Source organism: Aptenodytes forsteri, unplaced genomic scaffold, assembly GCF_000699145.1.
Source record: "Aptenodytes forsteri isolate BGI_AS27 unplaced genomic scaffold, ASM69914v1 Scaffold68, whole genome shotgun sequence".
In the NCBI taxonomy this organism is placed as follows: Eukaryota; Metazoa; Chordata; class Aves; order Sphenisciformes; family Spheniscidae; genus Aptenodytes; species Aptenodytes forsteri.
The window spans coordinates 1,276,099-1,348,187 of NW_008795382.1; the positions used below are offsets into that span (position 1 = coordinate 1,276,099).

The 72,089-nt window shown below is 41.2% G+C and overlaps 1 protein-coding gene across 1 annotated transcript; it reads left to right on the forward strand.

Moving 5' to 3' along the window:
* Nucleotides 1-6,721: 6,721 nt before the first annotated feature.
* Nucleotides 6,722-54,135, forward strand: TTLL11 (tubulin tyrosine ligase like 11). The gene is made up of 8 exons (XM_009280607.1): nt 6,722-6,812; nt 8,623-8,756; nt 16,696-17,271; nt 17,874-17,969; nt 18,498-18,616; nt 42,869-43,126; nt 45,687-45,793; nt 53,545-54,135. The coding sequence occupies exons 2-8, from the start codon at nt 8,625-8,627 to the stop codon at nt 53,577-53,579; spliced, it is 1,323 nt and encodes a 440-aa protein (XP_009278882.1). The 5' UTR covers nt 6,722-6,812; nt 8,623-8,624; the 3' UTR covers nt 53,580-54,135.
* The last annotated feature ends 17,954 nt before the right edge of the window (nt 54,136-72,089 follow it).

The following is a 72,089-nucleotide window of genomic DNA, read 5'->3' on the forward strand; positions in this document are numbered from 1 at the left end:
CATAGTATGGGTATGTGAAATAAGGCTCATGACAGTGGACAAAAAAGTATGACCTGATGGATCAGCTGTCTGATCCGATGGCAAAGCCTCTACATCACAGATTATCTTGAAGGTGTGTCAAAGAGCATTGTGTATGAATGAAATAATATTAAACCACCTAATAAAACATACGTTACAGGCTTTAGCCTTCTAAATTATTGTATGTAGAGAAGGTATGGTTTGGTTTTTTTCCTACAGCTTGAGTCATATGTTTTCTCTGTGCTTTGTGAGGAGTTCAGTGTCTACCTGTCTATGCTGAACTGGAGTCATGACAATATGGGAGCTGGCATAAAACTGATGCTTTGGAACTCCTTATTTAAATCCTGAAGAGATTTCTAATATATATCTTGTTATAGATGCTAAATTGTTCTCAAGTTGTAAAGATTTTTCTTTCCATAATGACTTTATAAATGGCTTTACAGAAGTTGAGATGGCTTCTAGGAGCTTTTTGAGGAACTTCTGTAAGAGAAAGGGTACTTGTAATCCATTTGGAAGAGGGAAGCTGGAGGGGACATAAAGTGGAAGGATAAAACCTGAGGATGAATTGTTTATTTGTGTGCAGAGCTAGGATGCAGCAGCTCCATGTTACAAAGCTGCCTTTAGGATGCCCACTCACAAGATACTATTTCTGCGTGCCTGATGCTTTTTAACAAAATTTGTATAGACTTGGGGTAGACAGCATATTCTGTGTTGTTCCTAACCTCAGAGTTAAATGCTACAGATTTATTTTCTGGAGGATTGAGTGGCAGTAAATACGGTAGTATTTACCTGTGTTTATTCATAATGTCCTAAATGCCTAATATCACGAAGACATATATGCTCCTTGCCAGGAAGAGTAATGCCTTCTCATTCTCTGTCTTCATAAAATTTTATTTCAAGATTTTTGTTATTTAAATCCAGCGGGAGAATTTCAAAATGTCACTGCACAAAAGCTCCAGTTCTCAACTCCTGCTCTTACGGCAAAATAGTAATGAAATGCCAGAGGTGTGAAATTAAAACCTCTTACACTTACTTGTTTTACCCTTCAGTGCACCTGTGGAGTGTCTGTCAGCAGCCTTGCTCCGTGTTTTACTCGGTGACATACAGAGCAAGGGGGACTTCATGCATAATTTCTTTGTTCTTATGGCAAAGTTTTATGTTCAGAGTGCCTGGTGCCATTCCAGTGAGTGTTTCTGAATTACTGATTTAAGTTAGCCTCACAGATTATGTTGGTAATGAGCCATACTTACTGGTTAATTTTGTCTTTTCTGTTTCCTGAGCTTTTACTGTTTTGCATATCTTATCCCCTGGATTCTCCACGCTTGGTATTCTGTCCTACAAATTACTTGTTTCATGTGCTCTTGTTCCTCTCTTGAATATCTGCGCCGCATTATCAGCGTTCTCCTTCCTGCTCTGCATCCCACAACCGCAATCGCTTTTGGCTTTGCTTCATCTTTCCTTGTTTACTGTCTCCCTCAATATCCTTTCTCCTCTATCCGTTAGTTCGGCCAGTATTTTTCATTTAGTCTGTTGCTTCCCCTTCTGGCCACTTCATACTCTTAATAAAGAAGAGGCCAAATACAGAGTTTTGTGCCATTTGACCGTACCATCTAGGTGGCTAGTAATTCATTCCTTGTAAGCAAGTCACTGTAATGTATTTCTGTAAATTTTTCAGCTTATTATAATAGAGGTTAATATGTATGAATGTAACATTATCTTTTATTAAGAAAGTATTTTCTCTTATCAATGTATATGTGTCAAATTGGTTTTCTTCTTTTTTTTTTTTTTCCTCCTCCCCCTCCCCCCCGAAGGTGGAAAGAGTAATGAAGGGGGAACCAATATTAGCTATGACTCTTAACTAGTACTGTTTACATTGGGGAAAATAAGAAGAGGAAAGTCTTCTAGGATGGGAGCAAGACAAACTGTTGACTTCAAGCTAGCAGACTTCAGTAGACACAGGGAATCAGTAGGCGAGATTTTTTTTTTTACCTCCTCCCCCTCCCCCCCGAAGGTGGAAAGAGTAATGAAGGGGGAACCAATATTAGCTATGACTCTTAACTAGTACTGTTTACATTGGGGAAAATAAGAAGAGGAAAGTCTTCTAGGATGGGAGCAAGACAAACTGTTGACTTCAAGCTAGCAGACTTCAGTAGACACAGGGAATCAGTAGGCGAGATCTTGTCTAGATTTGAAGAGAAAAATAAACAACGTTAAGAAGAGAAATCCAGGGAAAACTCTTTTATTCAAGTTGCATATGATTTTGAAAGCTCTCCCTTTCAAATGTTTAGGAAAATAGCACTGAAGTATTTGTTCAAACAACTATCATTGATGGCCAAAGAGCCTTGGAAGTAGTTTCACTGTTACAGCAGGACCAGCAGAGGGAACACATATGTTGTTTCTTGTAGGATCCATAAAAATAATGCGGAAAAAATCTTAGTAGTAGTAATGAAATGCATATATTTTAAATACTGATGTTTCAGGGGCTGTTTTTCTACTTCGTCCCTTGTATAATACTTTTCAAGGTGATTGCATTTTGGGCTTTGATTTAGTATATTTGATCCTTCTTCTCCTTCACCACTTCTTTTACGTTTTTTCCCATTGCTGCTTTTGTTTTGTTTCTGTTCTTCTCTGTTTGCTGCTGGATGTGTTGGCTTGAATATTTTGTTGGGCAGGAGACATCGTAATAGGCTTTTTAAAGTGGGCTCCTTTTTATCGATGACTTTTTCTATCTAATGGATAGCATTGTTGCAGTGTCACATAGGCTTTTGTTTTGGTTTGTTTTTTGTTTTAAGTTGTACGTTCTGAAATCTCCTTGCTGTAGTTACCCTGACTTGCTGGAAGAGCTTTGTTTCAGTAACAATCTATTATTGCAATATGCTCCCTGATAACTTGTCGAAGTAAGACATAACGCACTGTGTGATTAGAGTTGTCCACATGGTAGTGGTTCATTTTAGTAAATTAACATGTGGTGAATGCCACTATAAGACAAAAAAAAAAAAGGAATAATACTCTAAACAGGGCTAATATTGGTGAGCAGTTTATTCTATGGCACTGATACATGAGGAAGAGGTGAAAGAGTTCGAGAGAGAGCAATTTGACTACTGAGATTCTGTTATTGGAAGCAAAAGACAGGGAAAAAAACCTCCTTTTGTTTTTAAGCTGTGGAATTTTGAGTAAATTAAATTATCAACCATGATAGCCCTGTCTGGGGCAACGCACAGGGGTGGACCTTTTAAAAAGCATTGCAGAATTTTAATGTGCATGCCAGTGAAGCAATTACTCCCATCTCTAGATTGGACTATCTGATTTAGTGTGTCAGATTCTTTAAATGAACATGATATGCCAAATGAAATAATGGGCACAAATTGAGCTTGCATCCTGAGTTTATTCATCACTTAATAAATTATTTCTTCGGCTAGCTTTCAATTACCAGGAAAATGGAAGAAGCAGATGTCTCGGGCATCAAATATCCCAGCATTAAGTGTTTCATTTGTCTCGCTGTTCAGTAGCTGCATGGAGGCGTAGAACTAGTTTGAAATTTTACGCTGGGAAAAGCTGACTAGAAGACAAGAGTCATTTAACTTGTCATTAAACATGATGGAACAGACTGATGTGACCCGTGAGACAATTTAAATTATTGGCTTCCAGTCAAAAGGTAGAAATGACCTGTCAGACCAATTTGACTGTGATTGATTCTTAATTGTGTCAAAGTTGTGAAAACAACTCTGTTCTCTTTGTGGCTCCTGGGTTTTTTTTTATTTTTTTGTTCTGACAAATGCCTCCCAACTCTGAATAAAAAAGATTTTAAATAAATTCTTCAAAGAGTTAGTGAATTAATTGCCACCTGAAAGTTGTTTGCAGTGACCGATCCTAGGTGATCCTGCAGTGACCCAGACTCTCGGGTTTTCTGCACAGGATGGGCACAGCAGCAAGGACGGCTCCAGTCATGCTTACAACCTCCGTCCCTCGCAGCTGTGAGCACCCCAGGTCCCCAGGCTGTGAGTACCTTGGCTTTGGCATCAGTTAGTGCAGATCCAAGGCTATTCCAGCTGAGACCAGGTAGCTGTAGACAGAAGTTGTTATGAGAACAGAGGACTGCTTCGAGCATCCACCCTTCTTTTGGCTAGTCCCCTGCACCAGGAGCTGGGGAGGTGACGGAAAGGCCTCTTCTACCACAATAAGATTAATTTATATCTGCCTGGTACTGCCAGAGGGAGCCAAATAATCAAACTTGTTTGTTCCTTTCCAAACAATATTCTTATGTAGAAGTATAGTGCGGATGATAAAGAATCCTTCCCAGCTCGTTCAGGAGGTGAGTTTGATCCCGTTGTTGGATAAATCCAAATAATCTTGATTTGTCAGGAGCAGGAAAGTTGTGGTGCTATCTGAATCACTGATGTGGGGGTGCGATGCTTCCATTTTCCAGTCCAGAGCTGCTCACTTTTCATCTGTTGTGAAATGATTTCTGTGCAGCATTTATAAAGTGCTTAGATATCCTCTGTAGATGAAAGGTGTTATATAAATGCAAATTTCATTCCTTTCATTTAAATTTCATTTAATAAATAAATAAATGGTTCAGGTTTTAGTGGGAAAGACGCTCTGAGACCTAATACTGCATCTGTATTCTGGATATACCTGTGGAGAGAGGTTAAGGCCACTGATTGTCTTTCAGAGCCTAACAGAATTAATTTTCACTTGTACCAAAACAGATTTTTGCAGGCTGAATAATAATGAAATAAGTGAAGAATCCACTGGCTCTGTTAAATTGGGTATCTCATCCCTATGAGTAAGGAAACAGAGAAAGGATGCATTGCTCAATTAGCATTTTAAATTAATTTTTCAAGGCTATTTACTGAGAAAACTGAAATTTTAATTAAAGTAGCAAATAATGCAATTCACTCAAAAGCTTTATGAGATTCTTTTTTCTGTCACATTGGGGAAAAAAAAAATCCAGTGCTTAAAGAAATGTTTTAAAGCAAGAAAAATTACATTTGGAGTAAAGAACAAGTAGTTTCTACAAAATACTGTGGTTCTTTCAGTAAGTAAATGGTACTGAAGTAAAAAGGTGATGAGGGTGGTAGATATTTAATACAAATGTGTCCTAAAAATGCTGTGGTCAGAAATATTGCGTATTTATTTGAAAAAGATGTAGCCTAATAATAGAAGAGATTCCTGTGAATGTATTCCATATGGTATTTAAAAGGCATCTACATGGAGTTGCAGATAAAATGGTTTTTTGGATTGATAAATGGGACTGTGTCTAAGAGAACAAGCGTGGAAAAGACTACCTTTTTTACACAAAACTAATTATTTTTATTATTATTATTAGAACATGGGTTACAAATGTTTAATTTTTAACTTAGTAATTTTTTTGCTTTGGATTGTTGATGCTGCTAATTTATGGGGCTTTTGTTCTTACTGCTGGTAGCTTACTTCTTTTTTTTTTTTAAACCACTTTACTACTATTAGAAACTGTTCCTATCAGTAATTGGCAGCACTGTTTCAGAGCTCTTCAGACTGCTTAAAAACAGGTTGATCTTTTTGATAATAGAAAACAAACTATACAGTTTTCCAGTTTATAGTGAAATCTTGTGTGAATGGGAAGAGAAGCTCTTAAGTTGTTGGAATACTTAATATTGTTGAAATAATTGCCTTAGTCCTTAATAGTTGAAATAGATATGCTCAACAAACGATTAATTAAATTGTAAGCTTTTCTTTTAATTACAGTCTATTAGTACCAGGAAGGAATTAATACTGTATAAATTAATACATATAACTGAGTATATATAAATGAATAATATAGTTATTTCACTTAAATATCTTGCTTTGAATATCCATTTTAAATTCTGAGCAAGCTGACTTACATTGGTGTCCAAGCTGCAATGAAAGTGCTTTGCAGTTACAACTTACTATTAATTTACAACAATATTACTAACTACATGTATTCCCTGAAATAAAGTTCTAGGGAGTAGAAACGTTTCCTGCTAATGCTAGACTGGGAGCACATGGAGATGCCACACGGTTGGGGGGTAAAGGGCCACCGCGGGTACGGGAGCAATCTGGGAAAGGGATTTGGGTTACCAAGCTGCAGAGGAGCAGCACAAATATAAGCCATGAGGCTCTCGGCATGAAATGGTGATCTTTTTAAGAATAGAAGTTGATTTAGTAACTGCCAGTAATGACAATTCCTCCATGACCTCTAGTGCTTTTTTCCTTTGATGGTTGCTTATCACCGCTTAAACTGGGGAGGGGGAAAAAAAAAAACCCAACCCAAAACATTGTCAGAGTTTGTTTACTTCCCAGCTGTAGCACTTGCTGTTGCTGTGCCTTCATGTGCCGGAATTAAGTGCTTCTTAATGAAATTTTATTCCCTGTGATAGTATTTTAAATTACAAATGAGCCATGCCTTAATTGTGGTTGATAACAAGCTCGGAGTTTCTCAGTACAGATCATGCCTCTCAGTCATTTGTTTTTAGTTTCTAGAAACCTTTCACAGTTTGTTAACATCTTGAACTTTATAGAGTCTTGAACTGATCAAAATACTCTTAGTTTGCAACCAAAATATAGAGCATGTTTTCTTTTGACAGTCAGAAGATCGTTCTTGACTAGTTTATGCTTAATATGAGCGTTTAGTAAAGTAAGGGATGAATGGGCATTGCCAGTTTGCTTCAAAACTTGTCTCCTGTCTCTTTTCCAGTTTCCTTTTGGCAGACGCTTGCCATGCGATATCTATTGGCATGGGGTATCATTTCATGATAATGATATATTCTCAGGTCAAGTCAACAAGTTTCCAGGTACCTTACTTATGTTTCTAAACAAATGCTTTAAAAACATGATTATTTTAACTGTTTATGTGGTTTACTGTTTTTTAACGTGAATTATCTGCCTAATCAGCTGATAGTATTTTTAGCATGTTACCATTTTTGGTAGGTGATTTCTGCTTAGGGGGTAAGAATATCAGAATGGGTGTCTTGAACAATTTCTGAACTGAGATTTGTTTTGGAGAGAAAGTGGTTTTGATAAAAAGAATACTTCATATGTATGAATTTAGGAAAAATAAGAGTGTTAGGCTATAATTTAAGTGAAGTATGCAATTATTGTCTGTTATCTAGCATTGATAACAGTGCTGTGTCTGGATTTGGTTTTGATTCAAAGTGGAAAGAACCTGTTTTGTTTCGTACTCTGGCTTATCTCAGGGAGAAGCTCAAAGCAGAGTTCCTCAAATGGATTTTTTTAATATTGAAGAGTTCATGTCAGCCCTCATCTTATGATGACTCTTCTACTTTTTTAAGCTCCCTTTTTTCTCATTTAATCCCTGTTGAGATCTCTCTAAATAAGAGCTAAGAGCTTAGGTATTGACTTATCTAAACCCTTTACTTCAGATTTATTGCTGCTGTTAGTATGCTGTGAGAGTAAGAACCCTCCGATATCAAGCTTTATGCTTTATTTACTCTGACTTTCTCCTGTCTGTGGGAAGTTCACATTCAAGTATCAGATGATGTAGTTTTCTGGTGGTTTAAATCTGTTAGATGAATGTTACCCTCTCTATATTCTGGCTTCTACGTGGTAAGCAAGTGGCCTGCACAGTAGTCAAAACCAGAGCCCTTCAGAACTAGACTTGATTTCTAGGAATGTTGTGCTAACCTAATGCTGGGTTTTACTAAAGTCTTTCTCTTGAAGAAGAGATTTTGATGCTTTTCTTAGTTACTTGTGAGAGATTCAAAGAATCTGAAAGGGTTGGTCGTCAGGAAGACTTAGAAACTTTTCCATAAAAATAGCTTTTTAGTCATGTTCCTGATGGAAATAAGACTTAAGCAAATGTGTGTGTGTGTGTTCCCTGTCACTTTCTGTCCTCCTTGTACCTCTGGAACCTCCTGGCCAAAACTAACCACACTCAACAGAGGTTTGCAGTCACAGACTACTGAGTTGCTGCAGGTTTTGTGGAAATTTGCTGACCATGTAGGGAAGAAGCCCGCAGATGATGTTCTCACTGAGAAAGAAGCTGCAGCATGAACCTTATAAACTGTAATATCTGAAAGCATTTAAACAACACAAGAGTAACCCTGAATGCCCTGATCTTGGGAAAAGCTTCTACCGGAGCGCTCTCAGGTCTGGACATGGCATGATCTAAGCATGAGATTCAAAGCTGCAGGAAAGCAGCTAAGTTTGGCTGCTCACAAAATAACCTATTCTTTCTGACGTAGTTACTTAAATGTATGCAAAGTAAACACAAAGTGGTTGATTATATTTAGATGACATTTTTACCTATTCCTGGAACGATAGCAGGCTATGGAATAATTTTGGATTATGGCAAAGACAGTAGTTACTATTTGACTAAAGCTTTCCCTCTATTATTCTGAGCTGTATTTTTGATAATTATTTTTTTCTAGTATGATATAGTAATACATACAATATGAAATATGGCAGGGGAATGCTACAAATATTTTGTCAGATTTTAAATTTTAAAAGGTTTTCAGCTTTATTGAAAGCAATGACTAGAGTGCCTTACCAGTAGGGTAAGTAACGATACAACAATCTACTTTTAGGATGAGACTTCAGTGCGGATTTTTCATCACATTTAGACACTGTCTATTCTTTTCCTAGGCATGACGGAGATGGTACGTAAAATTACACTGAGTCGGGCAGTGCGAACAATGCAAGATCTGTTTCCTCTTGAATATAACTTCTATCCTCGATCCTGGATTCTGCCAGAAGAATTTCCCCTCTTTGTGGCTGAGGTAGATTACTTTTACTCTCAGAATAGTATAACTTGTTGGATATTGTTGCCATGCCATTCTTTAGTTTTTCATACCTACCAGATTATTTAAAATCACACTTGGGTGCTGTGGATGACATCTTTTTCAGTTTGCCTGAGATCAGACATAGCCTGGATGAACTGCTTTTGTTTGTTAGGTTCTAGAATAAACTTAAAAACAATTATGCTTCTCTGCAATGCCAGAAGAGATGTCTGAAAATTAAACATGGTAGAACCATTAGCCCTTTCCCTGCATATTCTACGGAGTTTAAAAGGGCTGAGGAGGTTCCAGTGCAGCGTGTGGAGTGTGGTACTTCACCAGGTTCATTGTCACTGAAGTCTTTTTAGTCTATCTGGCCTGTTCTATCCAAATCCTTCAAAAGAGCATTTTGTACTGTGCGTTGTTAAATATACTCACATCTTCCTGAGTAATTATTTGTTTGAATCTCCTGTCAGACTGTTGCTTTGTTTACATATTCAGAATGTAATAAAATGCCATTCTTTTTCAGCTTTTTTGAAAAAAAGTGATGCTGTGTGTTGGTGTTTGGTTCTGTTATTACAAATATTTTTAAAAATACTGTATGTGTTTGTTTTAACCCTGTCTGACTGGCCCAGTGCATTCTTGTATTCTACAGTATCCTCTGCTTGGAAAAGTGAGAGAAAAAGGTATGGACTTTAATAGACTTCTATACTATGTGTTACTTCTTAGATAATTACCATATCCACAATCCAATTAAATCCATGAACATCTTTTAATATATACTTTTCAAGTGTGCTGGGTCACTGCCATGGCACTGCTAGTTAACAGTAAAAATTAATAAAATCCCAACAGCCTTATTGCTTTAGGTATAAGACCAGTTTGTAAAAAGAGTGTAAATTATCCAATCAATTTAGCAATGACAGGTAGGTAAGTGCAAATAACTTGGAAGTAAACTTTCAAAATGGTGCACTGGGGTTCTAGTGATGACTCTTTTGGGAATCGTGCCTGTCTCAGTTGCAAGGCACTGATGAACTGAGCAGCGCGTAGCAATGTGGTCTGTACATCGGGTTAAATGCACAGACCCTCACGCTGTCAGCAGGTGGCACTGCAAATAAATACTTTTCCCTGGTTGAACGGTTACTGGAGTGAAAACGATTCGGTTTTTGTTCCAAGAATAACAGATGTCCAGTAACACACTCCTAGGAGTTTCCTTTGCATATGTTCTTCCATCTGTGTTTGAGAAAAGCGTAGTTCTTGTTATCAAACATTATATTTTATATTGTAAGAGTTTATGTTCTACTTAACACAAGTTTGTAATGTAACCCCTCCAAAACAAGAAAAAATTACAACACACAAAATTCCAAATCCACTGTGAACCATAAAATCAGAACACTTTTCACTTGCACTTTCATGAGGTCTAAGTAGGAGCTTTCCAGCCTTTTCTGTTGTTTATTTGTTCATATGTGGTTTTGTTTGCTTTACAGCCAAGGGACCCTAATGCTGCTGAAAATGTCAGCTCTCTCAGACTGAATTTTCAGCTTATTCACAAACAAGTACAACACAGCATTGGCGGTGCCTGCATGTTAGACATACCCCTATAGGAACTGGTATACACTTGAATATGCAAATGCCATGTGTACGTTTATCTGAGCAAAAGATGATTTAGCCATCTCTGGTACTTCTGGAAGTAGAGCTGTATTGTCATGGCCTGCAGCTACTAAGTAGATAGCTCTAGATGTGTCATGCTGAAACTCATGTTGCTGTACCTTCACTGTTACTAGTATTCAAGTCCTTTAGAGCATAGTTAATTACCAAAAGTCACAAATTCACTGTCAGTGTAGGTATAGGTTAGACATGAGAAGATGGTTCGGTGCTGTTTGTAGTATAGGATTTTGTTGCAAAGGGCTGGACTGAGAAATGAACACCTATGATATTTTGCCTGTAATAGAAATGACTACTGAAAGAAGAAACTCCTTGAGAATTTCAATCTTGCTGCCTCCTCCTGAAGCACTACAACATTTCAAAACAATTTCTCTCTCAAATATTCTTACCGTGCCTCACTTCTGTAGATGTGATCGTGAACTTTTATCATACATTTGTATCAATAACTAAATCAAATGCTGTCAGCTTTTCCCACTTTCCCCTATCCCTAAATCTAGGTAGAAAACACTGCAGCTAATCTAATATTAATTAGCTAGTAATCGATGGGAGAGCTGCACTCCTAAGTTTGTTGCGGATGAGCTTCATATTGGGAAATATCAACAAAATGGTAGTTCCCTTAGTGTCATTCATATTAAACTGAAGTGGTGATAGGTGTTTTTAACAAGGGCTTAAAAGTTAATTTTACTAAGTAGATATATATTTACCTATTTTCAATATTTTTTACCTTCTTAAACATTCTGTACTAATGTGTCACCGTAAGAAAAGATGAGTTACAGATAAGGAAATCTCTCAGGTGCTACAGTAATCACCCCTTCACTAACAGAGAAGAATCTGTTGGAATCTGTGTGCTAAGAACTTATTCCTAATAGGAAATTCCAATTTCTGAAAAGTAACTAGCTTGGGATTCAAACCAGGGCCTTGATTGCTCTCATACTGCCTTCTTTTTGTGTTGTCTGTGAGAGTGATGAATAGGCCTAGTATGATTAATTTTTAATAAGAATCTGATTTCCAGCACAGCATATTTTTGGTGGTTTAATCAGGTTTTCAGTTTTTGGATACCTCTTAGGCATAGACATGAATATTCTAGTCTTTGTGCTGTCAAATCTTATAGCCCATTATATGCATATTTTTCAGAACACTATATTCATTCAGCCTGTGTTTCCTCATGAAAGGCAAACCTGCAACTGGATCAGATGTCATACCATTAGACGTCATATTCTCCTCTTGCTGTTGCCTGTAAATGGTTAACATATTTTTAAAGATAATTTCCTTTTGTCAAGCTAAGTACACAGAAATATCTCACTTCATATGAAGTAATTTTCCTACATGACTGACTTTTCTAAGTCTGGAGAAACCTGCTCATAATGAGAATTTGAAAGAACATAGTTGAGGGGATTGTGGAGAATTTGAAGACGACTGTCGGGAATCTCCTTGAAGATCCAGAAACCATCTGCTTTCTTCAAGACAGTCAAGCTGCTGAAAAACAGACCGGCTCTGGATTACTATTCCCCCTTACCCCACCATCCTGTCTTCATCTGCCATGTGTAAGTTTTGATGGACTAGAAAATGATGGAGAAAACTCTTTCCATTTGGCTGGAAATGAAATCTTTAAGTATGAGATCTACGAGGCCAATGATTGTTAAAATGCAGGACTTCAGAAGCAGGTTGCTGTTGCATCTTTAACAATAGTCCCCAGAAAGCAGCATCTTTTTTGAAAAGGTGCTGCTGTAGCAGAGCAGAAGGAGCCTGAGGCGTGAACAACAGACGTGGGAACGGGAGGCAGATTGCCCCGGCTGGTTTCACAGAGGTTCTTTATTACTTTCTGCCCTAGTAGACCGTGATTGGCGCTTCATATGCACAACTAGAGCCATAGTAGGGTATGTTTAGTTGTGGAGGTTTAAGATTAACCAAATATCTTTCTGGGATGCTGACTTTAACAACATGTGAACCAGAGAGAATCTCCTAGTATGCAGAGTAATGTCACGTCAGGGGAAGATTATTCTTTAATTGTAGAAAGACTAGGGCATAAATCCTGCTTTCCTTCTTTGCACATCTAGGCCTGCTGATCTACTTGGACCTATTTATCCACACATCGTTTATGTAAACCTGATCTCCAGTGTGGCGTTTTATCCCTCAAAGTGACTTATTTTGAAGAAGGATCTTTCAGTGAGTTAGCGTGACACTTGTCCACGAGAAAAATCCTAGTTTAATCTTGAATTTGTGCTGTAGTTAGTAGGAAGGCTTTTAGCAGTGTGAGTCTCAATGAAATAAATAACTGGATAGGATGGAGCCAAAAGTACTTCAGGCCTTAGGAACGTCGCCGCTAGCAAAGTTGTCCCTCTTACGTGGGTCAGCAGCCTAATGTAGTTGCAGCAGAGGGTGCTGTCCAAAAATCATGATGATCTGACCAGTGCTCAGCCTTTTCCTGCATGCTAATTTTTTCTCTTTCATTCTGCAGTGCCAGGGCTCGTGGTGGCAATTGACTGTTTTTTCTTTGTTAGCTTGTATCCTCAGGCTTCTTAAAGTCCATCTCTAGTTGTTGCTGGCGAGCCACAGGCCTGTGTAAAACCATATCACCAACTTGTTCAGCACATGTCTGGCTGAATGGAGAGAATAGCAGCTGCAGGTCTGGTGCCGTAAAATCTGTGAATGCAAGAAAAGAGTGGTCTGTACTGCGGCATCCCTCCGTTTTGAAAGGAAGAGATTAAGTGCTTTATTCTTCTGAATCCCACGAGTAGCTGATAAACGTGTTAGCCTGCATGCTGCATTTTCTTTAGCTGCATTCTTTGTTAGGGCTCCCTGTGCCAGTGCTGTTAGGGGTTTCGTGAGCTACAGTCCTTCAGCATCTATTCATTGAAACCTGGATTTTATAGTTGCATTTTGATACATTACAATTTGTGCTCTAACAATATCTTTCCTCCTAAATATTTGTGAATGCAGTGCCACTGTATTTACACCTGTAGGGACTTTATCTACATGCAGAGAACAGCGATAGAGCTGGGGGAGCTACAGAGGCTTCCTCACTAGGGTCCTGTTGCTTTACCATGAACTTAAAGGGCTGCCCGAGAGGGTAACGTGGCAGTTCATTTTCCACTGCTTGCTCAGTCCTTGACCTCCAAACCAGTTGCCAATTAATACCACTTCCCTTGGGTTTTCTTTTTGTTCTTGGTATGTGCCAGTTGGATCACTACATTCACATTCCACTTGCCAAACAGCTTCCGATAGCAGTGAGCACCACTGGTGCTGACGGGATTTGGAGAGACGGCAGATGGGTCTTCAGTCAGCCCATACCTCAGGTAGCTGCTTTTTTCCTCCTATGCTTCTGAAGGCCGAGACATGTTAACTCACTGGCTTAAACATGCTCATATTCTTTCCTTGCTACATGTTGTAAAACATGCCATATTTTATTAATAGTTTCTAAAATTCATCTAAGATAACTCTAAATCCTTCCTGACTTTCTTTCTTTCTCAATTTCACTTCTACTAACTGAGGCATCCAAATCTCTGCAGTTTTCTTTTGCTAGACAAGTAATAAATAAACTAAAATTTATTTAGGCAGTGGGAGATATGCATGTAACATGAAATATCTGATATTCAGCAGATGTGTCAGGCCCTTACAGCGACCTACTTACTGTCTTCCTGATTTTTTTCATCCTCAAATAAAATGCATTGAAGCTTGCAAAGTTTAGGTTTGCTTCTTGGGAATGTGAGCTTTGTAGGCAATTTAGATGGTGTAATTGCTCTTTTATTTTATGTAAAAAGATTCCCTAATTATATCAGTTGGGTTTTTTTTTGAGAGAGAGAGGATTTTTGAGTGAATATATGCTATTTACAAAAGTGCAGATTTGAATCCAGCCATTAGTTATTGGTGCCATGTTTAATTTTGACTCACTGTATCCAGTTGGGAATGACATTAACCTCCAAACATTCCCTGCTAAATGAATGTATCAGTTTAACATGGTCAAAAGCCAAAACAACCTTATTACAATAATCATGTTTTGGACTGCCAACTATTAATAGTCTGTTCCAGGTGGGATTATTTAATTTTCTCACAGATAAAATAACTGATTCTTTAGGAAGGAAAAATGGGCGTTTCCCTTTTTTTTTTTTTTTACTTCTTTATGTAACTCCCGTTAATTTGTTAAAGCCAAAAACTCCAAACATATTTACTGTTGCTTCCAAGAAGCTAGTTTCTATAAAAGGCTGTTGTCTGTTATGGTGCCAAGCCCTGTTTATGCCCCAGAAATCAAGCTGCTGATATCAGTATGTAGAAATGACAGTGGGACTGAGCAAAAAGTTCAGATTCAACTGCCTTTTGAATTTGAGACATTTGGGTTTAGATCCGAGTTTTAGAACTTTTTTCCTTTTTATTCTTCTCACTTTCTGTGTGAGGATGCAGACACCTCTCTGTAATCCTATAATGCTCTGTAATTTACTTTTGTGTTTCATCTTACTAAGGCCACATCTGGGATTCTGTAGGACAGTTAGGTTCTGACAAACCACGGATACTTCCTCATCACTGTTACCATAATTTTTATTTGTGGTAAACCATTTCCCTTATACGCCCCAAGAATCCAGGACACAGTGTGGAAAAACCCTCAAGGTATGGGTATAATGGCTTATACGATACTCATGGATATCCGCAAAGCAGCGAGAGAACTGGATACACGAGTATCGAGGTCCACGCTGCTGTAAACAATACAGAAATAGGTTGTATAGTCCTTCAGCAACATTCTTACGAAGTATTAAAGTTGACTTTAACAAACAGAGATCTTTCATGGCAAGGCACTACAAAGAGTGGAAAGAAACTGATACTGAAAGGTACTGGTTTGCTAACCTTTCCTTTTTTTTTTTTCTCCCCTCCTTTCTCCTTTTTCTTGCTGTTTCTGTGTCTTGATGATCTTTATACACATGCTCACAGAGTGTTAGTAGGTGTCAAAAATTCTTACCTGCTATTCCCTTTCTGGTGGGGGCATCTCCCATCACCCCATACATAGTAAGTTCAATTGTCAATGTTTGTCTTTTGGAAAAAAATGTTTTCCAGAATGATTCTATTAATGTAACTGGTTAGCAGTAAGGAGTATTTGACATAACTTTTTAAGAAGTCTGCAAACTGGAAGCATTTCTCTGTGAAAGAAGTGAAATGTATCTTGTGTAGTGACTTTTGTAAGCATTTTTGCATATTAAAATGCATTATGCTGCATAGATATTGGTGTTGGCTGTTTGCGAGCTCGTACGCTAGAGCGCACTGTGTTTCACACTGAACCAGCACAGAAGCGGTGAACGTCTGAACAGAGATTGAACATGTGCACTAGCTTGAGGAAATGACAGGCCAGGCATGGAGTGCTTTGTAGATTCATCCAAAGGTTTTGATTTGGTACTAGACACCATCAAATTCTCCACCAACTTTCCTCGCTTTCCTGATTTCACACTAGGTACATCTAAAGAAAGTATCTGAATTGTCATGTGTTATGAACAGATCTTCCTAATACAAATCAAAGCCACGGAGAAGAGTTGTTGAATCGTGATAGAATTTTCTTTATCTTGCATTGGATAGAAAGGTAGTAATTGCATGCCAGGCCTGAAGGGAATTCTGGTATAATTTAGAAAACCTTCCATTTTGGGGAATGGTGGTAGGTAGCAACTGAGGCATAAACTCTATGCTTTGTTTAGTAAATTTGTGGTATTTACTTAATATCTGTACATGGCTCAATATTCCCTAGTTCTACTAACACTGGGTATCTGATTGTGAAAATATTCAGTGGTGAAAAAAGGTATTATCAGTGCCAAATTTTTACTTTATCCTTCCTTCTTCCAGTATTGTCTGTCTGCATTCATACCTCAATAAATAAGGTGTCTTCCCTTAGGTTAATGATTATCTTTGTCAGTAGTTGTTCAAAATGCAACACAAAAGTTTAACTTTGCAGTTTCGTACACATTAGTGACTAATAAAATGGATCTCATGAGATACAGAGCATTTCATTCTGTAAATTGGTACATAACATTAAAAAGAAGTTCCTGAAATCATTTATACAACGGCTTGTTAAATAAAATGACCTTTTATCTGTGCTAATCATTCCCTATTCATGCTTTTTCGTTTGTCTTTGTGCTTGTCAGCACTGTTTATCTTCTACCTTTTTTGCACGGTGTTTACTACTATAGTGATGTGATCATGTTATTTTTATTTATTTTTGTTTATGAATGCAGTTTGTTGGCTTTCATAGTATCAGCCCTTCTTCTCCCTCAATTAGTGTCTTTCAGTGTAATTCTTTTCATTCTAGGTTCGTATGATGAAAGACAGCGATCCATCCTGGAAGCCCACTTTTATTGTAAAACCTGATGGAGGCTGCCAGGGGGATGGAATCTACCTCATTAAAGACCCAAGTGACATCAGACTGACGGGAAGCATCCAGAGCCGGCCAGCTGTTGTCCAGGAATATATTTGCAAACCACTGCTTGTTGACAAACTGAAATTTGATATTCGTCTTTATGTCTTACTGAAATCTTTAGAACCCTTAGAGATTTATATAGCCAAAGATGGACTTTCTAGATTTTGTACAGAGCCCTATCAAGAACCCACTCTAAAAAATTTGCACCAGGTTTTTATGCACTTAACCAACTATTCACTAAATATCCATAGCGGGAATTTCATCCATTCTGACAATGTAAACACTGGCAGCAAGAGGACTTTTTCAAGCATTCTGTGCAGACTGTCTTCCAGAGGAGCTGATGTCAAAAAGCTGTGGTCAGATATAATTTCACTGGTGATTAAAACAATTATTGCACTGACACCAGAACTGAAAGTTTACTATCAGTCTGACATACCAGCAGGAAAGCCTGGGCCAACTTGCTTCCAGGTAGGTTAGAATTTCTGCCAGGAATGCAGTTATTTCTATGCATGGATTAATTTTCTAGATGTTTAATTTCTTTTCTAAAAGCTTTCTCTAGTTATGTTGCTGATCACTGGTTGGATGTAGTGCATCCACTGGATAGCATTGCGTGAGCTCAGACCTTAGGTTCTCCTCACCCAAGTTTTACCTTACAAATCTCAGCCTCCTGACCTATGTTACTACTAGCCATAAACATATATGGAGAATTTCAAATGGGTATCAATCATTAGTAGCAGTATTCATTCCAGTTTCCATCTTCTAGATGTTATCACTATGAAGCTTTGCAGCTTCCTAACGCAGCTATTATGATAGCAGTCTTAAGACCCGCTTGTCATAGGTGCCCATGTTGACAGATGCCGTATTTAGAGATGGGGGTAGTGTGAAAGTAGCCATTAGTATCAAAGACAAATGGTTTCAGTAATTATTCAGCGATATAGTATATTTCTCAGTTATTTCTCTTTTGTCCTTCAAATGTTTCTTTCTCCTGAATGTTGACATTTGGATGGCCGTTGCATTCTCTAAGAACACCGTGAGTAGAATGGAAGTAACACATTGCTTGTTATGCACAGATTTTAGGGTTTGACATTCTCCTGATGAAAAACTTGAAGCCCATGTTACTAGAAGTAAATGCAAACCCCAGCATGAGAATAGAACATGAGCAAGAGGTAAGACCTTTCAACATGATAGTGATACTGGAATTAAATTGTTTAGGTTTGGTTTTCTGGTCTTTTTCCTTGTTTGAAAGACGAAAACTGTCTGCTCATATGAAATCTCCAAGGTTATCTGTAATTTTCTGCTTTGAAATCATTGCTAATCTTATACACTGGAAATATGACTTATTGGAATTGTGAAAGCTCTCCATCATCTTTGTCATAAATACATTTATTCATCATCCCCTGCAGTTGACTTAATAGTGTTTAGGGGATTGCTAATAATTTTTTCATGTTTGTATACATAATATAAATGGTAACATTGGCAGCTATCTCTTTTTTTAATATTTCAATTTACTAGAGAAACTTGCCAAAAATTGTTGTAATACCATACTGAAAATGTTAAGGTATTTGTGTATTCTGTAAGGGGTATTTTGTAATCTATCATTGTGTATTTAAAACATATGACATGCATGAAGTTTGAGCAAATGTGGAATAAATAATCCTTAGTTCTGAATAACTGTATCCCTTTGTAATTTAAAGCTTTCTCCTGGAGTATTTGAAAATGTCCCAAGCCCTGTTGATGAAGAAGTGAAAGTAGCTGTTATCAGAGATACTCTTCGTCTAGTGGACCCTCAGAAAAAAAAGAGAAAAGATGTCCAGTAAGTGTGTTGACTTCATTTTTTTTTTATCAATGCCTTGTAATAATTATAAAAGTGAAATATTTTTTCCTAATTATGTTAGTTTATCCGGGACAATGAGTTTCCAACTGTCTGTGTGACTCCTTTTACATCCACAGTGTTAACTCTTTCAGAAAAGCTTGTAGGATATTACTTGGTGGCGTGGTACAAAAAGAGTACTCGGATTTGTGGATCTGCCAGGGGAAGGTCAGGGAAAAAAACATTTCATTATATTTCTGTTTAGTGGCAGCAAGTCCACCAAATGGCATTCTCGCAGCTCAGCACTGACCACTTCACATGCTCCTTTCTTACAGGAATGGCAGAAGTGTGTAAGGAGCCATGCAAGGGCTCTAGCTCAAGGAATTGAAAAGGTCCACAAACTGACAGTAGATCAGGCTTTATCAGTTCCCCTGGAATATCTTACCTTTGATTCAGAACTGGTGCAAACAATTTAGTAACTCAGGTTTATTTATTTGTACTTTTACTTGAGGCCTCTTTTTTTATTCAAAACAGTCATGAGATGTAAATTTGTGTATTAATTTGCTTGTAAGTCACAAATTACTCTGAAAGAATTGCCCTGCTGGAGCTGAAAAGTATGAATATTGTATTTAGAAATTGCTTCCTTGATCTGTGATAATAAACATAGTTAAATCTATGATCTAGAAATGAGAGGAACTGCCTGAAGCAGCTTACACAGAAATGCTTGTGGTGGGATCAGGCTGAGAGAAAGAACATCTTTTCTGATGAAATATCTTGTTTTAAGCAGTTCCTTGGAGACATGAAAGGGAGATTTTTTTTTTTTTTTTTTTTTTGGTCCCTAGAAATTCTTGCTTATAGGCCTGCCTCCATACTAGAATACAGATTTTGTTCTTCTCTTGGCACTTAGTGGCAAGCTTAAATATGTTATTCATGTTCTACAATGATTTCAAGGGCAAACTGCTGTCCTTTTGTAGACAGAGAGTCCTGTGAACAAGACATGACTGATAATACTTAAAAGTTCTGTATTATTGTAATATTATTACAAGATCAAACTATTCTTTCAGAGGCAGTGCCCCACACATAGAGGTTGCTGTGGTCAGTATACAGAATATCTTGCAAAGCAAGATATGTGTGTTGCCTGTACTTAACCTTCACCCTTAAGATTACTTCAGTGCATGGAGCTGAAGGAAGATAATTTTTTAACCTGTAATTACGTAGTCATGTCTTCTTTTTAATGCTGAAGTTATGTCAGGCATTCATTAATTACATATCAGATACGGAAAAAAGGCAAATGATAATTACAAATAAATTCCTGGAGAACTCTGGTGTGTGTGGAACGCTCATTCAACTGAGAATTCTTCTCTGATACATTTTGAGTATTAAATAATTTATAACAGGATTAGTCGGTGATGAGATAAACCATTGGCTCTTCACAGCAAGAATTCATCAGTGATGCAGCTGTTTTTTTCAGGATAATCTGGTTAACAGAGCATCTTGCTGATGAATATCTACATGTCTTCACCGTAAGTCAATCCTATTCCTTGCTGCAAAGGGCAATATTCTGGTAACTTTTTGTGTGGATATACAGGAACTCGTGTGACAACTGCCCACCTGTTCAGCTGAGATTTACCCCTTCTACTTCAAAGTACTTTTTATTGAACTGGGGATGGTGCGTGGAACTTCTTGAGAGAGACGTGATCTTACTGTGAGCTTCAAGTAAAGGACTTCATTCTGATCACCTATGGAGATTTACATCAAAATAAAAGCATTTGAGAGAGAAACTGAGCACCAGTTGCTTTTGCCTTGTCTTTGCTAGCAAAGGTTTTGCAATGCTTTCGCTTTGTGTCCTGCCTCTCACTTGTTTCAGTGCATTTCAACTAGTTCTAATGTGTGCTCCCACGTTCCCTCTCCAAACACTCCTACCAGTAACTGCAGAGAAATGGCATCATTCCTCTGTTTGCAGGGCAAAGATAATAGCTAAATAATTGACTGGAAATAGAAAGCTGGACAGTAGTTTACCTATCCATTGTAATACTTTTTCTAGTCTAATTGCGCCTGGCAGCAGGAAAAGCAAAATTTGGCCTATTAATAGAAAAAAAAAAGTGAAAGAATTCCTGTTCTGACAGCTAACCAGCAGCAAACACTGTAGACTCTAGTTTTGATGCTAATTAAGTAATGGACATTAATCTAAGTAAAGTTTTAATGATACATGTAACACTGAGTTTGAACACTCAGGGGAAATACTGAGAAGTCTGAGCTGTATCTCAGGTAAATATTCTGCTGTGGAGATGGATTTGATTTCCCTCTAATTATCTCCCAGATTAAAATAAACGAAGCATCTAAATGAAAGTGAGTTTTAGAAGTCGTCCTGAAGTACTTCATCAGGAAAGATTAATAGCTCAGAATTTTTTTTCGTTTAATTTTGCCTCATCTTTATGGAGTTTTGATTATTTTTTTTCCTCCTTTTCATGTGACGTATAATACTGAAATAACAGCTAAGTTGAATAAGGTCAGTTTATCATGCCATACATATCTGTTAATTTTTCCAGCACAATTCCAGTCTTTACATGCACCAATCACTAGTAATTATCTTGGCACTGCCAATAATTAGTCATTGAAAATCTGCAGTGATATGAGTTCAAATGAACGTACTTAAACATACTTAGTGGCTATTGTTCCACAGTATGACTGATCTTTTCTTAGTTTTAAGAATTTGTCCTGGCCATTTAAGTACTGAGGTATGTGGTTAATATTTTGTGCGTGTAACTATTTAAACAGAAACTTTAAATTTGCGCAAAGATTTTTTTTTTTAAATAGAGGAAATATCTTCTGTTGTAGAGGTGAGGGAAGGCTTTGTGTTATTCCGTGATGCAAAGAACATAAGGAATTAAAATGGAATAAAAAGTGACACAGGTACATGTGAGGCTTTTGGGAGGGATGAACAGGGTGGGTACTGCACAGCGCCTGCTTTTCCCTGACGTTATGCAAGCGCTGCCGGACAAATCCCATATACCTCGTACGCAGAAGACCTATTCTGCATGTCAAGATTCTGAAGGCAGTAGGTGTCCCTATAAAGGTTAATGTCCTGCTTTGCTGCATTCATTTCCTTGCTGCTTCCGAATCCTCTATGTTGGCGCAATTGTAGCCAAAGTCGGATGACAGCAGAGTTTCCAAGCAACTATTAATAGAAGCTTTGGAGCCATGTACCGCTCTGCAGGGTGGTGATGTATGTCAAGGGCTCGGAGACTCTCAAGAGGAGAATCTGAAAGTGGCTCCGTGGGTTACTTTGTTAGACTGTTTTCAAGCCAGTCTGTAACCCAGAGGGTGAGTGGTGTCTGGCTCTGCCTGACCAAGTAGAGCCTGGGTAGCCCTTTCTGAAATTAAAGAAGGCAGCTAATCAGCTACATGTTGTGTGTTTTGTTTTACTTTTTTGATCTTCTTTAAAAAAAAAAAAATCCAGCTAAAAATGCATGGTTATAAAAAGAGGGTTTCTGACACACCCACACCCCCCCCCAGTGGAATTTTGCAGGAGCCAAAATGTAGGGCCTTTGTTGCCCTAGCTTTGGTTCCTAGGCTAGCCCTATTTTCCTTAGGCATCCTTAATTTGGAACTCGCTTCACTCATAATTAAGAAATTAAAACATTTAATAAAATAATATGGAAGATAGTAATTCTTTGCTTTTATTTGTGTGGCAGTACTGTTCTCATGGATTTTAAGGCTTGAGTAGATCATTGTAATCATCCAGGCTGATGACACACTGGAACAAATGCAATCGTTTGTGGCTGAGCTGTTTTCTTGGAAAGATGGAATTTTAAACTCCTCTGTAAATCTGTTTAATATTATCAAACAAAGCTTAGTTTCTTCTAGCATTACTACAGAGTGAATTCAGGGGGTAGTGATGGCCAGTAATCTTGATTTCTGTTCTGAACATCTGTCACTGCTAATTTCAGAATTATCGTGGTGGTTTTTCCAGCTTGCTTTTTTTTTTTTTTCCCCAGCAATGGTAGCTCTTTTGACTTGAATTTATGATCTAGTGAAGACCTTCAGTACCAGATTAGCCAGCTGGTCACTGTATCATCAGGAGGGAGCTTTCCTCCTCAAGTGAGAAATCTAATGTAAAAAAAGAAAAAGAGGGGGAGGGAATGTAGTTTCTTTTTACTTAACATATTCAAAGCATCGTGTATAGCATGGGTGGCACATGTCCCTTCACAGGATCACAGTATGCATTTTTATTCAAGTCTGTAATAGGCAACATGATCAGAAAGCTTGGCTACACCGACTTGAAGAGTGAAATCCTTGTCACATACTAGTACAGGGGTAAGGGGCTGAACCGTGCTCTGTAATGTTTCTACAAAGAAACTTGTATAAAGCTTGTATAGTATTAAATTTGCTCTGGATTTACTTCTTGCAGCAGAGGTGCTGTTCACAGACTGCTGAAGGTGGGAGAAGACTTGAGCTAAAGGAAATTTGCACAATTAAATGAATGGTCTAATGACACCGAACAACATTTAAAGTAAATCAACGTTACTTATGTAAACAGCAGTTTAATTAAGATAATCACTGATGCAAATCATTGTTTATGTTGTGCCTCCAACAGAAAATCCATTTTAAAAGGCTTTGCAAACTTCTATTTTTTTGTGCCTAATTTTGAATTTTTATAGTAGTAAAAGGTTATAGCTTCATGTTTGTTTAATTATTAGCAATTTATTTTTCTTAAAATTGCATTAGATTTGAGGAGCAAAAAGGAGTCTCAGTCCTGTATGCAAATACTGTATATTCTCCACTGGATGTTAGATGTAAACTATTTGAGTGGTGGTATAATTGCAAGCCGTGAGTATCATTTGGAGCGGGTCTGCTCTAAATATCTTAGGAAGATCATTTATATCATCTCATCAATGCTAATGACCTGCTTTCCTGTCCTGTCAAAAATATTTGTGCCCTAGTTTATTAATGCTAATTAATCCAGCGATAATAAGAGACTTCTTTATATTTTTGTTGCTGTTGCTTATTGTGTCCCAGTATGATCTCTTGCATTTGCATGCCTAGTTTCTTATGTATTTCAAGACAGAAAATAAGCATTTTATTCTTTTGACAAAGAAAGCAAAGTATTATGACATGCTTGTCATTAGAAATATGAGTTGCTCATGGAATAAAATCTGCTTTTTACTTGCTAGAGATGATGAAGGTACAGCCCCCGAAGTAATATATGACTTTTATTCAGCACTGAAATAGCCATTGACAGAAGAAAGAATTGAAACGCTTTGGAAATGAAATGTATTTTAATCTATGGCTGTTACAAAAACAATCAATTCATTGTGCCCACAAAAATGAGTGCTTTTGTTTTATTACCTATTGTGGTATTGCTGTTTCATTGCTAGTTTGTCTGTTCTTGGGTGCTATTCTCTGTACATACCACTTGAGTGTTTTTCTATTTGAATTCAGCCTTGAAATTTATTTGTGGTGATCTGATTATTTTTTTTCTTCTTTTTAAAATATGTCAGGTATGAGTCTCTCCTTTGGATTCTGTGGCTCTAGCAAATGTCAAATATGATTATTAATTTTCTGAACAGGAGGAACCCCAATGTAGTTTCTCTCAAATTTTTGCAAGATCAGCATGCAAACACTGCCTCATGTCACCCTGTTCAGAGAGCACCCTGTAAATATTAATGTATGTCAGTTTGACTTTTTATCTCTAAGTGTTATGTAGTTAGGAAGAAATTCCAGTCAAGGTTTTGTAGAACTTACTACACAAAAGATCTTGCTCTTTTCTTGCACAAAACAAGATGGTCCATTTTTTCTACTGTGTGGATCACACAATTTTCTCACTTGAAATGATTTATTTCTCTGATATAGGACAAAATTAATAGTTTCTAGGAGGAGAAAATATGATCTATATTAAATAAAAACACGAATTAATTTCTGGACAGTCTACTTACGTACTTTCCCCCTTAAATGTAACTTGTGTTAAAGTGGCAGCTTCTTCAGGAGGTGTCTCCTGCTGTGCTAGTGACCGATGGGTCTAACCTTGTCTACTAAACTGCAAGAGGAATGTGGGTCTTTACTTACAGGCCTTTCAGTAATGCTTCTCTTTTGTATGTTTCAAAGACATTTTCCAAATCCTACCGCTATTCTTAATTTCTTGATATTGAGGAGCAATTTTGCACTTCCTTAAAGAAGGAAAAAAAGTTGGGAAATCACCTGTGCAGCTGTATTCCATTTATTTTCCAGGTATTTTTTATTCAGTTTCATAACGTCCCCTGACGTTTGTGTCATGTTTAATGGAAATATGAAAATACACAGTGCAAAGATGTCTCGAGTATGATTATCCTAGACTTCGATGATGATAAAGTCATTCTTGCCATTGATTACTGTGTTTATCTCACTATACGTATTCTAAGGTTATGATGGTGTGACGGGGTGGTTTAAGAGGGTCAGAAACTCAGTGCACAAACACATGGAGAGACTGAATGGGAGAATACTGGTGTTGCAGCTATCACTGATCAGAAAATAATGCCTGTTCTTCAGTCTTGTTGTAACATATCTTAGTTTCCACTTCTGTGAGTAACTGTATTCTATTCCACAGGGATTCATTACTCAGGGTTGTCAGTGCCTTTTGCATTATATGGGGTGAATTTAGTGCTTCTAAAAATAAGCATGTAATAAACCTAGCTATGCTAGCATCAGTATTTTGGTTTCCATTTGCTAATTGACTTTGAGCTGACGGCTAGAGCTTTAGGTTGACCTGTATGCCTTTGCTATCACTTGGAAGTCTGGTCAGGTTTTCAGCTATTCAAAGGCTTCTCAAGCACCACCTCTTCATTCCAAGCCTTATTTCTGCGCGGGAGTGTATAAACTCGTATGTGCGGCTTTCCTGAGATTGATCTTTCTACTCTGGTTCATTTTGGAGCCTGAGACAATTTTTTTTCTGCATCAGTCAAAATGACCCAGCATTCATATTCAGGATCATTCTGCCAAAGCCCTTTGAAAGTACATTGAATTAGACCCTTTCTCTTTCCTAGAGGGCTTTTTGGTTTATTCCTTCATCAGGCAATCTGCCAACTTCAGTATCAATTCTTGTCTGTTACATTAGCCCATGCGGCTTTTGATGAGTTAGACATGTGAGGGAGACTTTTAAATGTGATGTTTGTCAATGTTACCTCAGTTCAGATTAGCGAAATGTTAACTTTGTTTTTCTGTAGTTGGGGAGTATTTATTTCTACTGCTATTTCTCATCTTGCTCAAGAAGAACTAGCCTCAACTACTGTGTTCAGTTTTGTGAAGCAAATGTTATAGGTGCCTTGATCTCTGCCCTCTGCTTTTCGAGTTATTTATCTGCGTCATCCTTAAGAGCTTTTAACCTTTTTCCTGTTGATTAGGATAGGTCCTGTTGTCATTTGTGGAACTTCCAATGTGAAATGTCCCTCCATGAAGGGAAGGGAAGGATCTGGTAGTGCTTGACTCACAGAATAGTTCTACATTGGTTTTAAGAGCCACTTAGAGGAAAGCACCGCAAGAGTGTTTAGTACATCAGAAAATACAATACTGAGTGCAGAACAGTGGCAAATAATTTGAATGTGCTGTGACAGCAGTCCTAACATAGAAAAGAAAAGAAAATCTGCTGACAAAGAAGGTCGGATCTTTTAGTTTGTAAGTGGCTCTATTTCACATGTACTCTGAAATGTCTTAATTGACTAAAAATGCGTAAATACACAAGCAATAATAATGTTTCTTCAAAAATAGCTAAAACCATATCCCTAGCATAGATACAGTAGGAATTCACTAACTCACTTCAATGTCTTTCTCTATCAAACCGTTACAGGAAAAGTTGGTTTTGTGAAAATAACTCTGGACTAGGACATAAAAGATGCAATTTCTGTTCCTGATTCAGCCAGTTTACTCAGTGACCTTTAGACAAAACGTTTTCCTTCTGCTACCATTTTCATTCTGTGAAAAGAGGATGATGCCTTGCTTCTCCCATGCGTTGCCAGTCTTTCTAAATTATAGTGTTCAGGATATGACCTGTTATTGTGCTTAGTAGTATATGAGGTCAGTTTATTGTTGTTATATAAAAATATTACAGAAAAGCTTCAGTTTTCTTCTGTGGAAGACTCTAGGTCCAATTCTACACTTCAGTAAATATTCCTAGTGGTTACTAAGGTTTGCAAAGCATTCTTTACGTTTTGCCAACCTGATTGTCATTAGTCATCTCGTTATTTTACTTTCTCCCATACAGAGTGCTTAGTCATTGCATTTTCTGTACAGTATCACAACTTGGTGCATGGTGTGCTATTTGAATACTCAGGATATTGGGACTTAAAAAAGGGGTTTTCTCAATGTCATTCTTTGATGGTGTTATTTTCATCTTTCTTCTTATTTTTACAGTCCTTTGCTAATAAAACAGAGAACTTATGGAATATCATTGGAATGCACACAAACACAGCACTAAATAACCCCATGCTTGACAACAGATTAATCTATGATTATTCCCATTAACCTTCACCACTGCAAAAAGTGCTGTTATTCATAGCCCAGTTTTGCAAGTTGGTTTGTGTTTGCTCATATAGTGTATTCTAAGCACTAATGTCTTGAATGTAAAGACTGCATTTTAACTGCCACATAAAGAGTGAATTCAGTCTTATTTTGAATCTCTTGAAATGACCCCATATTGAGGGACAGCTGAAAGTGCTTAGAATGTACTAAGCAAGCAAGCTGATCACAGGCCCAGTTAATTTAAAAATTTTAATGGACAAGAATTGATATAGGTTGCAGAATTTTAAAAGGTTTTCTCTTCAGCACTGTGAAATTAATTGGTCCAAAACCATAGTATGCTTTTGCAGTAATTGGCGTGCTGCGGTGCCCCTAGCTCCGGTGTGAGCCAAAGTCTGGGTTTATGTTATCAAATTGCAAATGGAGACAAGTTTGTCCAATTAGACTTGAATCACAATGTTTTGAGATGCAGCTAATCTAATTACATTTTTATCGACGTCTCCTTTCTTTTTGCTCTCTAAAATTCCTAGTGAGCAATAGAGGAAAGATTGAAAATAAGCCGAGCAATGTGACCTGTCAAGAGCGTTTCCATAAAATCTGAACTTTCCAAACATTCTAATATATCAAAATGTGCTATAGCAATTACATCTCTTAGATATTCACACTGTATTACATTTGAAGTTGATCATTAAGAAGTCTTGCTTTCTTTTCTCTTACGATGATTTTTAAATGAAAAGAAAACCTTTGTGATAAAATACAGAGACAAGGAAGGTTCTATCAGAAGAAGTCACTTTCCTCTAGTCTTTGTAGCGCAGCCACAAAAGTTGCTGTAATCTTCAAGGTTTGCCCAAGAAGAAGGGAGGTCAGGAATAAAGTGGGGTGGCTGATTAGTCTCATTTTTATGCTTTTTGGAAGAAAAGTGGAGACAGTTGGTCTAAATACATCTTTGAATTCTGTTGTTTGAATAGAGATTATAAGTAAGTCTTAATGGTAATAGAATCTGGCTTAAGGTACGCTGTATTTTGCATCCCTCGTAAGGAGCAGTAATGACTGGGGCAAGAGGAGTCCCATTGACTTCACTGAGCCGTGATAAAAAGCCTGATAGCAAGGCTTCACGGCGCTCGGTGGCTGTTCAAGCCTCATTCTGTAACTGACAGCATAAATGTTGGAGCTCCTTTGGCGTGTGCTCCTGCTTTGACTGAATTCTAACAAAGTAAGCTTCTTTTGTGTTGGTTTGTTTTTTTTTTTAACATAAACTCAGCAATACTTCAAAGCATCCCTGGGAGTTTTGTTGCATACAGATTTTTGCTGGATCCAGCCGTTGCTGATGGCAAGCTTCAGCCGAAACCAGTGAAAATTCAGATTAAGCATGGTCAGAAATTTGCTCAGGTTACATTGGATAGGATATAAAACAAATAGCAACTTTGACCTTATTCATCAAGTACTTGAGCGCATACTTCAGTGTTTTGCGGAGTTAGCCCTCTGTACTTTTGAGAGAGTGAAATTACTGTAGTTGTTAAGGCCATTCACCTTTTGCTTTTACCTCAGAGGTGAATTGCCTTGCAAAAATAATACGGTAGAGAAGTCCTTGATGTTCTTAGATGTTATTTCCACCATTCAGGGCTTCTCGTATGTAGTCTTCAAGGCTGACATCTCTTCAGCCTGAAAAGGGTTAGTGTTTTTGTGTTGAACGAGGGCTTAACTTCCAACTGACTTTCAGTACTTGGCTCAGGTGGTTTTGGGCTTCTCTGCCTCAGTGATCTGGGCATCCATCAGGCTCTGAAAGTGTAATACATTTTGTCAAAGAGCATTAATCTGAACTAACTCTTACCTTGAAAAACTGTCGTGTAGTAAAAGCTGAACAAATGTATTTGTGCCTAGTGAATCCACTGAAGAGAGTACCAGGGCAGAGGAGAACATGGCTTAGCGTGCTGTCTAACCAGAAAACAGGCTGTTCAGCAACGCTCCGCATAAGGAAGTAACTTGCTGCTTATAAAACTGATTTAATTGAAATCTATTTTGTTCCTCGTATAGGGAAAGAAAGTAATTTTATTCTGTCTTCTGTACTCATTCTACAAATGTCATCTCCTCTCTTCCTCTGCTAGATTGTGTTAATCGCAGCCTATCTAGCGCAAAGAAGAGGAGGAAAATGAGCAGTTGTTTCCTTTGTTAAGAAAACTGCTTAATTTTTTAAAGTACATTTCTAAGAGATAGTACTACATCTTCTTTCTTTGGATTTGCTATAATTTCCTCTTTAGTTTTCAATGCAAGAAAGCGGTTGTGTTTTGAAGTTAAAAACACTTTTTTTCTCTCTGTCTTAAAGTAGGGGCAGAGGCAACATCTGCGTGCCTTGTCTGTCCGAGTGGGTTCACTGACTTCCCACGCTCATACAGGGAGGGTGATTAGTAGTTAGGCTTGAGTGCAAATTGTTGTTTTCCTGACACTTCAATATGCTAATCATTTGAGCTGAGTTTCTACTATCAGCAAAATAATCTCCACCTCTACTTACCCTGTAGCTTGCTAACATAATCTAGTTTTTGGGTGGTATCTTGACTTACTGCAGGAGTAGTGATTCAGCTGCACTCTTCAGTATATAGCTTTTTCATGGCTTTTGTATGTGGCACAATTTCCGTTATTAACCTGCAGTTCAATACTTCTTGAATGAAATTTGATTTTCAGAATGTTAGCTTAATTGCCTTGTCTAAAATTAAGGATATATGTTTGTTTAATTTGACATTTTTTCCCTTTTACCTTCTGGAATGTATGTTTGTGCTGCACAGAAGCAACTCTGCTTTTAAATTAATTTTTCCAGTTGGTCTATAATGTGTAATTCCAGTAACTTCTAATTTTCTGTAATCTTTCTGATACTAAATTACTTCCCACCAGATAGTTTTCATAAAATAAGTGTACAGGTATTTACTATAAAGATAAATTGTAATGTATATAGTGTGTATTTGTGTATATATGTCTGTATATACAGCATGCCTATGTGTATCTTTGTATAAGGTATAAAAATGTCTTATTTCGTACCTGTCTCCTTGCCATCTTCACAATCTGTTACGATGGCATGCCTACCTAAAGCTACGACCAACTGTGATAGTTTTGATTGCATGAAATCTGTGGGGTGAGCCTTGAATACTTTGTCTTGGTTTCCAGTTACATCTTTGTAAGTTCTTCATGCGACTGCTGAGTTGCAGTGTGTACTTTATGTTCTCTCAGGAATGGCACAGCCCACGAACAAATTGATTTAAAAAAATAAGATTTCATGCAACCCAGAAGATGTTATAACAAATCGATCAGCCAAGGGCATACTAAGGTACATCACCTTCCTAATAAAAGAAAGAAATCATTTCTGTGGAGTAGGGCTCCTGGGCCACATAACAGTGTTTTATTAAGGTAACGGTAAAATGGAATAAATGAATGCATAGGCGTGGATTATATCCCTGAATACCAGTGGAAAGTTCTTACATGCACATGCCTTCTAAGAATTATTTATTTGCAATGTATTTAGATGTCAGGGTTAGGAATGGGAGATCTCATAGCAAATAGTTGTCAATCTTGGTGCAGCTGTGAATTATAGAGCAAATTTAATGATCTAATTACCCCTTGTTATAAGAAATAACACAAATCATTTATGTATTTTCATTTGATGCAAACCGTTAATTCACTGCACTGTGTAAGACGAAAGCCCAAGTTTGGTACTGTTAGTTTGAACAAAATATACTCCATTCTTTTTTTATGATGGATTGAAGTAACTGATAGTACTTTCCATTGGCTACAAAGTGTGTCTCAGCTGGCAGGTTTCACCGACTTGGATGCATGATTTGGGGAGAGCACTGAAAAAAGTCAGCTCGATTCTAACATTAATTGGAATTTTAATGGAAGCCATTTTTTTCTGCATGATTTTTAGATATTTCTAAATACTAAGGATGAGACAATACTGTTTGAATGAGGTTATCATATTCTTTTCAGTCTGAAGAGTTTGTTTGTGTTGAAAAAGCCCTTTTGCTTTTAAAGGGTTTTGAGGAAACCTGTTAAGATACTTGGAGGGACATAGAAAGGATCCTGTTTTTCATTGCAGATTTAATTTTGCTGATTTTCGCATGCAGTCATTAATTTTTTGCAACTGAAGTTGCTGAGACCTTAATTATTTTTCACCCTTTAAAATAAAGAATCACTAGGTTTTTCTCTACCCCAATAACCTCTGAAGTGGGATATCAAAATGTGATGTAGGGTCTTTTTCCTTCCAAGAAAATAGCGAAACCAGAGGGATTAGAGACTTAGTAGTTTCTGAACAAGTATGTCCTGTAAAATGTAAGTTGTGTTACAATCCTTAGAGGAGAACGAGGAGGAGAGAGAAACAAAACCAACTTAAGGGACCACAGAAGTAGAAGACAGGGAGACGTGAATAAGGTAGAGATTCCCTGAGATAAAACCTGATAGAACAGGGAAATGTAAGAATTTCCTGTTAATTAGACTTTTACACATGGGCACTTAACTGGAAATTGTTCCCTAGATTAATTCAGTGGCTACAAAGTGCCAGAGTTTGAATGCAGATTCCTAATTTGCGAAAGCAAACTTCGCTGGGCTTTCTTGGGACACAGTTAAGTGCATTCAGTGTTCCGTGCTTTGTACGGTATGGTGCTACATTACATGTGTGTTCACTGTTCTAGATCTGGAGCCTTGCTTTAAGTGAGCAACTGTGTCTGTGCCGCCTTTTCCCCGGTCATCAGGGCAGTCATCTGTGCCAGGATGGACCCAGTCAACGGCTGTGGAACAAGTATGTCAGAGAACAGAGCCATGAAATGGGTCCAGCTTGTAGCGCTAATACTTTAAAAGTGGTCCCCTACTTTACTGGAGAGAAAAATCCATAATTTATACTAACAGTTTAATATAAAGATATATAAATAATAAGATTTTTGAGGTATTTTTAATATAACAAGGGGGTTTTAGGCCTGAGGAAATTATAATAATGCATGTCAGACATTCTTACAAGACACTTGATACAGTATTGGAGTTTAAATATTGCTGCACTCCTTTAACATGTTCCCAGTGTTACTGGTTAACGTGTAAATACCAGTTATTCCAGGGAGACTTACTTGGGCAACTGTTGGCACTATCTTACCCCTTTTCAGAAACAGTTTTAGATGAAGCACTCAAACCTGCAGTTTTGTGTTTTTATTTTTCTTTTGCTGCTTGACTTCCATTCACCTTCCAGGTCTTCCTCCCTCCATTCTGTGTTGCTTTGAACTTCTGTAGATTTTTCCAGTGTGTGATAGTATTGACGGACTGCTTTGTAATAATCTCTGGTAGCCACTTTCCTCTCTGGAAGAGCATCACTTTAAAATAACATGGATATATGTGACAGCTGGAAATACCAATTTTTTGTTTGTTTGTTTTCTTTCCTTCTACAGGAATACTGTGATTTGTTGGGACAAGGTTGAAACTGATATCTTTTCCTGGCAAGATGTGTACTTTTCAAGACTTTTTTTTCTGTTGTAACTATAGGGTAAATGCAAGCATTTATTTTGCTAGCATTTGGTCTTAAATAGACATGGATGAGAAGTGAAGGAAAAATGGAGATTATTTCTCTGATTTTTGCAGGAGCTTTATTATTCTCATCAGATTCAGGCCATCAGAAAGTTATGTGTTCTCAGATACTGCACATAATGAATATGAATATTAGATCATAACCATATCTGAGAACTGTTTGCTTATTCCCCTGTTTATACTCACATAATAATGGCGAGGGAGTGCAAAGCAAGTTTTTAAGGGACAGCAAAATTAAGTGCTTGGGATTTTGGCTTGACTTAAGCATAGACATTGAGCAGAAAAATAACATTTTCCCTCCTACAGATATCCTTCAGGTGTCAGTTCTGCGGGATCCTGGTTTTATTACATCAATCACAAGCAGCTTAAGGCTTCCAAAAACATAGTCACAGACAGATGTTGAGCCTGTCTGGGGATTAGAAATATCCTCTTCCATTAAGTATAAATTAACTTAATCACCAGGTATGAAAGATAAGCAGCATAAACATCATTCCCTGAAGCTTTCATTAAAATTAAAATTCTATTTAAAACTAGGCTCATATTTTCTATGACTTGATCCCCCTTCAAAGAGATTATATCTGCTGTAAATTTTTACAGTGACAGTGTGACAGAAATTAATGTATCGGGGGCAGTGATGTTCTCTATAATTTAACTTCTGCTGCTAGTCATCTTTTAGCAGGAGAGATGATTGGCTTATTTTTAAGTAATAATTGGTCTCTAGTCTCTGAAAAAATTAGAAAGCAATAAAACTGCCTAGCACCCAGTTGCCACAAAATGAAAGCACAAAGCCAAATGACTTATCAGCAGTGTAAGCATCAGTAGTGTTATTTTGTGTATGTAGAATTCACCTGCTTTAATAGGAGGATTACTGCTGATAAAATGCACTTGCACTGCTGCTTTCTGCTCCATTGGATGACAAGGTAAAGCTCTTTTTCTACCCTAGCATAATCATGACTGCTTTCTAAGAATAATTTCCACATGAGAAGAAATACCATGGGGTTTAGAGGTTTTTTTTCTGTTCTACTGTAAGACACTTGGTGGCCTAATTGAATGTTGGTTTCAATGTATTATCAGGCTCTACAACTGGTTTGCCTTTGCAGTATCCTGTATTACTATTTTTAAGGCACGCTTTTCTAAAGAAACAAAGGAAACTCTAGAGAAATAATGAGGCACATAAGTACCTTAAAAGCAAATAGTGAACACAAATAAATGCACTAGGAATAATAAAAGCTACCTCCACAAAAAATAAAGTATTGGGGACCATATTTAATGATCTTTGTTCTATAATAATTTTTTGCTACAGTGGAAGAAAGTCCTTTGATGCAGGTTTTGCATTGCTTATGCATTATTTCATTATAGTAATGCCATATTTTCTGCGGCACTCCAAATAGATGACAGGCGCATAATGCATAAGCATTCACTGCTTCTGTTACATTAAAAGTAATAAATCATTAGCTAATGCAGACTGATATCACCATTATTCTTAAAAAGAGAAAGTTGGAATTCTCAATTAATAATTAGGAAATACTGTTTTTCAGCACATTGCACGTGAGACTCCTCAAATGCATTTCTTCACTTCAATAATTTAAACTGTGTATTAGGGAGTGCTATAGAAATAAAAACAGAGGTTAAGTGCAACTATTACATCCAGTTGGATGTTTATCCCAGGTGTGCAGCATCTGCTTTGTATCTCTAAAGGATGTCTCTCCTCTCTCTGGTGTGCTGCTGTACTGATTCCTGTCATCACCTACTAAGGTAGGAGTTTAACGAAACTAGATTTAATCACAATATCGCACAGTGTTGGATAGCAGGTTTGAAATGGTTTATTGGATTGAGCTTTAGTTTAAAATACAAGGGAATTAACACAGCCTTTCTGACTTGTTGAAAACCTAAACACTTATTTTCAGACACGTTTCTTTTTAAAACACCCTAAAATTAAGCCCTTTCTGATCTGGAAGATACTAAGATCACCAGCACCTAAATTGTCTAGGAGAACAGATTTTTTCAAAGGATAGTGGAGCAAATCCTTACTTATTAATCAGGGCAGATACGATCCATTCCAAACTATGGAGAATTCTTCAGATAACTGAATGACTCGACTTTTGGGCTTCTCAAGTTTCTCTGAACCAGTGGTTTCTCTGTCTGGGTCATCTTCTGAACTCTTTCCATGGCTGTGTTGTCAAGGGAAGGATGTAAATCTCTTGTTCCCTATGCTCTGATATTTTACGGATTACTGCAACAGTGTTAGCTGTTGTCCATATTGTGATTTTTTTTTTTTTAAATGGAATCTGAAAGTTTATTTATATTATGGAATATTGGAAACTATTATTTCTGTAGCATTCTCCATACAAAAGTAGACAAGAGCATCTTGAATGATATCATCTAGGTGTGAACAGAAGTGACTGTATTTCTGTAGGCTAAAAGTGGAAAGTTGAGCACAGCGTGCCTCTGCGCCGTCTCCTGTTTCAGAAACTCCTCTGAGCAATGCACGATTCGGAGAGGAAAGGCTCTGTACATCTCCTTTGAAAGGGAAGTGTTAATCCTTGAATAGTACTTGTTGATAATTGCAGTAAGTGTATCGTTGCCCGTGTGGCTCTTGGACGTGTTTCTTGATACAAACTGCATTTCTTCCTAAACAAAATGTGTAGGGCAGCACGTTAGCTTGTCTTAGGTTTTGAGTTTGAAGTGGAGGCTCTAGTCTTCTCTGCACATGATATGAAAATGTCAGTAATATTCTCATCCATTGCTTTGTGTCCTTGGTGTGGCGCAAGTCAGGTTCCTGCATCTTGGAAACACTCGCTAACAATGTATTAAGGCGGCAAACTTTCAGAGTCCTCTGTTTTCTTTCAAAAGCTATTTAATCTTTAATGAGAAGTGTTTATTTTTATAATAAATCCACCCAAGCTGAAGAGGCAGTGAAAAATCTTTCTCGGAAAGGGGACTGATGTCTGCGGAGCTTACAGAGTATGATACGTGGTAAACAAATAACACTCATGGGACAGAAAATGGAAAGCCTGCAACTAGCAGATGCTGTGCGTGAGAGCTGCTGTGATTGTTGATGACAGACTGCAGGGGCTTCGATTTAACTTTTTCAAGAATCTGATAAATTATTTTGGTTTTGTTAAGCAAACGGCAAGGCTATGGAGTGCATTTTTAATTTATCCTTGGATTCACCTAAAATGTGTTTTGCCAACTCTCAGAAACAAAATTAAGAGTGCTCCATTTCTTTCACCCTTCCAGAGTGAATGCAATATTAGGCCTTGAAGGTGCAGGCCAAGTTAGACCTGCTCATGCTCATGATGAGGTTAAAATCTAAGTGAGGTGATTTAACTGCTTTATTTCTCTAATTGAGCTATGGATTCTTTTTTCTTAGAGATGGAAATTGTAACTGCTTTCAGCACTTTCTGCTTCCAGGAGACAGGGTAGCTGCTGTGTTTTCCAGATGTATTTTGTATGGTGTGAAGTTAGTTGACTGCCAACAACATGCTGATTATCAGTCCTTATTTTTAATGTGATTGATTGATTCTGCTCTTTGAAATATGGACTCTTTACTGTGGTTGCTTTGACTGCCTCAAAGCATTCTCAAAGTGTTGAGTAAACTGTATGTAAGAGCAATAATGTTTCTAACATAACTTCAAAAATCTCTTATTCTGTGGGGTTTAATGTTATTTTAATACTTTTATCTTTGTGCAGCTTTTGAAAGGAGGAAATGCTAGTGCTATTGACGTGTTTTACTTTGCCAGAAGGTGAGGAGGAGATGAATATTCAGTTTCTTCAAATGAAACTCGCAAGTGGCTGGTACAAAACAAAAGATGCTGGTTATTCACACAACGTGCAGTCAAACTATGAAACTTCTTGCTATCGTGTACTGTGAGTGCTAGAAGTCTCTGTGTGTTAATAAAAGTAATGGGATTAGTTCATAAAAGAAAATTCAAGAATGGTTGATAATGCAAAGACACTGTTCTGGCTTTGACTTACTGTTTCCTAAATTATTTACTTCTGTGAATGAGCACACAAACATAGTCATACCTACACACTCCAGTAACAAACACGCATCTGTTTCTTGGGAGGTCCATATAATGTGGTGATAAATGGGTAGATAGATTTGTCATGCAAAATATTTTCTGCTTTTAACTGTGTTAACATAGTCCTTGCTTTGAGCATAGTGGCTCAGCTGAGGGAATAATTATAGCTTCAGAATCCAGAACATAATATTTTCTTTTAATAGGTAAGCAGTTGTCAGCTGATACAAAAATTGCTTAACTTTTACTTCTAGTGATGCCCTAAATGTTAAATATATCAAACGAGCATTCTTAGAAACACTAATATTCCAATTCTTACCTAATTTTACTCTGAACTTGACAGCTAAATTTTATGTACAAGTATACGAACTGTTGGGAATTTTGAAGCCTTTAATTAGTAGTTGCAAATTTGTTTGTCCCCTAGCAACTTGTATTTGCATAAAGATTAAGACCGGTCAGAATGAAAGGGATAAAACATTGATGGAGGAAACATTAATAAATTAGTAATCATGTATAAAAGATAAGGAGTCTTAGATGTTGTTTCCATAAGCTTTATTAAAATTGAAATTCTTTTTTAAAGATGCAGTTAATATTGTCTCCACAGTTGATCATTTCTAAAGAGAGATCTGTCATGAGCTGCAGAATTAGAGAAATTAATGTATTGAGGTCAGACATTAGTATGTAAATTAAGCTTTGCTTTTATTCTGTATGGCAACAGCAGCATTACCTTATATTTGACCTTTCATTCATTTAGCCTGACTCAGCTGTGTCAGTCAGAGCAATTAATTCTAAGGAGCAGCTTTAAAGTGCAGGGCTCAGCTTGCTTCTCCTCCCCTTGCCTGGTGGAAATCCCGTGAGAAAGGAGCTAATGGAGCAAAGCTGTTGCAAGTTTCTCTTTGTGGAGATTTGTTTCAGCATTTTGGAATTTCTGATCCCTTCCCCACAACTTCAGTGCAGCGCTTGTCCACAGACGTTTTGCAAGGTTTTCAGGGAGACTAGGGCCAAGCGTGAGAACCCTGTGTGTTGTACCCAGACTCCCAAGGTGAAGTCCTGAATGACACAGTATATAAGATGTGTCTTGGAAGTCACTTTCTGGAGTAAGAAAGAACTGGATGGCAAACATGCACAGGAGTTTTTAGTGACACTTTGACTCTGACAGGTAACATTACAAAAATGTGTTCTTCTATATTTTCCAGTTGACTGATAAATTAATGGTAGAAATGGAGGTGAAAATCCCCCTTACGTTTTCATTGTTGCTGGACTTTGAGCTGTATTTCTGCTTTTTGTAGCTGCACTGCCAATGCTCGTACCAGTCTTTGATTGCAGGACCCTTGGGGAGTTATGTCATCCACCTCGCCCTTATGGTGTGACGATGGCAGATGGCAGTGAAACACAGAAGAAAATGTAATGGTGCATTGCAAGCGAGTGTAATTTATCTAGCGCTAGGGCAAAAAATATGTTGTGCGCTGTTTCCTTGCATAAATGTGCAGATCACAGTAAAATTCTGTTTTTATAGACACCGAGTCTGGCTGTAATATACCTCGCTAGGCAGTTTTTCTTAATTAGTTGTGTTGAGACCACATTGAGATTGGGTACATACAAGCGTGTTGAATAGATCTACAGCAAATAAACTTTTATTGAAGTACTGTCTGTGGTAGCAGTGGGGAATTATACTCTGAATATAGTCTGTAAATGCTTGCAGTTAAGGTGAGCGTGCAGAATAGGCAAGTCTATGTATCAATTGAGTTTTACAGATACGGACAAGCTCTTGTGCAGGTTTGTTTTGGAAAGTCTTAGTTTTATTAAAAGTGCAAAATATAACTTTCACTTAAATTCAAATTATGTGATCAAATCAATTAAGGTCTTTTGCATTAGAAAAGGAAACAAGGAAATCTCAGGGGAGGAGGGGAAGCTAAAGAACGAAAACAAATCATTAAAATTTATAAAAGCAATAACCTGTAAAAGCAAATTAAAAAGTATATTCTCTTTTTTTACTTAATGGATGTACAAGATTTGGCAATAAAGATTAGAATTAAGTTTTCTTGTTCTGATATTTTAGACTTCCTGATGTGTAAGTGGAAAGGAATGAGACATGCAGTAGCACACAAAAAAGCTGGTTTTATTTAAAAAATACTTTTCTAGCATGAAATATGGTTTCAAGAGCTATTTCAGTAAAAGTTTGAAATGAGAAGCTGGTTTTGAGTTTTTATCCATGACCTCAAAGGCAGCTGTAGACTTTTCTCCATAGAAAGGAGGGGAAGAAGGAAATTCTAGGCGGTAATTTAGAGCCTCTGCCTTATTATACTCAACGATATTTTTTCTTTGACCATAATACAGTTGTTTGGTTTTTTTTCCCTACGAACACAATTTTCTATGACCCTAATACGAACCAAACATAGTCCCGTTTAATAATTTGACTGTGTCCATTCTGCCTCGATCAGGGAGACAGTCTTCTGTGGCTCCCAGCAGTAATGTGTCTATAGAGTATTTGTTTACCATTATGGTTTGGGTGTTCTCTTCATGACCATTTCACATTTCTTTTGAGGATGGGGATTGAAAAATGAAAGGCTGAAAAAGACCTCTTTTAAACTACTGTACTTCCTCAGAAGTTCCAGGGACTGTTACTTCAGCAGGAAGGAGGTACGGATTTGGAGATGAAGACTATGCTGAGAGCCGTTGTTCCCCAAGGCAAACCTCTGTCTCAGTAACGTGGAGTGGACGGACAAGACTCCAGCCTCCCTCCCGCAGCTGGGCAGCACAGGCACCAAAGGCCACTGGGGCTATAATTAATTTCTCTGAAGCTGATCCCTTTAACAGTCTCTTCAGGATTTTCTGTAAAAAATGAAATGTAGTGAAATTTCCTCAACTCTGCTTGCATCTTTAAAGTAAAGCTTTTTTTTTAACTGAAAACATTAATGATGAATGAATAATGTACAGTCCAAAACACTCTTGAATTTAGAATGAGAGCAGGTTCGGGGCTTCCAGGTGTCATTAAAATGAGAGTTATGTTACAATAACACAACCTTCTCTCCTGCTGAGTGCAAGGTTTCACATTTGGTCAAGATCTAGTTCAACTGGCTGAAGATTTGAATTTTTAAATTCATGAACAGACCTTTTAAGATTAAAAATAGAAGCCTGCATGCTTATTGTTTCTTGGCTGTACCTACTCTTGCTCTTTTGGCAGCCCGAGGGTACTCGATGGCGGTGAAACCACCATCCAATCTTACATGAGAAAGAACAAAACTAGTAATTTATTACTTTAAGCTTTACTTAACTAAAGACAAAAATAACATTATTTTTCTACTTTGCTATCTGCAGCAAAGAACAACATTACGAAAGCACTACCTAAGATTTTTTTTTTTTAATTTTGTAAAGACTTTTTAGAGTCTTTTATCTCAAAAAATGATCACATTTACAGATGCTCAATATCGATGAATCTAAGTGTGGATACAAAAGAAGCACCATTATTTTAGAAGTTTGTAACAACAGTCTTAGAAGAACAGATGCTTTGTGAATCGTGTCGTGACAGCCCTGTCTGAGCAGCAATGGCTTGGCAGCTACGAGTGCTTAAACACCAGAAGAGGCTGAACACGGGTGCTTTTTACAAAGAACTGTTGCAACCTCTGCTAATGTTCAGAGTTCATCTAACTAAACGTGGAGCTGGCATTTCGTGCAGGGAGATGTTTCCAGCCTCGGTTCTGCATTGAGTAGTCGCATCTGTGGTTACGGTTTGGGCAGGTGCTGCAGTGGATGGTGAGCTGCTGCCATTTGAAGGTAACGTCTGGAAGTGTGAATGAGTTCAGAGCCCAGATTCAAGCAGGGTTGAAAACTTGGCCCCAAAAATGTCTTTTAGAAATTAGAGATCGCAATTTAATTCATACTTACTAAAACTTTTTTTGGCAATGGTTACTTTTTTTCCCTGTAAGGGCCCTTTGTCTTACAGTTGCCATACATTTATTTTCAACATACCTCTCACTAGAAGTTAAAAGTGTAACTTTGAAGTATTCTATACTGAAAGGGGACACAGTGTGGCAATGGATTAATGTCTTTCAGGGGAATTTAGTAGAAAAGAGAGGCTACGAACCCATGGGGATATTTGTTATGGATGACTGACTACAGGATGGTTGTACGAGGGCTAAGGAAATCTGCTGCCTTCTGCAATCGAAGTCGGAAGGTACAGATTTACTGTAGATTTGACTTAACTTTTACAGTGCTGTGGGTGGATAATAACTGCGTTGATTGTTATCCTCTGCTGGAACAGAACTTTCTGAAGAACACTAAATCTGCTCAGGAACACAAAAGATCAATGTAGCAAAAGCACTAATTTTTTTAGTACCTAGTGTGGATTACACCTATTCTTGATGGTGGGTACTTAGAAAAATGACTGAAAAGAAAATGAAAACCTGCATATGCTTAGTGTGTGCCAAATAACTACCATCAGCTATCAGACTTTCTGAACTTACGAGAATAGCAATCTTGAATTTTACCTAGTTATGTCAAATGTGGAAAAAAAGTAAAAATATGTCATGCTGAAAAAACATGTAACATTTATTTCAGAACATCATTATCTCGATCAGCTTTATTTAGGGAATTTGGCAATGACAATGAAGATGAAATAATGTATTTTGACAGTATGCGCAGAGGATTTGAAGAAAAAATAATGGGATTGCACAGAAATTCTCTTCTGAGTAGTGCCAGTATGCGTTTATGTAAACTGTGTTGCTTCTGAATGTATTATTAGAATTTCTTCTTTGCAAATATATCTTACTGTACTTTTTGTACCTTATTTATCAGGGAAGGTAAAAGCTTCTAATCATTATTAGAAAATAAGTTTAAATATCAGTAGATTATTACAGTCTCTAACTATTTCCCGTGAAATATTCTGTGAAACCCGTCTTTTTTCTACATACCTTATTCATTCGATGCTGATAACACCAACGTGCAGTGACTATCTGGTGTTTCCTTGTCTGTGTGGAAGAAGTTGGCCCGTTACTTGTGTGAGGTTGTAAGGACCTTTTGAAAGGAATATGTTTGGCTTTTAATGTTTAACTATGGATTAAAAAAAAAAATCTTCTGCCATCTTAGAAAAAATTAACTCAGTGGGGCCCAATTTGTTGAGAACCTGTTGTTACCTCAGCTTTATTAAGTAATCTAAGGAGCATTACTGGTTAGGACAAGGAAAAGTAAGAAGGGGAGGAAAAAAAACCTTTAAAAAAATTTAAAAAAAAAAAAGATTGTTCCAGGTCAGGGATGCAGAAAGGAGCAACGCAATCTGATGTCTGTCCAGGCTTTATCAATGAACGCACTATAAATATTTTTGAAGCATTGTAAGGGAATCACGCAGGCATACCTTGTTCAAGATTTTCAGAAGTAACTACTTATTGTGAGTGTTTCAATTTTGGAATGTTTTAGATGAAAAAAAATTAAGGGAATATGATTTTCAGAAAATGCTGAAGAGTCATATGGAAAATGTAATGTCTTAAATTGTCATAATTTTGAGGTCCTAAAATCACCCATTTTTTCAAAAAATACTCATTTTTGTAATTTTGTAGCTGGATTGATAGCCATCCCCTGGATTTCTGAACACTGGTAATGTTTTCCATCTGTTTCTGCAGCTTGGGCAGTGCCCAGAAGGTACACAGCTGGAATCTGATGCAGTTTAATACCTGCATAGCAAATTGCTGACCTCTTCCTAGGGTACAATAGCCAAAGGTCCATATAAAAAGAACCGCGCAGGCTCAGGGCGACTGCGCGGTGTTGCAGTGTCCAGGCATCCACTCTCACCTTCTTGGGGTGGTAAACCCAAGATTTTGATAAAGGAGAGGTTTAGTATAAAACAAAAATTTTAAAACTTACAGGAAAATGTTATGATTGTGCCCAGCTCCCAGCCATTTCAAGGGGAGTTATGAGTTAACGGTAGCTCTCACAATTAACCTGGTAATGGTGCAGCATCTCTTTGTCAATCGTATGTATAGGCATTATGTTTGGCATCAGAGAATGGTCTGCTTGTTATCCTTTTAAATACTCCTGTAACATGATTTCTGCTTTAGGGAACCTTAGTATTTGTTCTTGATTTTTCACTATTGTAAAGATCTCATAATGTTTCATAACTTAAAAAAAAAAATCCAGAAAGACAGCATATTGAATCTTGTAAGAATAAGGTTAACATAAGATACAATTATTTTATGTGCTACAGGTGTCAGACTTTGGAGCATGTGTCAGAAGCAAACGAAGAGCTGTTGGACGCAGGGCCGGCAGACAGGCGGGAATACGGTACCACCAAAAGTCCGGAGGCTGGCCTCCCCTCCCTTTGTCTCAAGCAAGTGTTTCCCAAGTACGCGAAGCAGTTTAACTATCTGCGACTTGTGGACAGAGTGGCTGCACTGTTTATCCGATTTCTTGGCGTAAAAGGGACAACAAAGTTGGGGCCAACAGGTTTCCGAACATTTGTAAGGTTAGTAAGGTGAATTTCTTTAGGAATTGCTTAAAGCGTAGTCAAGAAGTTAGAAACTCCCGATCCTACGGGGTAGCACGGCTGTCCCTGTGCTTATCTTAAGTTTTGTTGAATAAAAGCAGGCCCTAACAGTGGTGCGCTTTCAGCTGGTAGGTTTAGTAATGCTTTTTAAAGAAACTTTTCCCCGTAAGTTCCATTGAACCATTGCATATTTTTTTATAAAATAGATACATTTTTATCATTCCAAGCTCCCAAAATACCTGACCTATGAAACTGTGTCTAGTAGGAACCTGGGTCTTCATCGTACAGCAGATCAGTGATACTTCGGGAGACGCTATTTGCAGTCTTAGTCAACATGTCGTGTTCCTAGTAAATTGTGAGAAAGTGACAACCAAAATTGGGTCACTTGAGATCGGATTCTGCTGGCAGTGGGGGCACAGCCATCTGCCCCAGGCCACAGGAAAGGATTTCCAAATGCCAGTTGCTGATGCATTGTGCGCTAAGGATTTGCATTGTGAAATTGCAACTTGCAATGGCAAGGAACTCAATTTATTTTTTCACATGCTTCTTATTTGTGAGGTTTTTTCGTTGTTTTTTATGGATATATCTGTTCTAGTCATGGTACGAATATCTCATTTTCTGTCTTTCATTGACAATGACAAAAGAAATAAGCAGCAGCAGCAGATGTACTCTTAAAATATAGACCCTGTTTCTATGCAGCTGCATTTAGCATTCAGGAAAGAATATAAATAATTTGATTTATACAAATTACAATATATAGAAAACGACTGAAAGCATCTGCTCAATCCACAGACCAGTACAGGATTGTTTCCAGTTCTGTATTTTCTATTGTTTAGTCCAGCCTTGATTTGGCACTTGTCAGAGGAACACAGAATAAATGCCAACATTTTCTTTTAAGAATATTAAAATAAATTGTCATATCCCAATGAAGTAGTGTTTGCAGTTTCCTAATGCATGTTAAATTAAACGTTTTAATATTGGCAAATATTTTGTTTATTTTTCCCCAGAGGATCTATACCAACTGTATGGTCCTTTTCTGAAATGCTGTTATTACTACTCATTTCAGAAATAAGGTCATGTTTCAAAGATGTGTGCTGTATCACTTTTCAAGAATAAAATGGTACACAAGTGTGATTGTGTGTGTGTGCGCGCACATGCATGTGTGCGCGCACTTGCATGTGGGCAAGTGGTTGCAGAGACTATGCACTCAAATTTTAGCTAATCAGAATCTGTTCCCCTTCAATAATTTCTTCATTCTAAAAAATAACTAAAAGGGAAATGCCGAACGTGGCTCTAGTCCTTGCTTGGATGCTGCCTAAGATTTTTTTTTTTGGCACTGTCTAGGCCAGACCTTAACTCTCCGTTTTAAGGGAGCTGTGCTTAGGCTACCAAAGAGTAAGATTCTTTTAAATTATCCGGTTTTTTTGGTTGGGTTTTTTTTTGGTTGGGGTTTTTTTGGGGGTTTTGGTGGGTTTTTTTTTCTTTTCTGGCTAGAAATTTTGGCCAGTGGTTGGGGTTTTTTTTTTGGTTGGGGTTTTTTGGGGGGTTTTGGTGGGTTGTTTTCTTTTCTGGCTAGAAATTTTGGCCAGCTCTTTGGTATGTGCCCTAGTTCCAGCCAGGCTGCCAGACATCTGGAAATCCTGGACAGATGGCTAATTCTTATATACTGATCAACACTACACTGCAGGCTCAGACCACACAAGTGTCAGATCTCCTACATGTGCTTATCACCAAATGCCCGAGATGCATCCAGAGATGCTGCTGTTTTCCATGCAGTGTTCAGTAATGCACAGGGTAAATCTGTTTAGTGTTCAGGCACGAAGAAGTAATTCCGTGCCTGAAAGCTTTCCTCCAACCTTTTTCAAACAGGATCAGTCAGTCAAATAGAAGAGTATTCTCTGTGCAGACTCTGCCTCATGTAGATAGATAGTCTGTGCAGATGTGTGTTGGGTTTCACAATGTTTCACAGTTGATTCCATTCTGTTACGGCCTCAGAAAGAGTACTAGCAATAGCCTGGGAGAAAGCTGTGTGTAACGGTCTACTCGTATTTTTAATTGAAATATTCAGGGTTTTCTTTTTTTTTTTTTACTGCTTTGTTGCAAAACCAAAATAAACCAGTTAATCTGTAACCTGACCTGCTGCCTTTTGTGGCTAGACATTGACATGAGATTGCACGTGCAAATCGGATTTAGATGCATGCATCGAAGTGGGCCATTCCTCCTGCCCAGAGCCCCTTCTGGCAGAGGTGGTGCCTGCATGATCTGAACAGGCAGCAGGACTAGGTACATACACGGGATGTTCTGCACGTGAAAAATTCGGGGCCTTTACCATTTCGGATACATACACTTAATGAACAGTGGTTTGTTTGCTGTCTGCTGTATGTGTTGTATTAGACTAAGCATGTTACAGTGGATGTGTAAGTATGACATGGGTAAACTTTTCTCCCAATGTTCTCTCAGTTGCCCTTGCAGAATTTTTCCTAACTTGGAAGTTTGGATGTAATCAGAATTTTTTCTTTATTTTGTCTATTTTTAACAGAAACTGCAAACTGAGTAACAGCAATTTTTCAATGGCTTCTGTAGATATCTTATATATTGATATCACAAGAAGGTGGAACAGCATGGGAATCGACCACAAAGAATCAGGTAACACTATTTTGTATTTGAAGGCTATGGAAGCTGGTTTTTTGTAGTTTTGGTAGCTCAAGCACACCTCAAACATTCAGTAAAAATACTGTGAGCAAGGCATGTACATCTGAGGCGTGTACATGTACAACAAATTCTTCTGTTTAGTTCCATGGCAGTTTCCCTTTATCTATAGAATAGATCACTCTTAGTTTTCAATTTATGTATCGGAACAAGTCTTCTGCAAGCCCCTTTTTATGGTTGCAATTTTGCATTCATAATTCTTGTTGCTGTTTGCAGAGAAGCATTTAAAAACATTCCCTGTGGAACCTCCAACTTAATTACACTGTAAGAAGGTACGTCCATATTAGTGTAGCTTACATGGTCTAGCAAAAACCGACCAAACAAAAAGCTATGCGGGAGGTAGAAATATACACATAACTTCTCTTTTTAATTTAATTCTGTTCCCCAAAAAGGTTACTTTGGGGACGAACAAAACTACCTGTATTCCTTTTCCTTTCCCACACGTGCCCCCCACCCAACAGTATACTCCCTTTTTTCATCTTCATTGTCTTTGTGACAGGTAAGGGAAGGGCAATAGGTTTCTGCACAAACTCGCACAGTGCTCAGCTATTAAATAGGCTCTTACTAAGGATGAGTAGCAGTGCTTTTTGCTACAAGCACCCCTTACTGGAAATTGTGCTCCTGTTCGTTCATATAGGAGCATGAGTCAGTTAAGTCACTTTTAAACATTTCTACATGCAACTTGGATTGCAATGCTCAGTGTAAGAGTGTACTTGGAACGGCTGAAAGACTTTTATAAGAAATTCATCTACCCCAACAAGGATTCACTTGTCCTGTGACGTCTTTCCTTTAGTTGGTCAGAGGCACCGTCTGCAGGAGGGGCCAGGTCCGTACCACAGCGTGCCACTCAGTGTCCTTTCCGTTGGACAGCCTCTGGGAGAAACATTACAAGTCATTCATCTAAATTATTTATTTCTAACTTAGGAATATGCATTTAAATTAAAATACAGCACTTAAAGATGTTAGCCAAGAACAGAGGCTATGGGAAGTTGTTTGCTAAACAGCAGTAAGGATTTTCTACAGTTTTAAAGCCAAAAGGAAAATGTTTATTAATCTGTGTGATCTTATTCCCAGCTTCTTTGGTGATTTACTGTGTTACCATCACATATCTTCTTGATAGTGCAGTTGAGTGGTTGCAAAAATGAATATAAATACTCTCCTATTACAGAACTGCATTTAGAATATTAAGCTATTACAAGAAATCCCTCACAATTTAATAAGCAGGCCAGAGGGAGCATTCCATCCATGTCTTTGGTTTTCTGTTTAAAATTTTATTACATTGTTTGGTTATTTTTTCTAGATTTACACATAAAGATGAAAATCAGTTTCATCTGAAAAAACAGAGCTCTCCGACTGCCCGAATCCCGACTGTATAAATCACACTGTTCAGGCTGAAGTTACAAACTGTCTTCAGTTTACCTGTACCCATGGTAGAGTTCACCCACATTTACTTCTTGGGCTTATAAGACAGATTTTTCATAAATGACTTTCAAAGGAAAACAAACTAATTGAAATGTCAGTGTTTTCTTTCGTGAGTTTGGCTGTTATCTTCTGCTCACGCTAAAGGGTAGGCGTTCTTAGATGTAATTACTTGCCCCACAGTGAGAAATGGTTATAATAGCTTTGGATCCACGCGGATAATCCTTGGACCCCAGAGCTGACTTTGTATGTGCAGATCAGTGAGATAACTTTCTGATGTAAATATTTTCTGTGTTGAAATTTAGAAAAGATTTCTCTCAACAAAAAAACTCTTCAAACCTAGTTTTTCTAAATGTTTGAATATACAATTTTTTCCTAAGCGGTAGCACACTATTGCTGCAGCATTAAAGACCCTGGCAGTACCAGATGCTGGAGATAACACCAGGATGCTCCATTTTCTGCTACTTAATACAAATTGCATTTGCATGTTTACCTGAGGTTGCTAAAGAAGATTACTTGCTTGTGAGAATAGGTGATTACTAAACATCAGTAATGGGTTTCTTCTGTTGACTATCTTAGGGACTTAGGTTTTTAAAGCAAATATATTTGCTTCATAAATATTTCTGAAATATTATTGAGATGTTCATATGGTAGATGTCACTAGGGCAGCAGAGCATTGCATGAGGAGCCCAGATCTACTAAAAATCCCTACTGTGCAGCCCAGCTATGATGTTCAGTCTTTGCTTTAAAAATGTGGTGTTTTCAGTTTTAAGTCTTGTTACTTGTCCAAGATCCCTATGTGCGAGGCAAATATTTGTAAAAATATGTTTGTAAAAGTTGGTCTTCAAGCATTTTTGCTTCAAACAATCAGTCTGCATCTGTTGTCTTTTCCTGTGTTCTTAGGTTTGCTTGGGGGTGTGCACTAGCAGGTTTCTAGGCTGTATAGCCTGAGAATCTGTCCTCTGCAAAAAGTGGTAGGTTAATAACAGAAATAGGGTGTTCAGTTCTTCGGTCAGAAGGTGAGACACTTTGGAAAGTTCCAGAACATCTACATTCCTATTATGTGCTCAGCCTTATTAGTGAGAAGGAAGGTTTGCAGTTCTCGGTGAAATAATTAAGAACAAAGAGTGTTTCTCTGGTTAAAGAAATCATATTTGCATAAGGCATTTTTAAAAGCTTCATGAGCACCTGATCCATATATGTTAGATATAATTTTGTAAGGTGTTCACAATGAGTTGGTGAGTTTGTTATTGACGTTTATGAAGAAAACCTGTTGAAAATGAATAAACAGAAGAAAACCTTGTATAATTTGCTAGAGGAACAAACAGCCAACCTAGCCTTCAGTAGAGAATTACATCCCCATCTGCTTTGGTCATGGTTTTTAGATCTGAGACAGTAATCTATATCAAAGCAGAGTTCAGGGATTATTTTCTTGTTATATTAATCACCTAAATACACCATTTAATATATAACTTAATTTCTAAAATTGCTATGACATTTCTATGTGAACTTAAGCCCATAAATTTGGCAACTTTTCCATCGCTTTTGTAAAATGTGAATAATTTCAATTGCGCTAATATTCCCATCTCAACAACAAGAAGTTGTTCTTGACATAACTTTTTTTGAGCCATTTATAGCAGGGAAACAGCAGCTGGAGTATTCTGGAAGGTTTTATACCACTGCTCCTCGTGGCTGTCAAGGAGGATTGTCAGGGATCCATTTCAATCAGTGTGGGAGAAAGAAATCCACCTTGATGCCGCTGGTATAAACTAGCATGCTGGTCACAGCTGCAGCTGGCATCTTCCCAGAAATTGGTTCAAAATATATTTTTATATAAGAAACTGAACATGGACATCAATGTATATACTCCTGCATCTTTTTTTAAAAATGCTAAAATAGCAGAAGAATCAAAAGTCTCCAAGTTGAGACTGACTTTATTTGTTATCCCACACCTCTAAAATACATCTGTAGTTCTTTCCTGCGTAAACATCAAGAATCAGTGATACACACAATAATTTGTGAGAGTGTGGTCAGGTATGACCACACTAATAATTTCTAGTGTGGTCATAGAAATTGACCAAATAATTTTACAATTATTAATTGAAATTTGTAAAATTATTTGTATGTAACCTTTTTTTGAATATTCCCACACCTTTAAAATACATCTGTAGTTCTTTCCTGCGTAAACATCAAGAATCAGTGATACACACAATAATTTGTGAGAGTGTGGTCAGGTATGACCACACTAATAATTTCTAGTGTGGTCATAGAAATTGACCAAATAATTTTACAATTATTAATTGAAATTTGTAAAATTATTTGTATGTAACCTTTTTTTGAATATTTGAACTTGCTTCAGAAATGTTAATGAAGTTTTTGTTTGTATGAAATAGGTAAGTATTATTTTGTTTTGCTTGAACATAAGTATCCTATAATATCCTCCAGAGTCTGTGTAGATGAAGTCAGATAAGGCAAAAGGAGAATAAGTAAAATAGACTGTTCACATGGCTGGTAGAAGGAATAAATCCAAATCTAAGATTAGAAGGGAGAAAATGACAGTCTAGTGCAGTGGAGATAGAATGGTTCTTTATATGTGAACTCCCGTACTACTTTAGGTAGGTTAGGGTCACCTTAGTTTCACAGGCATGTAAAATTTGAGTCTCAGCATTTAGCATTTCAGTGTGGGTATAAGTCATTTATGTGGTTAGCTGATAGACTTTCACTAGCAAAAATAATAGAAATGCAAGTGAATCTCCAGGCTCTCAGAAATTAAGAGATTTGTTGAGAGTTGCAACGAACCAGATGTTTTCTAGGTGTTAAAACACAAAAACCCAACCATTTCTGTTGGCTTTGTGTTTGGCCCACTCTCAGCTGTAACCAATACAGTAACTATTGCTGCTGTTGTAAAACAGCAGCTTCTAACTTTTTTCATTAAATGCTTCACGTGAGTGTCACTTACAGGGGAGAAAGTGTGTATGCTACCAAAGGTGCTTTCCCTGCCTGCAGCTCACCGTGGCTGATGAAATAATTTACTGAGCTGGCAGCTGCTGCTTTCAGATAACCCAACAATTCCTTTGCAAGCCACTTTACAGCCAAGATCGTAAGGGACCCCAGCCGCAGTCTTAGTTGAGAGAAATTATACTTCAGAATGTAATTGTAATACTTTGAAAAGGTGCCTTTCCTGCAGCATCAATAAGCCAACATTGTTAAAAAAACCCAAACCTTTCAATATCTCATCCTAAAATAATCTTCTTAAGTGTATGTTCAAACTGGGAGAGCCAGCTAAAGCACAAAGCAGCTATAACTGTTCCTTGTTGCTGGCATTCTGCAAAACCGATTGTGGTCTGGCTTCTTAATTAAGAATTAAAGTAGGTATTACTTCAAGGTTTTAAATACAATAATTAGCGTTAGTATGCAGCCCCTCTTTCCATTGGCTGTGGTAATGTGTTATTAGTAAGATGTGTTCAAACAACACCTGAAGAGTCCGTTCCGCAGCATGTGGTTTCTGCGGGGTACTTCTGTTTGTGAAGGGGCAGAGCAGAGTTTTATTATAGCAGAGAAATTTTTTGGCACTGCACCACTTTCCCTTCGTACACACTTCAACTCTTTGTTTTTCACTCAGCTGAAACAAAACTACTATTGTAGAGCTACTGGGTATGGCTGAAAAGATGGCCTCTCTGCCTTCAAAAGGAAGGCTAAGGATTCATACCTAGTACAGTCTTCGCAGAGAGAAAGCAACACTTCACATAAACTCACTTCTGCGATAAGGTGATACTTGGTAATGGGGTTATCTTTATAGTGCTAGAGACTGAAATGCCATACGGTTTCGGTAGTTCTACATTTGAACTTTTGTTTTAGGTCCGTTTCTAAAAATACAAGGTTTAAATGACCCAGTTCAGTTGCCAATACAAACTTGTTTTTCTCTCCAGGTGGATTGTTTTCCTTGAAGCTCAGTATGTTACTGTGTGTCTGATTTGGTGTCAACTTAATATTTGAGGCAGCAGAAATCAAGCCTGATATTACATGAATTTAATTGTACAGTATCTTAAAATGGGTTGTTGCTGTACCAGTTTGCCTCTGGATGCCCGGCTGCTGGTCAGGCTGCTGTCTGTAAAACCAGAAGTAGCCGCAGTGATAGGGAGTATCACCCGTCTGTAACCCAGCCTGGGCTTACCCTGTACTGAAACGCTAAATGAGCTCATGTGCGTGTTACATACAAATAAAATCTTGTCTTTTGGTTTTTGAAGGACAGGCAATTTCTTTTCCTGTTGAGCATTCTAGATGGCTGCTGTTTAAATTAAAAGATGTTCACTAACATGATTGTATGTGTCCACACCCAGCATGTACACATTTGACCTTGGTGCTAAAGAAGCAAGAGATATTATGTTGAAAGAACGCGGTTTACTAGAGAACACTGGGCTCTGAATCTCCTATAAACACCTTTTTCTTGCAGGAATGTGTTTGCAAGCCTTTGTCGAAGCTTTCTTTTGCCTGGCTCAGAAAAAATACAAGTCCCTCCCACTTCACGAGCAAGTGAAGTCGCCAATTGATTTTTGTGAGTATCATCTGGCTGCCCTGGATGTATGTTGAAAGAATGCGGTTTACTAGAGAACACTGGGCTCTGAATCTCCTATAAACACCTTTTTCTTGCAGGAATGTGTTTGCAAGCCTTTGTCGAAGCTTTCTTTTGCCTGGCTCAGAAAAAATACAAGTCCCTCCCACTTCACGAGCAAGTGAAGTCGCTAATTGATTTTTGTGAGTATCATCTGGCTGCCCTGGATGAAAAGCGCCTGGTTTGTGGCCGCGGGATCGTGGAGCGCCGAAGTGCAGTAGTTCCTTGTCAGACGGATGGACTTCACCTTACACCAGCTGCACATACACCCCTCCTGAATCGCACGGCCACAGCTACTAAATTTGCAGATTATAGAAATCATCGCTATTAACGGTGCTAATTCACCAGGACAGAACTGAGAATTAATCCCTAGACACATATGTGTACTGCAGGGGGAGAGACAGACTCTTGCATTCCTTTATCTGATGGTCACAATTATTTATTTCATCTTTTTTTATTTATGCTCTTCAGAAAGTCTACCGCAAGCTCCCATTCTCAAATAATGATCCTGGCCATGGCTATTTATTTACCTCTCTGTTGGACCTACAGCACACCTCACGTGACAAACTGTGCTTTCATCCCAAGTGTATAGAAAACCACGTGTGAAGACAAGGACCAAAATACAGTGGGATGATAACCAGCATCATGGGATTGGTTGCACTGATCGAGAGGCACACTCATAGCAAAGGAATTACACTGCTTTGTATGCACAGGATGTATCATGGAAACCAAGTAAGGAGAGCTGCAGTCCCAAATACCAGCTGTGGACTTTGGAAAATGGAAACCTGGAATTATGTTTGTGGTCAGACTTCAGGCTTTGACCCTCTTCTTTCTGTGGCTTGGACTGTACATGTTGGAATCAATACAGATTTGGTCATTGTCTATGTACTTATTTTTTAAAGTCAATCTTCAAACACTGAAATCATATTTTGGCTTCTACTTCTTTGTACATGTCTTTGCCATGACAAGTACTGTTAATTTTTTAAAGAAAAACTAAAGATGTTTATCCTTTTACTTCCACAGAACCAATAAGCTCGCATTTATTCACAGAAAAAATTTACTTCATTAAGTCAAATTTGGTGAATCAACTGGTGGTTTTGTCTTCAGGTACTAAGCACTGCTTCTGCAAAAACCTTTACAGTGTAAAGGCCTAAGAGTTCATTTAACTTCCAGTGAAACCAATCCTGTCACTGACTTTAGGCTAAACTAATTGTATTCTAGGTTTGCTTATTTTTTACCTTCTGCGTGTTTGTTAGCCTATTTGGACCTGCAGTAACATCTAGAGCAGTGGTTTTTCTTGTCTTTGCACATATTCTTCTTTTTTTCCCTTAAATAACATATAAGTCTGTACAAATTAGATCTATATTATTTAACAGGATATTTTGTCAAGAATGCTGGATTATACCGCTGGAGTTGTACAGAGTAGTCTTTATTTTTCAAGAAATGAACCATGACTTCCATAATCACACTCTTCTTGCAGGGGCCTAAGCAGAACATGAGACTGGCTAAAAGGACATGAAAAACTTGGAACTTCAGGGCTGTTCAGTCAAATTCTTTTCGGTCTCATATTTTATTACAATAATGTATGTCTACATCTGAATTTGATTTTCCTCCTTTGTTCTATTCTTTAATGTTAATGAATCTACTTATGTTCTAGTGTTCTTCATACTGTCAAAAATCGCAAAGCTGTAAGATGGCACAGCGCCTGGGCATTTCGGTTTCGACTGGAGAAAACTACCCGAGCTTGATATCGACGTGTTCCCACGGCTGGTGTATCAGGAACGTGACCTCACAGGGAGCACACTGTCAGTGCAGAGGGAGTCCACCCATTTAATGTCATGGACTAAATGCACACACAGTATTGAGTGAGTTTTTACTTCAGGAAAAGTTTTGGAGTTTATTTTCCTGATGTTAGTTTTAAGCGGCGTCCGTTTTTCCTAAGTGGCAATCAGCAGCATGGCAATACAATGCAGAAGTCAAGCTGAGCCCACAAGAAATTGATCCCTAGCATGTGTTAATATGAGATGTGGGCATCCCTTCTTCTCTGTCTCTTTCTGTAACACCAGTAAGAGTAGTAGTAGATGATCTTCTTTAGATCAACGGCTAGACTGTTCGAAATTTTATGTATTGTACATAAGAGGACAATTGTCGACTAATGCCACTGCCCTCAGCCTTGTTTAAGTTTCGTAGAGATGATTGCAGTATGAAGATAAAGTGCCAAACTCCAAGGTCTGGCATCTGTCAAAACGAATGAAGCTGAAAGGGTCGGTTTTTTCACACTTTCATTGTAATATATTTGAAGACATTCACACGTTGAAAAATGGCTACTTCTCATTTTGTGACATCTGACATTTGTCTTGCGATTGGCAGTGTGTTACTAGAAAATAGCTTACAGTTTCTCTCATCTTGTGATTGATGTCCTGTGAAGACAGAGTTATAGAAGAGTCGGATTTGAAATGTTACAACTGCGAATGCCTTTCCTTGCAGCTTTCAAGTAGTACGATCTATGGCCTAAAATATGCAGGTTTTACTATTGTATAAGCTACCCTGATATCAGTGGAATAAATTAACTATTGTATATAATGAACACTGGTAGGATCTCTATTTTGGAGATCTTTACAGTCTCTGGATCTAATACAGATTTTTATAGCCTGTGCATGCACAGGCTGATGCAGTATGCCCTGTTTATCTCCCACTTCAAATATGAAGGGTCCCTTGTAGAATAGTCAAAATATTCATTATCTGCCTTAGTAATCCAGTGTTCATGTATTTATATAATTGGAAAATTGAATGCCATATTATTCTCAGGGGGAGGAGGGGGATAAAACAGGAGTGTACTTTAGAGACTTAATGACAAAGTCACATTTCTCTTCCCTGCCATCTAATGCAATTTCCTCTGAATATTTTTTAGCATCCAAAGCAATTTCACATAGCCTTTAAGTTACCCATCTGCGCACATGCAAAAAAATGACCAGAGACACTTTATTCAGAATATGAATGCTAATGCACTGATAATCCCCGAGATACCTTTCTAGCAGAAGAAACAATATATGAAAGGTAGTAGGTGGTTTTTTAATAGTACTTTTCTATATATTCTTTTCAGAGAATAATACAGCACTCCCTGTTCCATTTATGACATATGATATGAACATTGCATATCAGTGAAATCTTTCTCGTTAGCAGACACACTGGGTCTGGTATTCCTCGTTGGTATAAATCAGAATAAAACACTTTAACATCTAAGGAAGATTTGAGGCAAGTGAGTCCAGAATTTCAATCCAGACATCCCCCTTCCCTGCAGGCTTGTGTCTAGCCCAAATGTGCCTAAACTTGGTGACTCCTTGTTCAATTTTGAGTTCTTTCTCTGCACAGAGCTGTTTGTAGGCTAAGTCACTTGAAATTTGTCTTCTGCCTAATCTTGGTTGGGCTCTTGAAACTTAACTGCCCTCTGCCCAAATGCCCAACTCGCCCCATTACAGCTGTATGTTTTGGGAACATGTAATGTACACCAAGCAGGTCACTTCACTTGCCACACACTTCTAGCTACTTTTCAAGCACAGCTGGAAGGGGAGGGACTCAGCTAACGACACAGTTAATGCTCAGGTGAGAGACCCCAGTCCACCTGCTTCAGTGTTCGTCTTCTCAGCTGGAGTCACCTGTGCCGTGCAGGTGACTCCTTTCTACTGGCTTTACCCCTCTGGTTGCATTAGTCTTGTGTTCAGCCTGTCATCAGGAGGTCGAAGCATCCTTCCCAGAGATGGGTGACAGCAGTTTGGAAACCCTGGTGATGAGGAGGGATTTAGTCCTCCTCCCGCCTGAGCCCCGCGCAGTTCACCGAGCAGGGTAGGTGCATATGCTCATACTCTGGGTGCTCAAGTTGGAATGGGCTGGAGCCTCTGTGGTGATTTTGGGGGTTGACAAGGGCATTGCTCCTGCACTGCTGGATGTGGGAGCCCTCAAGGGCTACACTAAGGTTGTAGGAGGAGCAGCTGCCAGCTGGGTCCTACCTTGATGGTGCCTCAACTCTGTTGCATTTGCTTACTACAGTACGAGCTATGAATGACTCTCATAGTCACCGTCACAGCTCCTCGTTTCTAGCCGGCACTGTGTCTGACCTTATTCTGATCTCCATCTGATGGACAGTGACAATCTGCTTCTAAATATTACCCCGTTCCCTCTAATTTGTTTTCCATCATGCTTTGCTGTGTTTCCTCCTAATTCCACAGTTTTGCTTCTCGGCTTGCCTAATAAACTGATGTGGCCAATTTGGCTGAATCCATTAGTTCAGCTTCCTGTGTTGCTGTACAACCGTTTCTGGAAGATGCATATCTTCATTTTGAAGGTGAGTCTATCCTGCGTCGTCTCTTTGAGGTGTTACCATGCGTCAAGCTTTGCTGAGTCGATGCATCAATTTGAGCTTTCCTGTGTGCATGGTTAGAGGACTGATCTCTGCAGCCTTGTTGGGTGGGTGCCGGCTCTCCAGCCCCTCTCCTCTCAGTCCCGCTGCCGTGGACACACTGGTTTCCAGCGCGTGGGCTGACTTTCAGTTTCACAGAGCAGAAATGCACGATAAATCACTACTTGGTCAGGTCCAGCCCTAGCAGCAGGAGCCCCTGTGGGCTTCCCGGAGCACCCCCACGCAGGGAAATCTCCACGGCCACGGGGGGAGCGGGGCCTGGCTCCCTGTGCCTGCCAGCACCCGCAGGGGCTCTGGCCCAGCACTTCCAGAACCTTCCCAGTGGTGGCCGCCGTCGTGCGGAGTGGCTGTTTCCCACCCGGGGCAGCTGCTGGGGAATAATGTCCACGGGGGGCGGCGGGGGAAAGGTCGGCCCGGCCGGAGGAGGGGACCGGTGGGGATCGTCCCTCCACGGGAGGTTTGTCATTGTAGAGTCGTGAGTGAAGTGGGTCATTTTCATAACAATTGCTGCTGTTTATCAATGAGAAGGAAACAGATTGTGGAGCCTTGTGCGGGCTTTACACCGTCAGCAGCTCGGGGAGCGTGCCGAGGTGCTGCTGCACAGTTCGTTAGTTTGAAACTAGGGAGATGAGGTTGAAGTAATTGGCACATCTGTTCTGGATTGTGCTTTTTTCCACCTCTGATCTGCATCACCTGCAGAGGTTGATCAAAGCCTCTTGCAGCAGGGAGCTGTGTGCGGCATCACCCTGTGAGGTGGGGACGCTGTGGGGACGGTGCGGTGGCATGAGCGGGTGGATCTTCTCCCTTGTGAGTTCCTCATGATCACTTGAAGTCAGGGCTGTGCTTACCATTGGCTTTGCTAGTACTGTTCAATTGCTATTAAATGGACCCAAATTCAGTAGTGATTTATAAATATTGTTAGGAAATACATCAGTAACAAATCCTCGACAGATTATGCTAAGAGACTTGGTGTAGATGTGGAGATGAAGAACCTGGGTCTCAGTTGTTCCCCCCAGCAGTTGGGTGGGTGTCATGGTTTAATCCCAGCCGGCAACTAAGCCCCACACAGCCGCTCGCTCACTCCTCCCCGGTGGGATGGGGGAGAGAATCGGAAGGGTAAAAGTGAGAAAACTCGTAGGTTGAGATAAAGACAGTTTAACAGGTAAAGCAAAAGCCGCACACGCAAGCAAAGCAAAACAAGGAATTCATTCACTCCGTCCCATCGGCAGGCGGGTGTTCAGCCATCTCCAGGAAGGCAGGGCTCCATCACGCGTAACGGTGACAAACACCATCACTCCAAACATCCCCCCCTTCCTTCTTCCCCCAGCTTTATATGCTGAGCACGACGTCATCCGGTGTGGGATATCCCTTTGGTCAGTCGGGGTCAGCTGTCCCGGCCGTGTCCCCTCCCAAATTCTTGTGCCCCCCCAGCCTCCTCGCTGGTGGGGTGGGGTGAGAGGCAGAAAAGGCCTTGACCCTGTGTCAGCACTGCTCAGCAGTAACAAAAACATCCCTGTGTTATCAACACTGTTTCCAGCACAAATCCAAAACAGCCCCATCCTAGCTACTGTGAAGAAAATTCACTCTATCCCAGCCAAAACCAGCACAGTGGGAGTGCAGGCAGGAGGGCTGCGGAGGCCCTCAGGATCGCAGGGAGCTGAAAGAGCGAGTGATCTTTAGTGGAACATAAACGGATCTTTAGAAAAGTGATTTTTTTTGTTCCCCCCTCCCCTCTGCTCACCCATTGCCCTCTGTGTTTTAATCAAAGAACTTCATTTATTTTTGTTGAAACTCTTGTTCTCACAGCTTTTAACTTCTGCGTTTTTTACCGCTGCTTTTCCCTTTTATCTTCCTACTCTTCCCTCCCTTATTGTCGTGATGAAGGAGGGGAGAACTGAACTCTCTCACCTTCCCTCTCCCAATCCTGCTTTTTTTGGTATTGTCAAGAAGTTAGATTATTGAACTCTACAGTTCTTACTGATGTTACCAGTTTTGGAGAGGGTTGCTTTGCAGGGAGGCTTTGTCTGAAGACCTGGGAGCTCCTGGCAGCAGCCCAGCTCCCTGGCCAGCCCCGGCCAGGGAATCCGGCAGTTCAGCTCATTCTGCACCCATCTCCCCTGGCGATGCCTTGTTCTCTGCTCTGCAGCCGCCTGCGTACCCGGGCATCTTGCGTTGTGTGTGGCGGCAGAGCAGGGGTGGAGGTCAGCACAGACTTTGCACTACCTGACGCCGATATCTGCAGCCTTTTGGGTACGTGGGTGAATCTGCCAGCGTCTGCCACTGTCCAGTTTTTGTGGCTGTCCCAATTTCTGTGACAAACAGGTCTGTGCATGGTTACCTTAGTCTGTATTATCCACGCTTACAAAATGACTGTAAAAATCTCTCAGTAGTGAAGCTGGCAATTAAAGCAATGGTATCGAGTGCTGCCTTTTAAAAGGGTTTAGGAATAGCTGCTTTCTCTGCTCTTGTGGCCGTGCTTATTTGCAGTCGCACACTGCCATCCCTGCAGCAGCTTCCTTGTAGCCTTTCTTGCCAGCTCACTGTCAGAAACAAGCCTTGTGCCCATCCCTCTGCCTTGCTAACCTGCAGCTCATACCAGCCAGTTCTCCCAGTGCCTGGGCAGCTGCCTTGTGCAAAGCCTTCGTGTGCCAGTTTGCTGCCAGGAACAAGCTGCGGGCGAGCTGGCCAGGCCGGGAGACTCCAGAGGTGCTCTGTCCTGTGCAGCTCAGCTCATGGGCATCAGCTTTATCCTGATTAGTGGTCCTGTCTTGGATGTGATGGGATCGACCTGTCCCTGTATATGGGCTGGGATTGTTAACTGTGAAGTGCTCCAGATGATGTCTCCCAGCTGCGTTGGAGGGCAAGGGCTCAACTCATCCCCATCCCTGTGGAAAAGAGTCTAGCTATTGACCGGCACTGGCCCAAGCTGCTTAGCCTGATGCTCCATCGTGCTTTGCTGTCATGCTATGTGGGTTATTCACCTACTGATTTAACTACTGTAAAATCCTAGATAGTTTTCTGTGCAGTGGTAAACTCATCCCTGCTTTGTGCAGCAGCTCTAGCAGAGGTGCCGCTCCCTCCACAGCCTGTTCCTCCCAAAGATGCTCCAGTGTGCTCCTTGCTGCCCACTTGAGCAAAAACAAAGTACTCCAAGCACAAGCTGAGCACTCGCTTTTCTCGGGTAATGCCTCTGTTTATACAGCTGTCACCTCCTTTTGGAGATGCTGACTGGCGTGACTGCTAATGTGCCTCTGCCTGCAAGCGCACACAGGTTCTGTAGCAAGCACTCAAGTGTGTTCAGTAATTAGAAACCTGTCCCAAAAAATGAGTGCTGTCACCACCTGTCTTTGTGTCTGTGTCTAGCAGTTCTGCTGCTCAATTACTGATTTTGTTACCTGTCTCTGCTTTCAAACTTGTTTTTGTGTGGGAGAGAGATTTATTCCCCTTTTCTTTTGGTGCATAGTTTTGGGAGGAGGAATGAGAGCACAGTTCCCTTCTGAGTCAGTTTGCTTGCCAGCAGAGGCTTCCAGCAGCAGCAGCAGACCATGAGCGTGCAGAGAAGTAGGATACCCCAGCATTAGCCAGCCAGATAGAAGAGCACAGCCGAGACACTTAGCAATGGTTCACTGTGGGTTTGGCTGGAGCTCTTTTCTGTACCCATCTCTTCTCCCTGAGGTTGTTGTAGTAATCTAGAAGCTCAGGAACATCCACAGTGCTTCAAGAGGGACCTGTAAGTCTCAGAGGCTTCTTTTGTCAATACCCTTTCCTGTCGGTGGGCTGTTCAGGTCCGTCTGGATGACAGTAAGAGTTGCCTGCAAGGAGATGATGATCACAAGAAAAGACCTGATTTCCAGGTCTGGGCTGCGTGTAAGGAGATGATGATCACAAGACCTGATTTCCAGGTCTGGGCTGCGTGCTGTGTCTGTGTCCTATGCTGTGTTTTAGATAGTGCTGGTCAAACACCAAAGGAGCTGCTTAACCATTTCTGGTGACAGCAAGGGTTGTGAACTTGAGCTCCCGGCTCCTTTTCTTGACTCTGGGAGGGGGTCTGATATGTGCTCTGTGGTGCAGGGTTGTTGGCCTTCGGTCACAAGGTACGAGTATGCTGGAGGCCAGACCAGTGTGCAGAAGGAGCCAGCTCTTTCACACCCCTGCTCTGCTACCCCGTGAAGCATGGCGCTGGGGAAACCTGACTTCTGCTGGCCAGGGGCAAGAGCTGGTTGTGTACGCCTGGCACCGAGATGGACGTGCCTGGACAGCAGCAGCAGTTTGGTCTTTGTATACCATCAGCCGCCGCAGCTCACTCCGTGCACGCTCCCCGCTTGTGTCTTCTTCAAAGCGACAGTACGTGCCAGCATGTGAGAGGCAAGGGGGATGGCAGCAGCCATCTCACTGCATCAGGATTCCCTGGGGGAAAAAGCATCCTGGGGCTAGTACGCGTACGAGAGGCTGTGAATCCTAGCTGTTTGCAAAGGAGAAATGAGCTTGTTCAGAGCCTCAGACAGTTTCTGGCTTCCATGTTGCTGGGGGATGTGTGTACTGATCCCACCCACAGAACCGTGCAGCGTTAGGTTTGCCCAGCTCTAAGCAGAGGAGCGAGATGTTTACTGTTCACTTGTCTGATCTGGCTGTATCTCCATCTTCAGCCCACCACTGAGATTTCGTTACAAGTTTTTCTCCCATCGGGAGCCTCATTTTTCTGTCAGTCCCTGCTGGGTGGGGTTAATTCCGTGCTACGGGCACACGGAGTAATTGTCCTCCCCTCTGCACGACAGCAGCGGGCACGTTGCACTCCCAAGAATGCAGGTGCTGCACAGGAGCCATTAAAGCCTCTCGGCCAGATGTGGCCCCATAAATCCCATGCTGGTGTTTGCCCAGCACCACTACATTTCAAGGAGTTTAATTTAAACTTTATTTATTGCCATCTACTTTTTTCCATAACAGTCCTTGTCCAATCTTGCATCTGCTCTTGAATTATAAGGGAGAAAGAACTATGACCAGCTCTGACAATTAAAATTCTTTGATGAACACGCTGTCATTTGGTGAGCTACAATAAGTGTCAGCCACGTGCCACCTCTCTCTTCACAGAGAATTGCTTTTGTTTTCAAGAATGAGCTTGTTTACTTGAACTCTCAGCTCTGAACTGAGGAGTTTCATTCTGGCTTTGGAAGCCTGTAAGAGGAAATGCTGGAAAGCAGGTTTGCCCTGAGTGCCAGAGCATCGTTCCCTCCTGCGCAGCCCCGGGACAGGGGAGGCTCCCGGCCCAGCGCTCGTCTTCGCATCGTCCTCGCTCTGCTGGGGCCCTGCAGCCTCCCAGGGCCAGGAAACGTACTGTCTTGTTAGATGCAGTCAGCTGTTGTATTTAACTCATACTGTCATCTCCCTTGTTTACAAAAGTGTGAAAATTGGCATCAGTGTGCAGTGTTACAAGGGGCATTATGGAGCACTGCCACGCTGCTTAAAAACAGCTCATCTGTCCCCATCAGCGGCCTGCCCGCGTTCAGTTCAGCTGCCATGCGATGGAGATAGTCACGTTCTTCACTGCTGGAGCTGTGCACTCTTTGGGGGACATGGTTAATCCCTGGATCGTAGGGGGTTACAACCCTGGTCTTGGTCCAAATAAATAACACAGACTGCAATTGAGACCTTATTAAATAACCTTTAGAGCTGGTTCCCTTTCTACACTGAGCTTCTGACTAATGTCTGAGAGCTTTAAGACAAGCTTGGTTTTTGGTTTTAACAACAAAGAACTGTGAATAGCTGCATTGTAAGGAAAAAACCTCCTGTGGGAAATTTCTGTTTTATGATGACGATGTTTGGGGTTTTCAACCAAAGACTTACAAATCCAAGCACTGGTAATCTGTTTTTAGAATCTCTAAGACAAAATTTTAGCAAACTGAGCAAAAAGCATGTTTTGACTCAATATTCACATGATCAGCTGAAATACTGGGAAGCTGAAATCTGGGGGGAAAGCGATTGGGGTTTTGTTAGATGTTCTAAACCCCTTTTCCTGAAGACGTTTTGTTTTAACCTCCTAACAGACACCCTCTGAGAGAGCTCGAGGGAAGCTCTGTAGTCCTTATGCAGCAGTGCCTGCATGGACAGGGCACTCTGGGCAGCAAAGACTCTTCAGGCGGTACGGACTGTCCAGGTGCTGTGGCTGTAGACCAGGCTTCCCATCTCACCGGCTGCTAGAGGACCGCTTCCTCAGTACGGGCTGTGCACTGGGGATGCTTTTCCCCAGGCCATATGGATTGTGTAGGCTGTGCTGCCCCAGGACTTGCCCCACAGCTCCTGGAGGACCTGGCCGGCTGTGGAGGACGTGTAGTTTCAGGGGGTCACGTTTCAGCAACTCTCGTGCAATTTAGAAGGTAGTGGGGAAAAACATCTCTGCCTTGGTGAGGGTTACGAAGCTTTCCCCACAGAGAGGGAGAGCATTGCTGTGCCGGGACATGGGACCGATTCAGCTCCTTCGTGTGCTGCAGAGGTCCTGGGTGGATTAGAGATGGCATTTGGCCTCCTAAGTCCTGCTGAAATCTCAGAAGTTAGGTGTCTACATCTGCCCAGCTGGGCTCGACTTGTCTCGCTCCGACCTCTGGTTGTTCTTCTGTAAGGTGAAATTGATAAAGTATTTCTTCTTGTCTGACTGTTTCTGTCAGTGCTGCCTTGTGAGCATCCTCCTCCTTGCTTGGTTTGTTCCAGCAGGATGAGGTCCCGAGCCTCCTGCTAACAGCCGAGCTCCACCTTTTCTCTCAGGTTACTTCTGCCTTACTTACCTTCACTTCACCTTAAGCACACCAGAAGAAAAAAAAAAAGATAATCAGCACTACCCAGATAAATCCATCTGGTCTCTGTCTCAGCCTCATTTAACCTCCCATTGAAGAGATTGTATCACATGATATTCAGCTGAAACCTATTACCTTGCATGCCCAAGCATATCATATTGAATTACCTTCACCCATGGGCCTGGAGTGTTTGCTAATAGCTAATGGCACCTTTTAAGTTTGAGGTGATTTATTTGAATGCGCTTCTATTTTGTAGGGCAGCAGGGGTTGGTGTTTTAAGCAGAGCTCAGCGAGGGAATGCCAAGGGGCTTTGCTGAAGGCAGGCTGGCTTCGCACCTCTCGACCGAGGGAGCGCCAGGCACTGACCTTTCCCAGTATTCCCGTTCCTCGCCACTGGCCGCGTACAAAGCAAGTCTTAGTTAACAGGGAGTGGCTGCTTCTGGCTGCACACAGAGAGATTCAGGAGAGCACGGTGCTCTGTGTGACTGTCTGCCTGCTGTCACCATCCTCGGGGTGCCGGGGAGCGTGCAGTGCACCCGTGGGTTCAGGAGTTTCCCAGGAAGGAGGCGGGGTGCCATGGACTGTCCCCGTGTCACATGCATGCCGTTCCCTACCCTGTGCCTTAACTGGCTCTATAGGAGATGATTATTTTTTGCAGTTCTGATTGCAGAAGCAAGTTCACTCATGTCATTGCTGATTTTTTGACAATTTACTGCAGGTGTAGGGTAGAACTGGTATGAAATTGCTGTAAAGGACAAAATCAAAAGCCTATTATGGTGATGCGATGCAATTTTCCCTCCTCTTCCCCCTCCTCATCAGTGGAAGTATAAAAGCCCTTCTGTAGGTCAGGGTCAGATGCACTAACGAGCAAGCAGCAAGCCAGCCCTGGATGTAATCAGAGTCTGGGGTGTGAGCAGCCGTACTGGGGACACCAGCCAGAAGGATCTGAACTATTGAGAAGCTACGGCAGCAGTTCAGGAACAGGAGTCGGGGTTTGCGGTAACTGGATGGTTTCCATCGTGCTGCAGAAGCCCCCTCCAGCGTGCCCGTGACACCCAGCCAGCTGTGTGCGCTCCGGCTGCTGTGGGCCAGCGTGTAAATAGCCCAAGGACAAAATGTCAGGTGTTGGCAGTCGTGTGAAGGAAGGAACAGGGCTGTGGGTCTGTAAACCTCCGCGCTGATTTCTTATCAGCTCGGAGAGGTTTCTGTTAAAAATTGACCCATCAACCCCTTGTTGAACTGTTTGATCCTTGCGAGGTTGGTCTGGTAGCGGCTAAGCTGCCAGCAGCACTGCGTATGTGTGCAAATACGCTGCCCATCACTCGCTGTGCAGTGGGATGGGGGGATCTGCATCTTCATGCCCCTCCAGCTCCCTGAAGCCAACAGCAGTAGGGCAGGGGGTTTCTGCTGGAGCTGGGTGTTGTCTGCCTGCCCATGGGGCTGAGGACTTGCAGGGACCCCAGGAGAAAGTGGGAATGCGAGTTACAGACACAAACCCAGCTCCCTGATTTGTAGTTTGATAGTTGTTGAGCCTCACCTTTGTCTTCTCGTCAGCCCAGGTCCCCCCAGCACACTGCTCTCCTCCCTCGGGGTGAGGGAGGACCGTGGTGTCCAGGTGGAAAAATAGTGACTGTAATAAATCAAAGTCGATTAGCTTGGGACCTCTGTTATTCAGGTTTCATTCCTCGAAGACGTGGCACAGAAATCAAATGGTTGAGGTTATTCAATTATCGCTCATACCAGCAAAGGGGAAATTTGATAATGTAACGGGGCTGCATCAATATTATTCATGTGAAGAGGAGCTGTGCTTGCTGTCAGGTGGGAAGCTGCAGAAATCCTACAAGTGTCCAAGTGTTTCTCTCTCTTCCCCTCACCTCCTTTTTTAATAACCAAATAACCTAATCTGATGTCTCTCTAAGATCAATAATAGTGCAGGGCACATAATGACAAACTGGAAAACGTTTTCCCCCGAGTGAAGGGAGTACGTCTCAAAACAGAGCCCGTGAGCAGCTTTCTGTACAGCCTGACAGAGGTGGCACGGCACGGTAAATGAAAGTAGCGTGCAGCCTGCTCCTGCTGCCCTCCCACTGCACCCACCTTGCTAGCCCAGTAACTTTCATCAGCTCTTTCTCTGTTAAGGCTGTTCTTAATTGGTATTTCAGGGTAGTGTTTGGGAGCTGGCTCCTGTTCAGCAGCCCGTGTGTTCTTCCATGTGCTACACAGAGCTGGGGGTGTTGCCCCCTGTGCAGGCCATGCAGCCTTAACAATTCTGCCTAAGGGCTGGGAAGTAAGGTTTGAAGATATATGTTGTCTCCTCCGGTGCCCAGGGTGCTCTCACTCCCTATCGTGCGAGAGGTGAACTGGGCTGTGCGAGAGCGTCTGCAGCTGCCGAGGTGACGGTGGGGAAGGAAGCGCTGCCCGGCGTGGGGGGCTCTGCTGCCTGCCATCTCTTTGGGTGGTGGGTTGTTAAGCATGGACGTCCAGCACGGGGATGGTCTCTGTGGCCAGTGTGGCTGCTCGGGTGCTCAGCACTAGTTATCCGCATGTTACAGTGCGGGTCAGAGCCTCTCTACGGTTTATCTGTGCTAGGGGCAGTGTTCACTAATGTTTGTCGTCTTCAACTGCTCAGCACACCGCGCCATGCGGCACGTGGTGCCGTAGCGGTTGCTCCACCTTTGTGCCGGGTGCAGCTGTTCCCTGGTGCTCGTGTCGGCGCATGTGGCTCTTCGCCTCGTGGCTGAGAATTGGGCTCCTTGGGTGGAGATTTCAGCAGCGGCAGCAAAAGCAGAGGGGCACCACGTGGCATGGTGTGGAGGCAGCGCTTGAAGCAGCTGCGGGAAGCCAGCAGTATCAAACACAGACTCTGCAGTATTTATCTGCCCAGTGCCAGACTGCTGTCTGCCGGTGTGTGGGAGAGGAGGAAGATCAGGGAATGTTATGCATAACATTTCACACTTCTTTGCAAAGTGATGTTAATTACACATACTACAAACTAATCTACTGTCTGTTCTGTGCCCTCTCCCCTCCCTTCCCCAGGTACCCAAAGGGCCAAGGAAGTCACCTCAAGCACCCCTCGCCCCAGCAGCACAGCGCAGCCACCTCCGAAAGGAGGAGAGCACCCGCTTCACAGCAGGCAGCCGTGCTGGAGGAGCGTGTGGGACAAGGAGAGTACTGCTTGGCATACCTGGGTTGAGCTGACACTGAACCAAAGGGGACGCATGCCCCCTTGCAGAAACCTTGTGCGAGTCCTTAGGCTGTGCGGGTGAGCGCTGGAAGGTTAAAAGCGGGGGAGTTTGTTGCTGGGAAGGACTGCAGCCTTTGTCCCCTGAGCGCTGCAGTCAGCCTCCCCGGGGTGGCTGGTTGCGTTCCTCCCTGGCACGTGTGTTCACCTCTTCTCGCTGCAGCGTCCACACGGTGCTGGCCTGGTTCTTGCCGCAGCGGGCGCAGGTGAGCGCATCGGACCATCTCCATCCTGGCTTGGCTGCGGGCCAGCTTTGCTGGTCCTTTCTGCAGGACGTGGAAGAGTGTGGGCAGTTGATAGACATGGATAAAATAAAGTTGTGAACAGCAGCAGGAGCTGAAATAGCAACATCAATAGCAGTTTCTAGATAATGATCTAATTAGCACAAACAACAAGTTTCCACTAATGACTCTTGTTCTTCCAGCCCCTTCCTTTCTGCTCGCCTGTCATTATTGACTTCTCTGGCAGGGAGCGGCTGCGCTCCCCCCGTCTCTAGGGCCAAGGCTTTGGAGGTTTGTTTACTGGCTGGCTTTGAATTACTTCTCCAGAGGATGTTTGCTCTGGAGCTTGGGCTGACATGCGTGGGATGGCTGCGTGCAGAAGGGGGAGGGAGGAAAATTAGCTGTTTGGCTTTTGTAGCTTGCTAGAGGCCTTGGGAAAGTTGCGCTTCTATGCATGGCCCCAGTTGTAAAAATAAGGATGCTGACGTTCACCCACTGCAGTGGAGGGTGGGAGCTGACTGCTTGTGAAGGGCTTGGAAAGCTGTGAGTGAAAGATGCTTGACAGGAGCAAAGATTAGAGATTATTATCGGAGGAGCAGAAGCAAGCTGTTTCTGTCCATGCCCTCCCTAGCTATAAGCCTCGTCTCTGCACCTCTCTGCCACTGAAACAGAAAGGCTCTTTCTTGCCATTAAGGCCCCACCTTGACAAGCATTGACTTAATGCTGTCACTGCCTCAGTTGTCGGTGGCCACCGTGCTGGCTGTTGCTTTGTCCTCAGTTGCGTGGTGGGCAGGACCCTCACATTTGCCCATTTCAATGGTGCTGGAAGCCTGTGGCTTCCCCGGGTTTGAGATGGTTGGCAGGTGGTGGCTGAGGGGATCCGATCCCTGGCAGGTGCCCTGGGGAGCAGCAGCTGCCCATTCCCTGGGATGTGCAAGGTACGTCCGGAGCCGCAGCCTGCATGGACGGGACTCGCCCGGATGGGAGAGCAGGTGGAGCAGAGGGAAGGTGGGAGAGTCTCTGCCCTGTCCCTCAGCAGTGTTGGGATCCTGACGAGCGAGACTGGCGATGAAAAGCTGTGTTACAATCTCAAGGCAAACACACTGTGTTGGGGATGAGGTGGAAACTCATTTAGAGCTTGTTCCAGGTGGCTGGCTCTGGAGAAAGCCAGTGCTAGGGTGCTGCATGGGGACGGTGCTCCTGGGGATGCCCACGCTCACCCATGGCTCACAGCGGCCTGGTGTATCAATATTAGCCCAACTTGCTGAAGTAGAAAATGGAATTAACTTTCTTCCATGGCTGTTTGGGTTTCAGTAACTTCTCAGTAGGGGCTCTGAACCTGCACCAGTGAGGGGATCTGAGATCAAGTTAGGTCTTCTTCCTTTTGTCTTAATCCCGAGAACACGCTCTCCCCCAGGCCCAGCTGCACATTCATATGCAGGGAGCACCCATCCCTGTGGCAGCAATGACACGTCTGGGGCTCCAGCTCTGCTGGCCAGGAATGAGGGACCCCCATTTGTTTCTGCATTGAGTTTAAGCTTCTGGTGACGATGGTGAGAAGAGCAGGTCTCTGGAAGGCTGTGCTGTGACGGGTGGGGGGTAACACACACACAAAATCCAGAAGTATTTTTTTAAACTTGTTTCTCTTCACTGAAGATCTTTCAAACCAGCTTTAGCCTACGCACCAAATCACTTTGCAGTGATGTTCTGCTCTGTGTGATGTCCCACTTTTATGTGCCCTGCAGATGAGGATTTGAGTCCACTCTGGTCCATAAAATCACCAGTCCCAAGTGTTTAACAACGAGGAATCTATCTGTAAGGCTCGCTTAAACATCATGACACTTATAAATTATTTTGGATGGTTGTTTTTAAGTTTGTCCTCTGCTTGTTAAGGTTTCAGGGCGTCACTGCCAAACTTTGCCCTGCATCTGCAAGGGCTGGGACTCCCAGCACAGGATCGGGAGAGCTGCTGGATTCATCCCTTACTTCATGCACGCATTTCATGGAGTTTTACTCTTTCTTTGGCCAGGGAGTTTTTCCTAGGACAGTCTTGCTCAGGTGCCCCAGTGTTTGTAAAGGACGGCCAGCCTGCACACTGGTGGGGCGGGCTCAGCCTCGTGTGCCCAGTTCTGACATCTCACAGCTGCCAGTTGCTTCTGTGGCAGTTGGCTTCATGGCTTCGCCAGGGCGATGGAGTGGGACCACGGCTGCACCACCTCAGCCTTGTCTGGGCAAAGGCTCTGCTTCTTGCTGGGTTGTGATGGAGAAGATGCCGACTGGCACCATGAGCAGCCCACAGTCTAGTGACTCTCACTTACTAAACTCGATACAAACCCTGTAAGGGTGCAATTACTAGAACATCATTATTGCTGATGAGTCTTGAGCTAAAATGACTCTTCAGATTAAAAAAAACTCAAACACACACATCCGCAATCCCCAGCCTCCCAGCCCTGTATTCCTGTTGTTGTTCTGGCTGCTGATTTGCAATTCGGAGTCTCACTTCTCCCAGCCTTGCCCTTCTGCTGAGCGGCGCCTGTGCTTGAACCTGCTGGGAGCAGCTGCAGCCAGGCTCCAGAGTCTCAGACACTGAAAGCTGTCAAGTGCACAGAGATGTTCTGGGTATTTTCAGCTGAGAATTTAGCTCTGCTCTAATGAAGCCATACAGCCTGCTAAAGAGGTTTTATTCAAATCAAGGTGTTATTGACTAATCTCTCCTTGCAGCAGCTTCCGAGAATGCCCTGTGTTTCCTGGGCTGTTTTTTCTTTCTCTCTCTCTCAACCTTCAAAATCAACAAGGTTAAATTTGGAGGCACGAGAGCTCCCCTGCCCAGTCTGGTAACACCAAGGAGCAGAGACGTGGGTTGGTGGAACAGGCGGGACCTTCCCGAGCGGGCTGTGCCGCGGGCGCAGAGCGTGCTTCGGGCAATGGTCTGACTGTAGTGTCCAGCAGCAGGCAGGTGGTTGAGGCTCCGGTGAGCTGCAGCAAGGACCGAAGGTTCAAACCTCCCGCAAAGCACACTTTCGGTGCCTGGGTGTGTCATGAGGAGGGGTCAGGCATCAGCAGTTGGGTACAGAAGTGTCGAGCACTTTGTGTGGTGTGGAGGATGCTCAGGGCTCTTGCAGCCATGGTGGGAAGGGCAGCAGGAGCAGTCGCTGCTACCTGGACACTGGGGAGTTGCTGGAAAAGCTGCTGCCCAGGGACCATCACCTTGAGGCGACGCAGGAGCAGTGCGAGAGCAGGACAGGCTGTGTCAGCACCCCTGTAATGGAGATGCTGCCTTTTGTGCAGCCCGTGGCCAGCGCAGGCCCTGTGCAGGGCCACGGGGCTCCTACCCACAAGGACAGGTGCGGTTAAATGCAGGTGACTGTGTAAAACGCTGCAGGGTGGCCAGGAAGGGTCTGAGGGGGAAGGCAGGGCCCAGAGGGAGGATTTTAGCCTGGGTAACTCTTGCCCTCCCTTCTTCGGCAGCTGCCAGTTCCTGGCAGAAGCAGCAGCAGAGGGTTCTCCCATCTGCCTCGCTCATGCTGCTCATGCTGCCAGCAGACCCCAGTGACCAGCCTGGGTCCAGAGCTGCCGCAGCGCTGGTGTCTGAGCACAGGAATAGCTACAGGCACCCTCCACATCCCGAGTCATTTTGATTCAGCCAGCCTGTCCTCCCCCTCTCTCGGAGGAGCTAATTATGGTGATGTTAATGAGGTAGAGGTGCTCATGCTGCCCAGGGTTTTAATGACTCTCCTCCAAGTTTTCTGCTACTTTTACTGGCGAGACAGAAGAAGGGCGGTTTGGAAGGAGAGGTGGGCAGTGGGCGTGCGCAGGCAGGCTGCGGGCAGCAGGCGGCCTGCCTGCCTCGTGCAGCCCCAGCGCTGCTGTCCAGGCGGCTCAGCGTGCCCAGGCATGGGCTGGAGAAAGGTTTTCCTGGGATGGCAGGGACAGTCTGGTGCCGGAATTCAGACAGCCTGCCCTCCCTGTCAGCAGAGGGACAAGGGGGATGTTTTTCCCTGTGCTGAGCGAGCCCAACCACGGTCCTCTGCTGCGTCTGCCCTCACTCCGGAGCTGCCTCAGTCCACAAGAGCGCGTGTCCAGCCTATTGTGCATCTTCAGTCCCAAAGCCGGGCTCTGGCCCTCAGCACACTGGCTGGTGTCAGAGATGGCAGAGTAGCTGTGAGCATTTGCTGCTACCTCCCACAGCGTCTTCTCCTTCTGGCCTCTACCGCTGCTGCAAACATGCCCAAATCAGGGATGTGGCTCCTGCCAAGTCTTGGGGGCTGCGGGCTCTCGGAGCTGCTTGTTCCCTTAGTCTCCCCTAGTGCCCAGCCCTCCCCCAAAGCTGTGTGATGGGTGCTCGATGGGAAGGTGGTGGTCAGCCAGGCCGTGGCTGAAAAGCTACTGCGAGTAGCATTTCAGATGATCTGTCTGGAGAGAGAGGACAAATATTCGTGTGTGCGTGTGGCCAGCATGTGCCAGGATGCTCTAGAAACTGTAAATGACTGAGTAGAGGTGCTGGAGCACTTATGTAAAATATCTAAATAAATCTTTAATATTTCTAATTGCAAATGTACATAAATTGCACGGCCACATCATTTCTTTGAACACCAACAACTTTCTCTGTACATTATTACATAGTTTAAAAGGAGCTGAAGGAGATTCAGCGAACACTTCCACTTTGCTTTGTTTTTAAACATACTTACAAAAAAAGATTTTTCTTTATAAGAGGATATAAAACATAGCGACTGCTTATCAGGAACAAGTATCAGCCTAAGCAGATATACAGAGAGAGGTATATCTTAAGACACAGTGATGTATGATAAAGGAGTATGTGAACATGGAGACTACACTCTGGGGTACTGGTAGCTGATGCAGAACCACATGGCATTTACAGCAATGTCACAGCTCAGGTGATCTGTGAAAGTCAATGCTTGAACGTGACACCCTTTTTCAAAGCATGGTTGTTTCTGAATGTCGTGCAACGCCCTCAAGATTGGATTTGGTTTGTAAAGCCCATGAGCTGCATGTTAGCATGCTGCTGTCGTCCTCCCTCTCACCCCATATGTAATTTCCCCCAAGGGAAAAGAAAAAGGCAACAGTTTTATCTGTGCAGGGTTAGAGCGGGGCTTGGCAGTTCTCGGAGCAGGGCAGGTGCCACACGTCCAAGCCTTGTGGCTAAGCAGTCTCCTCTGAAGTTGCCCTGAAGAGTCAGAGACCTACTTGGAGATGGGCAGTGCCCCTTCCTGGGGCCAGTTAAGGGCTCTCCTGGTGGCCTGGATTGCTCTGAACGCAAACCTTTGGGGAAGAGGTTGACCCCCAACAGCCATTGCGGGCGGGAAGGACGGAGTGCTGCACAGGAGCCCTCCCGCCTACCCCAGGGACAGTGTCGCAGTTGTTCCCTTTGGATTTTTCTGCTTCACGCTCTCCAGGCAAAGCTACATGTTACGGACAGGGCAGCGACCTTGGTGGAGCTGCTGGACACCGCTGGTCATAGGTGCTGCTGTCAGAAAGGTGTCTCCCAGGGGCTGCTACCCCTGCCCTGGGATCGCTGGG

Bases quoted from the DNA above. Each gene is read 5' to 3' on its own strand.
- TTLL11 (XM_009280607.1), top strand. From the start codon at position 8,625: ATGACGGAGATGGTACGTAAAATTACACTGAGTCGGGCAGTGCGAACA. The intron at 17,970-18,497 runs GTAAGACCTTTC...TGTAATTTAAAG, and splicing joins GAATAGAACATGAGCAAGAG to CTTTCTCCTGGAGTATTTGA. The intron at 45,794-53,544 runs GTAACACTATTT...CTTATGTTCTAG, and splicing joins AATCGACCACAAAGAATCAG to TGTTCTTCATACTGTCAAAA.